The sequence below is a fragment of the Perca fluviatilis genome, chromosome 14 (assembly GCF_010015445.1).
Source record: "Perca fluviatilis chromosome 14, GENO_Pfluv_1.0, whole genome shotgun sequence".
Taxonomy (NCBI): Eukaryota; Metazoa; Chordata; class Actinopteri; order Perciformes; family Percidae; genus Perca; species Perca fluviatilis.
In genome coordinates this window covers 30975973-31036920 of record NC_053125.1, presented here as the reverse complement: position 1 = coordinate 31036920, position 60948 = coordinate 30975973, and the positions used below count along the sequence as shown (strand labels likewise).

The 60948-nt window shown below is 40.0% G+C and overlaps 2 protein-coding genes, 1 long non-coding RNA gene and 2 other non-coding genes across 8 annotated transcripts; 1 reads left to right on the top strand and 4 right to left on the bottom strand.

Moving 5' to 3' along the window:
- Positions 1–255: 255 nt before the first annotated feature.
- LOC120573053 lies at positions 256–5959 on the top strand. The gene is made up of 3 exons (XR_005641624.1): positions 256–334; positions 3285–3635; positions 3739–5959. It is a non-coding gene; the product is annotated as an uncharacterized LOC120573053 (long non-coding RNA).
- Positions 5960–6728: 769 nt separating this feature from the next.
- LOC120572758 (adhesion G protein-coupled receptor F5-like) lies at positions 6729–20131 on the bottom strand. The gene is made up of 9 exons (XM_039822178.1): positions 20048–20131; positions 19668–19886; positions 16769–16878; positions 10699–10863; positions 9225–10610; positions 9020–9061; positions 8460–8510; positions 8308–8368; positions 6729–7532 (listed from the first exon to the last, which is right to left on the bottom strand). Exons 1-9 carry the CDS (start codon positions 20058–20060, stop codon positions 7474–7476), a joined length of 2106 nt encoding a protein of 701 aa, XP_039678112.1. The 5' UTR covers positions 20061–20131; the 3' UTR covers positions 6729–7473.
- Positions 20132–21212: 1081 nt separating this feature from the next.
- On the bottom strand, positions 21213–32480 carry LOC120572756 (integumentary mucin C.1-like). 4 transcript variants are annotated; one of them, XM_039822175.1, is made up of 14 exons: positions 32375–32480; positions 29511–29617; positions 27060–27111; positions 26806–26952; positions 26537–26710; positions 23521–23964; positions 23240–23404; positions 22965–22991; positions 22548–22841; positions 22267–22431; positions 21998–22024; positions 21621–21875; positions 21454–21539; positions 21213–21343 (listed from the first exon to the last, which is right to left on the bottom strand). In XM_039822175.1, the coding sequence occupies exons 2-14, from the start codon at positions 29610–29612 to the stop codon at positions 21284–21286; spliced, it is 1998 nt and encodes a 665-aa protein (XP_039678109.1). In that variant the 5' UTR covers positions 29613–29617; positions 32375–32480; the 3' UTR covers positions 21213–21283. The 4 variants fall into 4 exon arrangements, with proteins under 4 accessions (XP_039678109.1, XP_039678110.1, XP_039678108.1 ...); XM_039822176.1 differs by having other exon boundaries at positions 22548–22991; positions 23521–23814; positions 23938–23964; XM_039822174.1 differs by having other exon boundaries at positions 22548–22991.
- Positions 32481–42311: 9831 nt separating this feature from the next.
- Positions 42312–42382, bottom strand: trnas-aga. The gene has a single exon. It is a non-coding gene; the product is annotated as a tRNA-Ser (tRNA).
- Positions 42383–43417: 1035 nt separating this feature from the next.
- On the bottom strand, positions 43418–43489 carry trnag-ucc. Its single transcript has one exon. It is a non-coding gene; the product is annotated as a tRNA-Gly (tRNA).
- Between the last annotated feature and the right edge of the window lie 17459 nt (positions 43490–60948).

Below are 60948 nucleotides of genomic sequence, written 5' to 3'. Positions count from 1 at the left end.
TATTTTAGCCTTTTAAAGTTTTCCCTGGTCTAAGAAGCCCTAAAGACGGCTGCGGCTTCACTTTGTGCAGCCTGCACAGAGTTTTGATAGAGTGCCAAGCCCTGATGATTTCCTGTAACAGACCATACTGCCCAGTAAAGTCCCAACCACTCACACAGACATAATGTATTTAGACCGTACGGTACGCAATAATTACAGTGGAGCATCGTGGAGAAACAGATCAAGTGACAGTGAGAACAGGGAAGGAGAGAAATATGACTGCAGATGGACACTCTCTCAGCTCTCATGGTTCCACTAATGCTCCTGTTGTTCCATCTGTCTGAAGCACCATCGGGTAAATATCAGCTTTTATTGTGAAAAGATTCTTGTAGACTTTATTTCTGACCTGTCTTATAGAATGATGTCATCTGGTTAAGAGAAAATGTAAATTCATTTACAGTATATTTTAGTCTTTTGATAATGAAACTGGCTTTATGAAAGTGTGAATAATGTTTAACTAACACTAATATGTTTTACATGGAATGGAATGGTTTTGTAGGGAAAAAAGGCCCAAAATCTTAAACACTATTGTGTCTGTGATTGATAAAAGCTGTTTTTAACAGTTACTTTAAAATATAAAGAAGGGATCATAGTATTTTAGCTTGTTTGACCAAATGTGCAGTTAAAAAACGGCGTCTGGCTCAGACAAGGGGAGAGGGGAAGGGAGGGACAATAGAGATAAACTGTAAGATGAGACACAGAGAGAGAGGGAAAGACCGGATGTTTTTTTGTTTCCTTTTTGTTTCATTTTGTATATAGGCTATGTGTTTTTTTCTGTTTCCTTCTTAAATTTTAAATAGTTGAAGAACAAGATCCTAACTGGGACAGCAGGAATTAGGGGCTGCAGCTAGTATGGATGCAAACAGTCTCAAGGGAAGGAATCGAAAGTCAACAGGCCAAGTTAGCCCTCTGAGCTAATGCGTAAAAACACAGTGGCCCTCATTTATCAACCTAACGTAGAAACCAGCGCAGATATGAGCGCAGAAATCATCTTACGACAGGCTTCACGGGTGACTCATGAAACGTTCCTATCACACCAATCAGAGCGTAAGAATGGTCGTACACTGATAAATGCAGCGGCTGGAAACGATCGTCATTTAAATATCACGCCCCAATATATTCTGGATTTAGAGGCCTCGCCCCTACAATTTACGACGTGGCGAGAAGTAATCCGGCTGAGAAGCGGCACTTTTCAGAGGTGGAGATTGAAACCCTGATATCTCCGGTTAATTTGCACTAACGTGTGTAGCTACTATATGGCAGCCTGAAAACTGTTATTAAAGGCTGTAGAAAGAATGCGGAATGGAAAGAGATCACTGATGCGGTCAACAGTGTTGCCGTAGTAAATCGGACTCCAGCTGAAGTTTATTTAATTTATACATGCTTGACATATGTATTCTAGTCCTAATTATAGGCTTCTATTGCAATCTCTTAGGCCTACATGTAGGTATACTTATATTTAAATAAACACACAGTAGTGGTCCAGAGTTTATGCAGTGTCTTTTATTTTACTCATGTTTTTTTTTTCATGAGTCAGAACGAGGCAACAGCTGAGGGAGAGTGCTGGACCACCACCTTGACCCTGTCTCCTGACAGCACAGGGGCTGGGAAAACAAGCCAAAATAACGGCAGAAATAAATCATTCACTTGAAAGAGAAACAAAAACCTGAAGAATAAATAAAAATGTTGTGCATCGTCATGTTTCCTGTATTGAATATCATTGCCAAACATAACTAGGCTACCTTTTAAAAGCGAGGACTAATATCCTGTCTCCTTGGTATAGACCCCAGTTGGGGTGGGCTGGACACTGCTCTCTGGGCATCGGGTCATCTGGCTCCATCACTACATTTATGGCACCGTGTCTTACTGCGCGATGTTGTGCAGAACCCCACAGGCTAAAACAATATTGCAGACCGGCGCATAGAGGTCTTCTAAAAGAGCCAGATCTGCCATTGCTGATAAGTGATCAACTGATGACTTCTCCTTCTCCTGTTAAACTGATTATATGCTGCACCGCAAGTCCACACTGACTCCAAAACTTGCGTACACGAGTTCAGACCAGACGAGATTTTTTTGCAGCCTACGCTCACGTTCAAATTGATAAATGCCGAGCTTTGCGTAGGAATCGGCGTACGCCCGTCCTATGCCTGTTTTAGGTCGTACGCACGTTTCATAAATGAGGGCCAATGTCCATAATCTCAGCGTGAACCAAGATGGCCCACACACTTATTATTCCCATAGTGACGACTTCTTAGATCCACGGTGACACTTCTCAGACAGGACAGTCCAGTCACAGACAAAGGCACTTTTTATTCTCACGTCTTTGATCCGGTTTGTTTTGATTTTACCCTCCAGTTACTACATCTTGTCGTCATCACATTTGTGAGCTGCGTCTCTCAATACTTGATTGTTTTGTAGACACGCTTCTCCGTCCTCTCTTTGGAGTTGGAGTTTTTCTGATTTTTTTCCAGGTGACTCTCTCCCCGTGCTTTTTGTTGTTGAGAAGTAAAACACAGGAACTTTACTTGGGGGTTTGTGGAGCTGCAGCATGTATTCAGAGACAAACTGAAACCTACACTGTACATTTACTACTACGTACCAAGTAAAATGTTGATTCATTCTCTGCTCCGATAGCCGACAGCTGTTTGCTTTTCCAGTGTTGGAACAAATATTCAGATCCTTTACTTAAGTAGGTAGTAATAGCTAGTGATGGCCAAATGAAGCATCGTGAACCAGTCTTTATTTTCTGAGCCCACAAGATGGCGCTCTCTGTTCAACAAAGGGTTGAGAATACACTGAATTGCAATGCCTTAGGCCTTTCTCTTAAAACCAAGAGCGCCATCTAGTGGGCTTAGAAAATAAAAAAAATGCTTCACAAAGCTTCATTTCGCCATGACTAGTAATAGCACACTGTTAAACGATCAAAACAATTCTGAGTTTAAATTCACGACAGAGAGCCGGTGAAGGAGAGAACAGTGACGGAGCAAAAGACGACAGCAGATCGAAACTTAGCACTCATGGCTGCATTTCTGTTCCTGTTGTTCCTTCTGTCTGAAGCAGCTTCTGGGAAATATAATCTATTATTGTGAAAAGATAAATGTAAATAAACTATAGGCCCAACTGGCTGCTCCCAAAAATGGCTGGGCTCACTTTCTCGCTTGCATACAGAACCCTACTGTAGTGTCCTGGCTGTGGAGTCCTTCTGAAATGGAATTACTTTTTTTAAATGTATTATCGTTTTTCAGATCTGATCGTGGTATCAGTGCACCCTGGAGAGGATGCCATTTTGCCATGCAGGGCCGCTGACGTCTCCATCAGAGCTGTAGAGTGGACCAGACCTGACCTGGAACCAGAGTACGTCCTCTTCTACAGAGATGGACACTTGGACACAACCCACCAGCATCTATCCTATAAGGACAGAGTGCAGCTGCTGGACAGACATCTGAAGGATGGAGATGTGTCTTTAATTCTGAAGAATGTGAGGAGACAAGACAGAGGAACATACGAGTGTTGAGTAGCATCAGTTGGTTTCACACGTACAAAGAGAGCAATCCTTGACTCGGAGCCAATCAGAACCATCAAACTGCAGATTACAGGTGAGTGAGTCTCTCTGAGCGTGTCTTTCTCTATGTAGCTGAAGAGTGAAAACTACCACACTCTTCACTCATTTCCTGACTCATATGTTTTTTTTATCTCGAGGTTTAAACAGTGGAAACTCCAAGGATGAAAACTCAACTCCTGTAGGCCTATACATTGGATTGGGAGTATTTTTTGCACTGCTTTTTTAACTGGACAGTTAATGGTGGACAGATGGCTATTTCAGTTAGATTGGATTAGATTAGATTAGATCAGATTCAATTTTAGTGTCATTGTGCAGAGTACAAGTACGAAGACAACGAAAAGCATTTTGCGTTCAACCAGAAGTGCAAAAAGAGCAGAAAATTGCAATGTGATATACTTAACATGACCCACGTCTACATTTACAACTCTGTATTACAAAAATTGCCGTTTACAACCAGTAAAGACAAATAAATATGAAGACAAACCCTGGATTACTAGGGGACTAGAAAATGCTTGTAAAAAAAAGTTTTTTGGAACCAAACAGTATGGGTAGACACTATCTTGTGGACAAAAGATCACAGATTAAACTGACCTCTGAGAGACAAAAGAACAGAATCTGCAGAAGAGGAAAACAACGTTTTCAACCAAGCTTGTTTTCACATGCCCTTGGAATCAACAAGCTTTTCCGCGCACCACTGACAAGTGGGTCGGAGTTTGTTCCATTACCGTGGAGAAACACAAATTAACGGACTGCACACCAAGTAAGCCTTTATTGTTCTTGGCATAGATATAGGACAGTATGTTTTATTAATGAGTTAAGTCTAATGTTGCCATTGTTTTGCCATTAGTCTGTGATCGGGACTGCCGTGTCCCAGTTGCTGTGAATGTATCATTTGATCACAATATATTGTTGAGATGTTGTGTTGAATAATGTAGCTTAGTTAAACTGTAAATGATACCATTGCTATCTCCCGCTGTGGAGAAGTTAGATTGTCAGAACCTCAAAGATCAAGACTCCAAGTGCTCTTTGTTTCCCTATCTAAGTGTGCTTTCTTTCCTACCCTAACCCTAACCCGGGGCACATGGAAGGTTCTAAACAACATTATCAAAAAAGGTACTGGGAAATCAAATTATCCAGACCACTTTAATAAAAACAACCAATCACTAATAATAGACACAAAGGAGACTATAGCTGAAAACCTTTTCAATTTGCGTCCTATCAAAAGTGGTGATGGCCCTTTCAGTTATTACAGTAGACATACAAGTTTACAGAAAAGACTAGGATCCAATTTGTCAGTGCCAGTGGACTTCCTTGGATCAATGTCACAGAGAGCATTGAGCAGTTCAAGTCTTGAGAAGGGTGTAAAGGAGAAACTGCATCCCAGGATCCCCTGGCATACTAGATGACTTGTCACTTAATGGAACAATTAAGGGTGAATTCTGGAATACGTGGCCGGCAGTAACAAAGTGTTTATTAAAGATATTGCATAAGTCTTTCTTATTAGAGACAGTGACAGAATCCTAAGTACTCTGATTGGGTAAGGATGTGGAAGGGCTATGAGTTAGTGACTTAATGGCCCAATCCAAGACTCACAGACTTAATTTATCTCAGGTGCTAAGTGAGTGAGTGGGTGAGGCCACATGGGCTCAGATAGGTATAAATGGGATTGGGACAGCACTTCACGAGATAACATGTTACCTTGGCGCCATTTAATAACAAAGATACTGCTGACACTGGCCGGTTTGGGAATTTTCATAGAAGATTGGTTAGCACTGCATATTACGACTCGGTAATAAGATGGTAATAGTGGGGTAACAGTGAGATAATAAAGAGGTAATATATAGGTAATAACATGTAATTACCAAAGTAATAACGTGGTAATACATCACAGTAATAAGATGTAATACTGGGGTAATAAGATAAGGTAACAGATGTAATAACATGCAATTACCAATGTAATAAGTAAGAAAGGGTTTGACAATAACCATATGTATATCGAGTTAATGGTAATATAGTTATATTTATATTCTAATAACGTGGTAATAATGGGGTAATATATGTTGATGTTTTCACAGTATTATAGGCTACTATCAGCGTAATACCTTCCAAATTAGATAAAACTTCTTGGAATTTAAAATTGGTAATAACCATATTATAATGCTGAAATTCATCCACCCTTTATGTTCCAAACATTTCCCTTTTGTTTCAAGGTAATACTTTATGTTAATTTATGTTAATGATGTTTAATCTTGTGGCTTCTTACCTGGAAACGCTTCTGGTAGTTTGTGTGTAACAACCATGAATCAGTACCACAAAATGCAAAACTGCCTGTTTCTATTGTATTACATGGTAATATTAGAATAACAGAGGTGTAGATATGACCTGGAAACGCTTCTGGTAGTTTGTGTGTAACAACCATGAATCAGTACTGTAAAATGCAAAACTGCTTGTTTCTATTGTATTACATGGCAATATTAGAATAACAGAAGTGTAGATATGACCAGGAAACGCTTCAGGTAGTTTCTGTGTAACAACCATGAATCAGTACCGTAAAATGCAAAACTGCCTGTTTCTATTGTATTACATGGTAATATTAGAATAACAGAGGTGTAGCTATTACCTGGAAACACTTCTGGTAGTTTCTGTGTAACAAGCATGAATCAATACCGTTAAATGCAAAACTGCCTGTTTCTATTGTATTACATGGTAATATTAGAATGACAGAGGTGTAGATATTACCTGGAAACGCTTCTGGTAGTTTCTGTGTAACAACCATGAATCAGTACCGTAAAATGCAAAATTGCCTTTTTCTATTGTATTACATGGTAATATTATAATAACAGAGGTGTAGAGATTACCTGGATATGCTTCTGGTAGTTTCTGTGTAACAACCATGAATCAGTACCGCAAAATGCAACATTGCCTTCTTCTATTGTATTATATGGTAATGTTAAAATAACAGAGGTGTAGAGATTACCTTAAAATGCTTCTGGTAGTTTCCAGGTAATCTCTGCACCTCTGTTATTCTAATATTACCATGAAATGTTTCTTTTCCTGCATGCATGCAACCCTGTGCAATCTGACCAGCTGCTAAACAACATCCACCATCAAGCACTGGAGACTGGGATTGTCGTAACTCAGTTTATTTAGAAAGGGTGAAACTGGGAAATGAAACACAATGACCAGTTGCTTACGTATTGATGAGTCACAAAAATTATACAATCATAATTGTAAAAACAACATAACTACACAACACTGTAATGCAGCAGTATATACAGTAGCTAACATGTAACCTGAAATAAAGGAAATACGTAATGTATTGTTATACAGTGTACATAGAATAACCTATATTGTTTATCTAGATAAACTAAAATACACTTACATGTAGCACAACCCAAGATAACAGTGGCAAACTAGCTTAATGTATTGGTTTCCAGTAGTATCCAGTATTTGGTTGTTTGCACAGCAACTATTTATTGCATAGCAATTATGTATATTGCATATAATTGTGTATATTGCAGTGAGTTGTTGCTTATTGATCTGTAATCTGTATATATGTGTATTCGTTATGTACAGGTTATATTTACATATTCTGTATTTCTTTATTTTACAGAAGACCACACACACACTATCACAAGCAACAAGCACTGTATTCACATGCTGGGATTGGATGTCAATAAATCTGTTGAACTAAACTCAAAGGTTGCAGCGACTCTCTTACATAGCCAGCTCGGGTAGCGCCAGCACATAACGTACACGGACTTCACACTTCTAACTTCTAACTCTGGCTGAACATGCGTGAACATGTGTGAAACAGCTGGTTTGCTTGGCTGGTTGTCATTCTGACTGACCCGAGCTGTCTGCAAAGATCATCAAATGCTGACGCCGGAGTGAGCTCCACCGGAGGCAGCAGATGACACATTGTAACCGTCTGGGGAAAAAAAAACAGCAACAAAACAAAGTGATTTAGTCTGTGGCAAAACAATATGACAACTGATAGTCAAACAGGACTAAAAGTCTACAGCTCTGGCAGGCTGTACTTTGGCAGAGCAGTGTTTGAGCTGTTGTACGATATCTTACAAAAACGTATGCACACCAATTCATATGATATCCTACGAAATCAGGCGTCTTTACAGTTAAATTTAGCTGACAAAAGGTTACACCGTGTGCTGTTTGCCCTTTCAGAGGCCGTTGCTAGTTGAGATTAGCCGATAAAAGGTGACTTTGAGCCGGGTACAGCTGCACCGTGAGATGGCGGTCCTTTCAGCGGCCGTGACAGTTGAGTTTACCGGACAAAAAGCTGTCTTGCTGTCTTTTGTCTGGGACAAAAGACAGCAAGACTATCAGCAGCAGTCACTGTGGTGCATACAGCAATAAAATACGAATATGAATTACAGTGCTTCACTTTTCGTAGCCCTATGTATGAATAGTTAATGAGAACAGCCTGGCATGCTACCATGCTTACAATGATGACATCAACATGCTGATGTTTGTGTTGCATGGGGAGAAAAGGATTATATCTCCCTATAATTTGGGAATATTCACGTTGGTGGAAAAGTTCATAGCAATCCATCCAATAGTTGTTGATATTCTGACCGACCGACCAACTGACATGGGCCGCTAGCATAGTTAATAAAACCACTACACTAGCACTAAGAAATTTAACGTGATCTTCTGTTCCTTTCTTATCTTAATTGGTGCTTTACCTCTTCCTCTTCTCCAATTCCGGAAAAATCCCAATGTACTTGAGATTCCAGCGCTGGTGCTCTAAAATGAGAATAAAAGCAAAAACATGAATCACCACCACTTCTTTAACTGCTAACAACAAAAGTAACATGGCCAAGAAAGCTGTTCTTACCCTGGTCCCCGTTCTGGAACTTTGTGACCTTATTGTGATTTCTGACCGCACCTTAAAAGTAAAATTTTCAAACATTAATGTCAATAAAAACATTTTTTTAACGGGTCAACAACTGAAAATTGCTGTGCAGGGTTTTGTGTCTGATAAGCCTTCAAACATATGAATATATAATTCAAACTGGACTTTTTGAATTACATGTCACTGTCCCGCTAGTACCTGTAGCAAGACATCCACACTTGCATGTTTTTAAAATGCACCCTAACCCTAACCCCAACACCAGATACTGACTGGTTTTCAGGGACCCCCCCGGACACCACCAATACATTAAAACTGCACATTTTAGAGTGGCCTTTTATTGTGGCCAGCCTAAGGCACACCTGTGCAATAATCATGCTGTCTAATGTGAGGTGGATGGATTATCTCGGCAAAGGAGAAGTGCTCACTGACACAGATTTAGACAATATTTGAGAGAAATAGGCCCCTTAGATCTTTGAGTTCAGCTCATGAAAAATGGGGACAAAAACAAGTTTTGCGTTTATAATTTTGTTCAGTGTACATACCTTTTTGTCCAGCAGCGTTCCAAACACCAGTATGAAGAAACCCTTTAAAGAAAGAAACACAGAGTGGCATCAACTGAGAGAGCTTCAATGACAAAAGGCAAACTCTCTAATCACAATCATAGAATCATTTCACCACAGTATACTATATATTACTGATCAGAATTATTAACTAGTTAATAGTGAAATAGACAAACTCTATTTGTACCTGCAGTGAATTAAAAAATGAGAATGCAATTAGGATTCCTTCATTGTCTGGATTGGTCATGGTTCCGACTCCCAGGCCCCAAGTTAATCCAAAGAATGGTGTGAGGAAAGCCAAAGTCCTGGCAATGACAACCAGAACATGCCTTTCAGCTGCTTGTACAGCGTCTCCCATTGACCTTCTCCTCAACATTTTGAATATCACCACCAACAGGATCATAAGGTTTATCACCACTATGACCAGCGCAGGGATCACAAAGGCCAGTAAAGCTTTGGATTGGTACCAGTTGAGCCAGCAAGCTCCGGTTTCTTGGATGTATTCTTTTTTGGGTGCAGTTACAGCAATAGTTATGATCACGATGACAAGAGGAGCCCCGTAGCCCAGAGTGAATCCAAAAACCAACAGAGATGTTTTGGACAATCCCCCGTCAAAGACATTGACTGTGCGGTAGAGTAACAGCAGACCTGAGGCTAACATCCAGAAAAACAGGGCCAGGTAGAAAAAATGGATAAAAAATGTAGCTGCATTGCACGCTGGTTGGTTTATCTCGTCAGCATCTGAAATAGCCGCCCCAATAATAAACCAAATGTCTGCAATCAAGAGAGACAGAGCGATGTTAACAATGGAAACATGACGCAAGTAAGATGTGTTGTTTCTCCTTATTTTCTTCCATATGACAGCTTCAATTATCAGGCATATGACCAAGGAAGCCATGGATATGGAAACTCCAATGTAGGTTATATAATCCAGCGCGAGGCTATTAATACTGTAGGGTGACATGAGGATAGAGAATGACGTCAGGTGGTTGCAGTTGCAGGTGACGGCTTTGTTTGTGCTGCGTACCAACACACAGCCCTTGTTGTCCCATCCCCCGATATTGTTAAAGAGGCTGAAATTCCAGAAAACACACTTAGGGTTCCCCAGAGTATCGTTTTTGACAGCAAATGTGAATGAAACGTTATTGACGCTTCCATTGGAATAAACAAGTACAACTCTCCCATTGATGACATTGACGCTTGAGTTGGTTATATCTCGTGGAGGGAGTACGTTATCCATTGAGGCAAATGACAGCACAGCGATGGAGCTGTGTCCTCCATTAGCGACAGGTATGACTACCCCCACAGAAGAATTTGAGAATGCAAAGTCAGCAGTGAAATTGTCTGTGAGGATGGTTTTGTTCAACATAATTGACGGTGTTTCAATGTTAAAAGAATCATTGGTAAGGATTTTTGTTATATTCTCAAGAGAATGCAGTAGATCTGAGCTGACGCTTTTAGCTGGGGGGCTGTTACTTGTTACTGAGATGTTTTGGGCACTTTCGTTGTTTAGAGAGTTCCATGATTCTTTTGCTGCATCTGTGGTGAGGACACCTGCAACTAAAAGGACATCCTAAATTGAAAGGAAAGAAGATATTAGTTAATGTGTAATGCAGTATATTGTTAAGGATGTGTAAACCTCTGCAAAATAATTCACATACCGTCATTAAAGTTTCATTTATTGGGATATTCAAGTTGGCTATATTCTTGAGTATTTCAACAGTGGCATTAATGTTTGCAGGAGATGTAACCACGGACTGATTGAAGGTAGTAGTGGTGTAGCTGAGTAGTTTCAAGAATGTTGGCAGTGAAGTGATATTCAAGTTCTGTGAGATTTAAAAGAACAAAAGCAAAAAAGTGTTACACAGTATCTGAAGGATCAAATTCAAATAACTTTAGTCACTTATAGCATATTTGAAATGTAGTGAATGAGTATTATTTTGGAGAAAAATCCAAGCTGTTAAAACTTCATTCAACGTACATTTTTCCATGTGTAAACTTTGTAAATGCAAGGTCAAACCAAATATTTTGCGATTTTGTTGACAACTGACAGTAGTGCAGTCTGGTGCAGTGCGACACAATGTGAATCAGGTAGTCTTTAATGGGTCGGTTTCAGTACAGTAAACTAGGTCAAATCCTTTCTTCTCTGTACTAGTATTTTGTTCACCTCCGCTGCTAGTGTTGCAACTCTGCACTGCTTTATGACAGCCAGCCTGTACACTGTCTGAGTGTGTGATGGAAAAAAATTGTTTGGCTGCACCAGTGCGAGGTACTCTGAGTTGTGACAAAAAAAATGCATGGATTGTCTAAACTTTGATTAATGTTCAGTTAGCAGTTCGCTTCTCATCTTTAACTGTTATCCCCTGAAATGCCCTAAAGGCAATGCCTGAATCGGACCAAAAAAGGTGCCGGTACTCTAATTCATATATATATATATACCAATATTAACCACTAGGATGTTGGAAATTGCAATATAGACCTTTTTCACGGCAGACATGCTGACATGTCATAGGAAAAGCACAGGTGTATATTTTAGGATCCATTTTAAAATTAATTTACTTGTGTTTAAAACCTTAAATGGTCTTGCCCCATCATACCTGTCCGAATTGCTTCACCCCTACACTCCGACCCGCTCACTCAGGTCAGCTGAACAACTGCGCCTGAGTGTCCCTAAAACAAAGCGGAAACTTAAAGGGGATTGTTCTTTTGCTGTGGCACCTCCAAAAATATGGAATGAGCTACCTCTGCCTATTAGACAGGCTTCTTCACTGTCTACTTTTAAATCTCTTCTTAAAACCCACCTTTTTTCTTTGCCATTTCCCAGCAGAGGCTGACATTTTTGTGCAATCATTTTTACTGTGATACTGTTTCATATTTTAAATGTTAGATGTTGTAAATGTTTTAAATGATTTCTACTTTTTCTGTATAGCACCTTGTGCAACGTTGGTTGCTTTTAAACAGCTTACTGGTACACTTGATGGAATTGAGCCATCGTTAAGGTTATCATTTCCGGCTGTGCTTTTCCTACTATGACAAGTCAAAATGTCTGCTGTGAAAAAGGTCCATTTTGTGCCCGAGCACAGACAGCGGCAAAGGCCCTATTGTAACTGAAGGAATTCTTCCTTCTTTCTTTCATTCTTTCTTCCGGCAAATGATTTGCCTTGTTGAGAGGCTTAACATACTCAAAAACTAAAAAAAAATGGCGGTTGCATCAAGCCTGGTGAAAATGTACGTATTTTAAGGGTGTCGGGAATAGACGCACAAAAAGGGCTCGCTTTTGCCAAAAAATTGAGCCCCTGTAGTACGTTTAACTGCCCCTGCAGAACGAAACGTGGTACACATATGTAACATGTCAAGACGTACAAAAAAGCTCACTGCAGCCATACCCTTAACACAACAGGATGTCCGCCATTTTGAAAGTTTGACATTTTTGCAATTTTGGCTATCTCCACATGTCATACTTTAACAAACTCCTCCTAGAGATTTCATCCAATCAACTTCAAATTGTGTCTGTGCGATCGTTAGACCTTAAAGATGAAAAGTTGTTAAAAGAAAAACTTTTCGTCATAGGGTGGGGGCGTGGCAGGGTGGCCATTTTGTGCATTTCGCCATTAAAACAGGAAATGGGTATAACTTGAGTGTACGTTGTCCAATTGGCTCAAAATGTTTCAGAATTCCTAAGAGTCCAACCCTGAGGACATCTACATGCCGATATTGGCTCGAAGTCATAGCGACCCCTAGTGGCAACAGTAAGTAGACCTAAAAGTCAAGGTCCTATACTTTAACGAACTCCTTCTACAGAACTCATCCGATGGACTTCAAATTCAGTCTCTGTCTAAAGACCTCAACGATGCAAACAAGCACAACTTTTCGTCTAACGGTGTGGGCGTGGCATGGTGGCGATTTTGAGCATTTATCAATGAACAAAGAAGTTGTTCTAACTATAGTGTCATATCTGCCCAAAATTTCTCACGTTTGACGAGGGTCCAGGCCTGAAGACATCTAAAGGCCAAAATTGACTTTTGGTCATAGCGCCCCCCCCTCCCCCCCCTCCCGCTGGCAACAGGAAATCAGCCTTATATCACAAACATCTGATTTACATGACACTTATAATGTGTGGTCTACATGTGATATTGAGCCGCCCCCTATACTTTAACCACGCCCATGTACTCACACATCCCCCTTTTATGACTTATGCACCGTTTAAGGTAGACTTTTGTGTGAGGTACCACTGAACTCAGCAGATAGTTCCTTTTTGATTGGCCATGGTTTGACCCACCCCTTATGCTTTAGCCACACCCCTTTTCATAACTGGTGACCCATTTAAGGAAGAGTTTTGTGTGAGATATCATTGAACTCAGCAGAGAGTTCCCTTTTCATTGGTGATGATTTGCAGTGTCTGAGTGCTGCGCAAATGCACGGCCGCAAGGAGTGGCTCCCGCCAGTAACCCCGACGTGCAAGGAGGTGCGAGGGCCCGTCCAAACGCTGCTTGCAGCTTTAATAATTATTATATTTTATTTGATTTGATTAAAGTTGACTGTGGTGTGCTGCAATTTACTTGAAGAACTAGATTTGCAACCTTTTTAAATGTAAATGACCACCCAAATTAAGACTACATAAAATATGGGTTCTAACACTCACAACTTCAGGTTGTGTGTAAATCTCCTTTTGTAAGAAAAGATACAACCAATTAAGGTAACAGTGAAAGGTGGGAGAGAGATGGGTGATGATATGCAGTAAAGAGCCGCAGGTTGGATTCAAACACGGGTAGTTGCAAAGGACTAACCAATATGTTCCACCGTGCACGTTCCGGGAGGTACCGCAACCCCTGCAAGGAATCGCACATTCAAGTCAATGCTTGATATTCCACCAGCACCACAGTGCGTCCCAGAAGCATGCGTGAAGCCGCTAAATATATTTGCATGCGAGCTGCGGGCCATTCAGAAGTGAAACAGTGAGAGCATCCAGTCAATTTACTAAAAAGCAACCCCCATATCATTTATGTCTACTTTACAACACCATGGACGATGAGAGATTAATCTTGAAAAAAACAAAAACATAATAGAAACCAAAGATCTTTTTTTAAGGACAACACCTGAAAAGAGAAGGCATGGAGTTTAATTGCAGGAGTTCTTGGAGTGGAAGGTAGATACTAGCTTAATAAACACATGATTGTTCTGTAAAGTACTTGTAGACACAATAAAATCTGCCAGTCGGGCAGGCAAGACACTCTTCTGAGACATTCCCGGTGTGGTATGGCGCGTGGCGGAGGATGGAACGAAACCGGAATGCAGCATATACACGCCCAGTGGAGAATCGGACTTAGCCTGCATGGGTTGCACACTCTTACTGGGTGAGCTAGAGGTCGCCCCGCTGTATTAGCTATATGTCTGAAAAATCATGTAACTACTTTGTAGTAAAAATTCCACCTGTTACAAAACTGTAAAATAAATGATGCCTAAAATGGTCCCAATAAGCAGTTTAAGAGGAAGACTCTTGCTTTGGCTGACCTTCAGTGGTCCACTCACCCTACTGCAGTGACAAGTGTGACATCACTGCTGGTTGTGGTTACAGGTGCACACAGTGAGTGTTCTAGGTGTGGTCAGAGCATGCTTTTCAACTTAGTGTATCATTTTATTTCCTTGTGTAAATGTCTTTCCCTTCCTGCCCATAGCTGACTCGGGTTCTTGTAAAAATGTTAATGCCCAGGACCATTAGACAAGGTGGATAACTGCCTCAGGCCCCCCGACTCTAACAGCTATAGATCAAAAATGATGTTTAGATAAAAAAAAACTAAAAAAAACATATCAAGTGATTTTCTTTCATTTAATGTTCCAGCCAGATCACTAAGGTTCTTCAACGCTTTACTTTTTAAATGTTCCTTATGTGTCCCATTAAAGTACCGCGCGCACACACACAAACACATACAGTGGATGCAGGAAAAACCGGAGATGAGACGTACAGGATGACCTAAATTGAGGACAGATACACTCGTTATTTTATGCGCATTAAGTTAAAGTCCAATAAGTACTTTATCAAATCGTATGAATGTGAGTCCCAAGGCCAGGATAGGAAATTAACTAACAATGTAAAGATCAACAAGCCACTGACAGATATGTTCAAATTTAATTCATTCAGTACATTTTTTATATTTTGTTGTAACATATTATACCAACATTTGCAGCATCCTGAGCCTTTTTGGTAAGGTTACTAGGAAAACTCAGCCCAGAAGGATTTTATTCTCCCCAAGACAAGTTTCCTTTTTATTTTATACCAAAAATACCAAAAAACGTATACCAAAGAAAATCACAACTATTTTTTGCAATTCACTATCTCTCGCAACTTCTTTGCAACAAAAATACAGAAGACATCGCAACTTTTATTGTAATTTTTTACAAAAGCTCCCGCAAAATCAGGCATTTTGGGCCGCAACAATCTCAAAAAAGGACCGCAAAATCCTGGAGGGACTGACAAGGGTTAACTAGTGTGCCTGGGTAGCTCTGTTGGTAGAGCCAGCACCAATGGAAAGAGGTTTATTCCTTGACACAGAGTTAAAATTCCTGCATGTCGTCCCCCTCTCTCCCTTTCATGTCTGAGCTGTGAATGATTAACCTGACTCCGCCAGATGGATTGCTTCGCATTTGCTCAGCATATCCATCTGGGAACTTTCCGTTGGAGAACTTTTGGAAAGGGGTGAAAATACTGGTTAGCTGATTGGATGAAGCATCTGTCAATAACCTATGTTGGTGATAGACGGGCCAAATTAACCAATCAGATGCACGAAGCGTATGAAAATACAACCACAAGCCCGCCCCTGCTGCTGCAGGCAAAGCATAGCTCGTTAGCTCAGCAAGCAAGCAACATGTCGGTAAAGGATATTTGCCGTTTGTGTAACAAGAATTTAGGAATAAAAGGCACCATTTCAGGTTCCCAGACCGCTGTCTGAAAATACTGGTTAGCTGATTGGATAAATCATCTGTCTATCACCACCTAACCCGCCTCAAAACCGACGCTGATTGGCCCGGTCAAATGGCTAACGGCTCCAAATTTTCTCTGCCTCAAGATGCCAGACTGATCTGCGAGTGGAAAACTGGAGCTCGCGAGATCAGGACGGTCTCACAAGGCTAGTGAATGATGGCGGAAATGCCCAAACAATTATCTTATAAAAATATATAAAATAGTTTCATTTAAAGCATTTTTGATATTAATGAATGTCCGTTACATTCAAGCCATTGCCAAATATGTTGCTACAAAGCTAATTAAGACTACCAGCACCACACAACTCTCTCTGGATTTCTCAGTATGGCTATGTTCAGAAGATTGTGTCGTCTGGTGACCTTCCCCGCGCAGAAACTCGAGCGAAGATATTACCTCTTCTGAAGAGTCCATAATGGTTTTTTTTAATCCTCCGTGTCCTCCTTGGCTTCTAGCAACTGCGTGGAGGAGGGATGGGGGTTGCGCGATCATGTAAGGCTTGTATCATGTGGACGCGCCGACAGTGTTGTTGTCAATACTTAGAATTCCTCATGGGGGAGACAGAAACTACGCACTGTAGCTTAAGATCGGAGTACTTATTCTACCACTGCCGAGACCAACATTCTCAAAAAAAAGAAAGGGGGGAATTACAGTAAGGTATAACGGAGACCCCATGCCTGAGTTTGCATGGAGCCCCCATATCACAATCTGCCCCTGTTGATGCAGTGTCAGTAACAACTTGAGAAGTAGGTTACCTGAGACTGCACAAGCAGCTGTTGAAGCTGTTGTTGGGCTGTTGTCACTTGGATCACTCCATTCTGTATGATCGCTATGTTGTTGTTTTTTAGCGTACATACATAAAATCCTGAAAAGAAAGGTGATCATCAATTGACATGAATTCAATGTGAAGCTAGTGTTGCCAAACAAATATAAAACATAAATGGGATAATAGCACCATCAGGGAAAAGAGGGGCAAAAAAAAACCTAAGTAAGCATTTATTTAGCAGACAGAGATTTGAAAATATAGTCTACAATTTCCAAATATGTTGTGCTGTAAGTTTTGATGTAGGATACTTCCATTAATAGTCCAACTGAAATAAATTTTTTTTTTTCTTTTTGCTGCCACCGCAAACAGTAAATCCTGTGTCTTGTGTTTTTCTTGGGGAAACAAAAGGGGAGAAAATTTATATTTTTTTTCCTTCAGTTTTTTGCTTTATGATGGGGAAAGTCTCCTTCTTATCTAACTCATAAACATGTACACTTGTCTTCTGCTCCACTTTAGCTTCTTTGAACGTGCGAAAACACAAACATTCAGTGGGGAAAAGTGTTTGCAATTAGCTGCTCAGCTGCAGCAGGTTAAAGAGCACATCCCTAACTGCAAATGTCCCTTTGGTCTGTGAGAGCACATGATAATTACTTTTCTAATGAAAAAAATATAAGAAGGGGATTCTGAACTCAAATATATGGTAACATAACAGCCAACTATTACTGGCCGTGTCTATTAATGGCGGTTTCTCATTATTCAGAATGGAACGTTGACATGCTGCATATTAAGGATTCTATCAGTAGGAAAATATGTTCTATTTCTCTTTTCTAATTTCAGTTGGGTCTCAAGTTAAAGGTAAAAAAGACTAATGCGAAAACAAATGGTTAATACTTTGGTATATGAAACACATTTAGCTTTATACTTCACTTTAGCTGTGTGGAGTCAACCCATGTCTACATTATTATAATTATATATATTTTTTTTTTTACATTTTTGGTCAAACTACTAAACCATGGGGCGACCTTTGCAATGGCCTGGGTTTTAATCCAAGCTGCTAAACTTTGATTTGTGTAATCCCCTTTCTCTCCCCCCTTTCCTGTCTATCTACCACTGTCTAATAATATAAAATTAAAAAATAATCAATAACAAAAAATTACTTAACCATGAACAGATACATTGCTGAATCAATCTAAACAATGGACACTGCCCTCCCCTGAAATATACCACCATAAGTTGTTTGTTCAAGCCGCAATTACAACGCATATGATGGTTTATAGTGGCGGCGTCCTCTAGTGGCCGTAGTAGTTATGACGGGAGCAAAGCAGGAAGTAAGGAGATGTAAGGAGTAAGTATAAAGCGTGATTTATGGTTGTGCGGAGGCTCCGCGCAGAGCTTTCGCTGTAGCCTACGTAAGTGGCCTGAAGTTTATACTTGCGCGTTGGTGTGTGCGTCGATCTCTTTAAGAGAATAGCAGGTCTGGGATGTGTGTGTGTGTGTGTGTGGTAGAGAAAGTAAGAGAGTGACAGCGATTATCTCCAGAGTGAGTACCGACTCTAGACTCATAGGGCGTTTTCACACCTGTAGTTTGTTTGCCTTGGTCTGAATCAGTTGGTGAGTTTGTAAACTTGGAGCGATTTGCCCTCGGTTCGGTTTGGTTTCACACATGGAAAAATCCAAGCGTAGCAACATCCGGTATTACAAATCACGCAAGAACGTCCACTCCTCTTATTGGTCGGATGTGTCTGGGGGCGGGAGCGAGAAAGTAAATACAGGAGGAAGGTCCTGTGTTCTGGACTAGTGCATATTTCTTGCATCTCCATGGTCAAACCAGCTCATTTCATTAGATTAGATTAGATAATACTTTATTTATCCCACAATTGGGAAATTCACATATTACAGCAGCAGTTTTTCCACAATAAAAACAAACCAACAAACAACCAAACAAACAAACAACAGGCAAACAACAGACAATGTGCAAAAAAACAAAAACAAAAAAAACACTGAATGAATGTAAAGTTGCATTATATAAAACGTATTTAAGTAAAGTGAGGTGGCCATAGTGCAAAAAAAAATACTGTAATGTAGGTAAGTAAATGACGTGAAATTAAATTGAAAAATATTTAATTACATAACAGCAAAAGTAATTAACCATAATATAAATTATATTTAAATTACATTAAAGTGATCAGACATTGTTCCGCAAGAGACGTTACTACGTCTGCTCTGGTCACCGAGACTTCGCTCTGATTTAATTTCGTAATGCCATCACGAACTGACGTGAGACTGGGTTGGCTCTGCCGGCGCCTGTCTCCAATTTTAGCGGCAGCTGGTTTGACCACGGAGAAGCGAGCAAGCTTGACCGCAGTCTGTTTCTGTGAGAGAAACACTGAAAGCTGCTACAGTTTGCTGCTCTGCAGCATCACAGATTGCTAAACACACCTGACTACAGGAGACATTAGCTCAGACTTGCGAACTATGTATAGTTGGTGCGGTTCGAGTACGGATCACGTTCTCACCACAAGCAAACCGCTTCACCAGAGTTCGACTGCCCAAACTAACCGCACCAGCGGGATCAAACAAACTCTAGTTCGATTCAACCGGACTAAACAAGGCAGGTGTGAAAGCCAGTATAAAAACCAAAAAATTGTTTTTTATGGAGAAGGAGAACCAGGAAATGAGTAGGGGGAAATGCAAACGGAGGTAGGTTGGGGTGGTGGATAGGTCAAACATACAAATCCAATCAGAGTTATGCAATCACGCTGGTGTAGACCGCAAAGAGGAAAGTCCTACACCGCACTAGCATTGTAAATTTGGAAATGCCAATTGAAACTAAAATAAAAATAATTTATTAACTGCAACATTGCACATTGACTTGATCTAATTCTTACCACTGTCAGTGAAAAAAACTTCTGACACAGTTAGCGTTGCCATCCCATTCTGTTGTGCTAACACGTGTAGCTTATCTCCGGGTATTCCTGTTCCATTCAGTGTCCACTCTGCAGTCCAGCCACTACTTAAATTGAGATTTGCTGGTGGTGGGCCACATGTTATAGTTACGTTTCTCCCAAAAAATACTTGAAGTGGGTCAAACTTTAAGGATGTTTGGCCTTTAAGAAAACAGACACACAGGTTAGACAATTACTACACACCTATCTACAGTACACAAAATGATCAGATATTCCTCATATGAAAGACAATGCTTATGTGATAGTTAGAAAAATCATAGCAAATGTTTCTCTCAAAAATGTAAAAGAAAATGTTGTCTTACTTGTGTATACCATTGGGTATTTCTTTGCCAGCTCTGTAAGTATCCCTATATTCACAGTGTCTATAACAGTTGCTGGAACAGAACTTGCTGCAGAATTCAATCAATCACAAGCAGGAAAAAGCAAATAAAAAAAGTATTATTTACAGTTCACTTCACTCACTTTTGAAAACAAGATAGCTTTTGCTAATGCGTTTGCTGTACTTGTTAGAGAATATATATATTTTTGGATCAATGAAACAAATTGACTGGAGTAAGTAACTGAACAATACTAGGCCAAAGTGAGACTGCAAACATTTTTATACGGTGCCACATTTGACTGTTGGCATATTTAACTTAGCTGCTCTTAATGGTATGAGGACAGCTCAGCCAAGGTAAGTTTGCGATGAGACAAAATACACAGCAGCTTTTTGTAAACCGTATCAACACTGTGATAAATCCAGAAAGAGTCTAGAGCCATGATAGTCTCACGTTGCCAGACCTAGCTCCACAGCGCTGTAGAGTAAGGTCTGGCTACATTCTACGATAGGAGAAAAAATTTTTTGGGGCGGCGCTAAGCTCTGGATGCTGCGACGGTGACTCTGCAAAATAGTCTCAGGATAGAACTTGTTTTTGATGAACATTTGCACTCTGCAAAAGAAAACGCCACATACAGTATTACATGAAGTTAACTGTTCACACAACACAGTAATGTGAGCTATTTTAAAATTAAAATTATCTGGATACATGGTTAAACGTAATTTGCTTGATCGCTGTGTGTACATGGTAGCAATCCCCACCAATCGGTTCCAAAATGTCCCAGTTAGATAGTTAATGCCGTAAACACATTCTTTGTCATTCTTTACAATCATTCCCCGAAAGAATATATTTCAACGAAATCTATGCACAAATTGTCAGGACATTTCACTAAAATCGAAAAATGTCAACATGCTGGCAGTGCTAGAGGTATAGTCAGGAGATCACTAGTCTCACCACAAATGGCAATTTTCAGCAAATCAATTTAACAGTTAAGATATGTCAGACTGGACCAAAAGTAGTGGACCGACATTGCCCTCCCTAGAGCCATGCTAGTATATGATGTCAAAATAATGTAAAGAACTCTGATTTCCAATTTAGCAAACCCCTTAAAATAGCATACTAAGGTATCAAGACTTATTTACGTTCATTGTATGTACATATTAAATACCCTGGCACTGTGCTAATGTAATATACGTAATGAACCTGAAAACAAAAATCGACTTACCGGAACTTTAGTTGTACATTAAAAGCTGAGAAGAACTTAGCACTTTGGGTTTTAATCTGTTTGAGACAATGACTTGCTTGTTATAGGTTCTACAGTCAAACCAGGATAAAATATCATGTACATTTATTGCATCAACATTGTGAGTAAACTGAATGATAAGACTTACAGCGTTCATAGAGTCTTGGTAAATGCTGCTGCTTGGATCATTGTATGAATCCTCAAAAGGTATAGCCATGGTAAAGAAGTTGCTTACTACAACAGAAACAGTTGTTATCACAAAGAAGCTATTTCATGAGAAACACCCTTTTTTATTCTCAACATTATATGTCGTACCCGCTGCTGTTGTGTTTGATGTTGTGATTTTTTGGGTCGTTGATGTTGTGTTTGCTGTTATTGGGGTTGATGGTGTTGCCATGTGTGTTGTGTTGTTTAGCATAGAGGTTGTTGGCGTTGCCTGTGTTGTGTTTGACGTCGTCTTGTTTTGGGTTGTTGCGTTTGGTGTTGTCATTTCTTGGGTTGTTGGCGTTGCCTGTGTTGTGTTTGACGTCGTCACGTTTCGGGTTGTTGTGTTTGGTGTTGTTGTTGTCACTGTAAAAAAAAGATCTGCATCACTATCCATTTCGATAAATGCTCTCTTTTTTTGCAACATGTGTCTTCAACTACTACAGACTCTGTTGAACTTATCCATGCAAAACAAAGCAAAACCATACCAGTCGGAGGTGAACATTGAGTGACATCTGTAAAGCAACATTGGAGAATCAATTATTACACCACATTTTTCTGCTTAACCTTCAATTATAATCAACATCTGAACACTATAGCGACTCAATGTTTAACAGATAGTTAACCACAACCCAAACCATGTTAATGTCAACCGATGTAGGACGGTCAAGCAGATACAGCCGATAATAATTCTGTTAACTTTTTTTTGTAGATAGCATTGCTTTTATTTCAACTGCTACAAAATAGCAAAGCTTACTTGTGATTGGTTCACAGAACTTTCCATCAGGGAGTCCATTAATGCACTCACAGGTTTGACTGCTAGCATTACTGCACGCACCGTAGCTGTTACACATGCTACATTGCCAAGCAAACTTGTTCTCACACTGACACTGCAGTCCTCCAGTGGAGTTTGGATAGCACCCTTTTAAAGAAAGAAAGTAACATAAAACAATCAAGCCATGGTATACAAAACAGACACTAAGGAGCATTAAATCAGACATACAAATTGGACGGGGGAAATGTAGCATAAGTTCTTACCTGTGGTGAAAGTTATGTCTGCTATATTTAAAGATCCAGTGAAAAGGGGAAACGTTAAGGCTGACAGTGTTTGCCTGAATATATTAATGAAATGTGATGGCACACTGGAGACTGGGACACGCAAATCCAGGACCAAATCAAAGTCCACCAGCTGTGTTGCCTGTGTTGTGTTTGACGTCGTCTTGTTTTGGGTTGTTGCGTTTGGTGTTGTCATTTCTTGGGTTGTTGGCGTTGCCTGTGTTGTGTTTGACGTCGTCACGTTTCGGGTTGTTGTGTTTGGTGTTGTTGGTGTCACTGTAAAAAAAAAGATCTGCATCACTATCCATTTCGATGAATGCTCTCTTTTTTTGCAACATGTGTCTTCAACTACTACAGACTGTGTTGAACTTATCCATGCAAAACAAAGCAAAACCATACCAGTCGGAGGTGAACATTGAGTGACATCTGTAAAGCAACATTGGAGAATCAATTATTACACCACATTTTTCTGCTTAACCTTCAATTATAATCAACATCTGAACACTATAGCGACTCAATGTTTAACAGATAGTTAAACACAACCCAAACCATGTTAATGTCAACCGATGTAGGACGGTCAAGCAGATACGGCCGATAATAATTAACTAGTAGTTAACTTTTTTTTGTAGATAGCATTGCTTTTATTTCAACTGCTACAAAATAGCAAAGCTTACTTGTGATTGGTTCACAGAACTCTCCATCAGGAAATCCATTAATGCACTGACAGGTTTGACTGCTAGCATTACTGCACGCACCGTAGCTGTTACACATGCTACATTGCCAAGCAAACTTGTTCTCACACTGACACTGCAGTCCTCCAGTGGAGTTTGGATAGCACCCTTTTAAAGAAAGAAAGTAACATAAAACAATCAAGCCATGGTATACAAAACAGACACTAAGGAGCATTAAATCAGACATACAAATTGGACGGGGGAAATGTAGCATAAGTTCTTACCTGTGGTGAAAGTTATGTCTGTTATATTTAAAGATCCAGTGAAAAGGGGAAACGTTAAGGCTGACAGTGTTTGCCTGAATATATTAATGAAATGTGATGGCACACTGGAGACTGGGACACGCAAATCCAGGACCAAATCAAAGTCCACCAGCTGTGTTGCCTGTGTTGTGTTTGACGTCGTCTTGTTTTGGGTTGTTGCGTTTGGTGTTGTCATTTCTTGGGTTGTTGGCGTTGCCTGTGTTGTGTTTGACGTCGTCACGTTTCGGGTTGTTGTGTTTGGTGTTGTTGGTGTCACTGTAAAAAAAAAGATCTGCATCACTATCCATTTCGATGAATGCTCTCTTTTTTTGCAACATGTGTCTTCAACTACTACAGACTGTGTTGAACTTATCCATGCAAAACAAAGCAAAACCATACCAGTCGGAGGTGAACATTGAGTGACATCTGTAAAGCAACATTGGAGAATCAATTATTACACCACATTTTTCTGCTTAACCTTCAATTATAATCAACATCTGAACACTATAGCGACTCAATGTTTAACAGATTGTCAGGGCCCCACCTCCCTGAGCTGTCTCCCCTTCCCTTTTTGTGTGTCTCCCTTGCCTCTGCCCCTTTTGTTTCTGTGTTGTTTGTCTCCGTCCGTCTCTTTTTGTTCCTCAGTTTCCTGAATTCCCACTGCCACTGAAGGCACCCTGGCACCAAGGCTGCTGCAATCACTATGATCAACTACACCTGCTCCAGTCCACGCACCTGGGGCTGATTGCCACTCTCCCTATATTAGGGAGAGGTCTGCTTTCAGTCCCCGCCAGGTGATTGTTTCAGCCACGTAACTATCTCTTGCGTTCCTGTGCATTATTTAGCTATCTCCAGTTTTCCCGTTGTTTTGCCTTTTCTTTTCTCATCGTGTTTTTTTTGTGTTCTACCTTCTTGACCAAATCAAAGTCCACCAGGTCTGTGAAGGGGGAGAACATGAGAAAATCCATCACATTCTATTGCAGGTGCTGTCTTCACTTTTTATTTTAATACGCCTTCTAAACTTCTCACTGCCTCCTCGCCTCCACACTCTGAACTTTTGGATCTAAGCGTGTTATTCCCTAGATGTAACAACATCATCGGAATGAAACATGGACCCAGCAGAGTTAGAGGATTATTAGTCTTGCATTGCCAGACCTTCCTCCACAGCGCTACGGAGGAGGGTCTGGCTAGTCCACACAGCATTCCGGGATGGGAGAAAAACGTGCTCTGGTTTATTGGCCTTTTTTTTAACCAATCACAATCGTCTTGGGCGGCGCTAAGCGTCGGATGGAGCAACGTCGCCTCTGCTAAATAGCCTCGGGAAAGAACTTGTTTTGGTGGAACGTGTGTACGTTCAAAAGTTGTTTTAGTCGTGCAACAGAAAACTCAGATTGGACAGATAGTCTAGCTAGCTGTCTGGATTTATCCTGCAGAGATCTGAGGAGCAGTTAACCATAGTCCTTATAAATCCACCCGAGTTTAAAATGCCAACACAAAGAAAGAGGAAGGGGATGGACATCCGGGCGAAAAGAAGGATGCACCTGAACAATCCCGGAAGTGGAAAGCCATGGATATAGACTACAGGACTTTACACTGCCAATGTTTTTCAAGGAAACATGACTGAGGTTTTTAATAATTTCTTTCACATGTTAACAATATTTTATGCCACAACTAGAAAGTCAAATACATTATCCATGCACAGCAAAGACACATTTGTTTCTTATCACAAGAGGTGGCCTTCATTGAATGTGGAGCAGTTGTAATCTTTTCAATCAAAACTGTGGGAACAATTTCACAAAGAAACCTCGTGGAGGTTTTATCTGCCTGCATGCCAGTCAACCGGTTTTTATCTTCTGGAACTTGGACTGGCATCAGACCATGCAAAAGAACACTTGTGATACAGTAGGTGGTTTCCTGTTTCAAGAGAGTAAAAACAAGTGTGTCCGCCATTTACCAATAAAAACAAAAGAAAAATTTGAAAATGGTAAGGCTTTTTCAGAGCACAGTGAAACTACTGCAGACAGAGCATTTAGGATTGGATTAGAGGATTAGATACATACAAAGCACCTAATGGTCATACTATACTGTAAAAATACTAATAAAAGTCCAGCATCAGTTTTTTAGTTAATGCATTCTGACAACATTATGGTAAGGATCCCTACAGAGATAGACCATTTTGGTTAAAGAGTAAGATCCTTTTTTAAGATCCTCTTTAGGTTTAGAGCTAGCGACTTCAGAGCTGTTTCTGGTTAAACAGAAAGGTCTCAAAGAGGTTTTAAAGGTCATCTCTGAAGGGATCATTTCCATAATGTTGTCAGAGACTTAGAATATTAATCTGAGCCTGTCAGCAGCAAAGCAGGCACTTTTGTGAAGGTAAATACAAGCTGGACAATTGCCCTATTAGCTTACAAAGATTGTTGTTCCCATCAGTCACTTAGACACAAACATATAGGAAAACGGGTTGAAAAAAAACAGTAGTTACCCTTTAATACTGGACCAATTTCAAAGATTGTTCCCATCAGTCACTTTGACACAAAAGCATAGCATAATAGGGTCCAGGTTGAAACAACTAAAGTTACCCTTTAACTTGAGTATTCCAAGTCCTTACTTTGGAGATTCTTTTCAGAGTACTGTGTTTATTATTATCAGATTGTACACCAATGTAGGATATGTAGTAGTACTGTATGCGTTGATGTGGAAGTATTTTATTGTTGTATGTCCAGCTACAGTACAACAAGTGATAATATTCTAAAAACTGATCATGTGTTTTATATGTAATGAATCTGAAAGTAACTATAGCTGTAGAATGAAAGCAGTGGAGTAAACAATGAAAGTTTTGTGGAGAAGTATAGAAGTATTGTGTACAACTCAAGTGCCTTTTGAATTGTACACAATCAACATGTTTTTTTTCCAGATGATACATCTCAGTGTGTAATTAAATTCTACTGAGTGAGCAAACGTATCTTATGGTTGTGCTGCACACACAACTCAGGCCTACCTTTTTGACTGGTGTTTAGCTCACAGTACTGGCCATCAGGTGGAAGGGAATTAATGCATCCACAGGTGTTATTAATGATGGCATCGCAGGCATTTAGGGCAATGCAGGTGTTATATGACCAAGCATAGTTCTCTACACATCTGCACTGGTATGTAGACAGATTTGGGGAACACACTGTGAAGAAACAGCAGCACTCAACATCAAGGTTTAATGACATGTTTTACAAAATCAAATTAACAATAGGAAAACAAAATGCAAAGACGTTATACCTGTTGTGATGTTGACGCTGGTAATTACAGAAGTGTTGTTGATCAGGTTGATCCCTGAAGGAAGTTCACTCAAAACCTTTTCGAGAAGTGCCAGGTGAGAGGTATTGATAACAATTTCGATTACATAATCAGTGGAACTCAAGGGAGCTGGGAAGACATGAAACAGACATAATCAAATACTGAATTGATACTTCAGTGATATGAAAAGATTCAGGGGTGAAAAATGCTGTTGATACTAACAAAACGGGACTCACCCTGTCTTTTTTCTCTGGCATGAATCTCTGATGCTTTTGTACCCATCAATCCCTGGAAAAATGAATGTCCATCTGATCAGTTAAAAGTTTTTTTTAACTTTTGTCTATATAGTTTGTCTATATAAATCAAAAACTGTAACTAAATACTGATTATACACTATATTAACTAAAGTTATACTACAATGATATACGTGTATGTCACTGTCGGGTAAAACCTTTGTTTTTTTCATTTATTGTCATTTTATAGGCTGTTCTCATGAACCATTTGTACACATAGCTACAAAAAGTAATGCACTGTAATTCATATGTATTCCGCGTATTTATTTCTGTATGCAACACATTGACTGCGGATGTTTAAGAGTGCGAAGTGGCGCGTATGATGTTGTAGTGGTGCGGTGGGTGATAAAACTCAGGAGTTTTTAAGCGGGGAGAAGAGTTTGTGTCCCGATAAAAAACACAAGACTTTCACCCAGGATATGCGTGTTTGTGTCCCAGGACTACTACAAACCACAATCTTTTTTCTAATGCTAACTCGTCGTTTTGTTGCCTGAACGTAATTGACGTCATCGCATGACGGTAAGTTTTTGTCGGCTAAATTTAACTCGCACACACATGCCCGACTTAACCAACTACACATATATATAATTTATATACACACACACACATATATATATATATATATATAGATAGATAGATAGATAGATAGATAGATAGATAGATAGATAAAGTTTATAAAAATTTGGACACACCTTCTCATTCAATGTGTTTCTTTATTTTCATGACTATTTACATTGTAGATTCTCACTGAAGGCATCAAAACTATGAATGAACACATATGGAATTATGTACTTAACAAAAAAGTGTGAAATAACTGAAAACATGTCTTATATTTTAGATTCTTCAAAGGAGCCACCCTTTGCTTTTTTTGATAACTCTGCAAACCCTTGGTGTTCTCTCAATGAGCTTCATGAGGTAGTCACCTGAAATGGTTTTACCTTCACAGGTGTGCTTTGTCAGGGTTAATTAGTGGAAGTTTTTCCCTTATTAATAAAAAAGCAAAGGGTTGCTACTTTAAAGAATCTAAAATATAAGACATATTTTCAGTTATTTCACACTTTTTTTTTAAGTCCATAATTCTATATGTGTTCATTCATAGTTTTGATGCCTTCAGTAAATTAAATCATAAATAAAGCATTGAATTAGAAAAGATTGTTCAAACTTTGGCCTGTACTATATATATATATATATATATATATATATATATATATATATATATCTCTCATTCCTACCTTGCACTCTGTACATACTGTAGCATATGTTATTCAGTCACTGTTTAAAGCACTTCTGGTTAGACGCTAACTGCATTTCGTTGCTATGTACCTGTGCAATGACAATAAAATTGAATCTAATCTTATTTAATCTAATTTAGGGCCCTATCTTGCACCCAGCGCAATTGCCTTTGTACACCGACGCATGTATCATTCCTATTTTACCGACGCATGTATCATTCCTATTTTGCACCCGACGCACAGCGGACTTTTCCCTCCACAGACGCACATTGGTAAATTAGGGAATGTATTTGTGCTCCAGAGGGTGGTTCAGTGAAAAGAGGAGGCGTGTTCAGGCGCAAACGTTCCCTGGTGCTATTTTGCAGTTTCAGAAAACAATTCCGCCACAGACCAGGAAAAACCTGGTCTAAAGTCAGTGGTGCTAGTCTAAAGTCAGTGGCGCGTTATTCAGATGCTATTTTAGGGGCGCGTGCTTGGCCACGTGCACACAATGCGTCTACACCTTGCTTCTCTCATCTACACGGACGCCGCAGTTCCCATTTTTGCAAACCATACATAATTACAAGGAAAGATATTACTGTTATGATCGGTCAGGAGGCACTTTACAGTACAGTCCTCAAAAAGTCGCAGCATTCTTTGTGGCTTCTGTTTAACACAACATTTCCATGAATCATGGATGTGTTGATGACATAAATGAGGAAATATTAGAGGACTTAAGGAGATGTGATGTTGAACTATGGCGGGATTGGACACTTGAGGGTCTGGGAGTGGTAATGCGTGATGTGCTCCTGGTGGAGCAGGTGGAAAGAGATGGAGTGGGGGGGGAGGAGGAAGGGGCACAACAGGAGCAGGTGGTGAGTTTGGAGGCCCACGCTCCATGGCTGCAGCAATCCTTAGCGATGTAGCCAAATCACACCAATAGCTGTATCTCATGGTATAGCAACACAAACTTGAGTGTTACTCCTTAATTCTTATTCTTGGGTGCCTGGGTAGCTCACCTGGTAGAGCACACGCCCATGTGCAGAGACTCAGTCCTCGAGGTTTAGTTCCGACCTGAGGACCTTTGCTGTATGTCATTCCCCCTCTCTCTCCCCTTTCATGTCTAAGCTGTCCTATCCAATAAAGACCTAAAATGCCAACAAAAAAAAAATCTTATTCTTACCTCAAAGAATAGATTCAGAGACTCTCTGTAACTGTGATCCTCCACACTGTAGTATATAACCAGAAGAACAGCCAGGTATCTTACTGCCTTCAGTAACGCCATCCCAACTAGAGAGAGAATACAAGCGACACAATGATTTGTCATTATGAAGGATCAGAAGACATATATACATTCCTTTTCCTTGTAATATAAATTTATATCTGACAATAGATGCTTGAAAGTACAAGGTGTTATGTGAGATTCCTGGTACACAAGGTTTCTTCAAAATGCTACCAGGAAGCCAAAAATCTTAAAAAATGTAGAACCTTCCAGATAACTAAAACTCGTGGTTGTTAGTCAAGTTGAATGGCATGCTACTATCTGATATTTCCCAACTTCAGTGTGTATTGTTCCGCTTATCAGCTTACAAACTAAAACTTATCTCAAATCAGGGCTTTTAAACCTGATTAGCTTGTTGACTTGTTTGGATCCAATCCAAACTTCTACGGTGGTTGATTTACCTTCACATGTCTTTGAACATGTATTATTTATATTATTTCAATGATGACCAACAGGCCCAAACAGGCCAATACACTCAATAATTCTAAATAATCAGTTTTTCAAGACTTCTCTCGCATATGAAATGAAAATGCAGGGATCATGCATTGTCATATAAGGAAGAACCTCTCTCCAAGTGATTATACAACTTCTTAGGAATTAAGTTCATAGCAAGGTTATAATAGTTTTTTTCTCTGGTATTTAAAATGCTGTTTTTTTGCTTCCATTGTATAGCGTGTGATGGATGAGTGTATTATCAAATGCTGCCCTCTGAATAAGAACAATTGTGTTGGCTTTGATGTATGACAAAGCAAGGGCATTTGAGGAGATATTGCCCATTAGGTTTTGACTTTTATGTCAATAAATAATATATAGTAGCTTTTTTAGGTTTAGTTTGTTTTTATTTCATTTTAGTTTTGTTTTAGTTAATTTTCAGTTTTATTATTTATATATTTATTTTTATTTATTTTTATGTTCTCAGAAGTATGTACATATATATATATATATATATATATATATATATATATATATATATATATAAATAAAAATACAAAAAATACATTGTTGAAGAATGGCAATGATGTTTAATGTTTAATCTTTGCACTACTTTAGTGTGAAGTACTCTACTTAAGTACAATTAGAGGTACTTGTACTTTACTTGAGCTATTTCTTTTCATGCCACTTTCTACTTCTACTCTGCTACATTTCAGAGTGAAATATTATATACTCCACTACATTCATCTGACAGCTTTAGTTACTAGTTACTTTCACATTAAGATTTATGCAGACAAAACACATGTAGTTAACAAATATGTTTTATTAGAAATTAAAATGCCCAACAATATATATGCCTACAAGTCCAGCTGAAATGATTAGCCCATTAAATACTTAGTTGATTGACTGAACTGTTTAGATTTTTCTGCATTTAGTAATTTTACTTTTTTATGCAGGACTTTACTTGTAGCAGAGTATTTTTACAGTGTGGTATTAGTACTTTTACATAAGTATGGATTGAAGTAAGGATCTGAATACTTATTCCATTTCCTCTTTCAAGCAGAAAATATTCAGGGAGGTTCCTAGGTTTTAAATTTTTCATTTGTCAATCGACACGTTTGTCACGGAAGTAAAAGGCTGGACTACAGTAGAGCTGTTTGGAGCAGTTTTGTGAACAGTGTTTTCTGTTGGAGATGGTAAGTCCCTTTGGGGGGGACTTTGGGCTTTTTCACTTTGTAAACCTATAACATGCACAAAAAAGATATATAACACAATAAAGGAAAGGGGAAAAGCCAAAAAGCATAACATGAGCACTTTAAGTAAAATTAAATAAAAACTAAAACCAGGTTAAAAAACTGATTAAAATAAAAATCATTTCAGTTTTAGATGTTTAGCTGTAACATATCACTACTGAAAAAAGGAGACTTGAATTTCCATCAACTATCAAATTTGTGTCATTGAACCAAAGAAATTGAACGGACTTGACATGAGATGCCACTGTGATGTAATTACTTTACATTGGACACTAAAGCAGAGCAAAGATTAGACATTAAACATCATGGCTATTTTCCAACCATGTATTCTGTATATATAACTTTGCTTCCTATCGCCATTCCTGGTTTTGTTTATTAAGCCCATTGTGAACCCATTTTATTGGAGTGCCATATAAATAAAGATTTTTTGTCATTGTTTTTATTGTTTTACTTTATGAATTGAGTTAAGCTGAAGTTTGAAAAGCATGTGAAATCCTAGTGAGTAATACATTGTTCAAGCTAGTCTTTGTTTCACTAGACTCAGCTATGATGCTTGTCCAATGAAAAATGGGTTATTTCACCAATCTTCGTAAAAAGCCAAAACATGACACATAGGTTTTTTCCTTCATATTCTACATTCATTAGGTATTTAAAAGATAATACAATCTGAGAGCATCTCAACATTGTAACAAAGATAAAACAAATGTCTGTTAGCATTCAGCAACTACAGCTCCCAGGACATTTTGATACCAAACTGATTGCAAGTATCACAACATAATGACAAGAGGCAAACTGTGTCCAAGCTCCTCTTATAAAATCTACTCTAAGAGCATATCTGTAGTATTTTTTGTAAGAAAATATAAAAAAAATCTTTCATTTGTTTGGTAAAAATGTGTTGAATGTAAAATAGCTTTTAGTTAAATATACTTTCGCAATAGTTAAAGACTATCCAAGCCATGTTAAATCTGTGCTATTTCTGCCATATGTAGCTACAGTTTGCCTGAAAGCATAATAAGTTCTAACCACCTATACAGTATAAGATAAAAGTGAAGTTTTGAAATGGTAATTGTATTTGTTTACCTCTCGTTGTCTTCCAGCTTCCAAAAAGGGACTCCTGTCAGAAGTGAAAAATCATTTTAATGCTTGCCTGCAGGTACATAGACCACTAGTCATACATTCCAGCAGTCAACTTCCTGGAATACTTTGTCACACACCTGCCTGGCAAGTTAAGTGAATTTAAGGTTAGATACACTGGTTGATTGTGTAGTACAGTAAAGCACAGTTTTGTCACACGTGTCCCAGCATCCAAAAGGTGGCTGACATTTGGTTGTAGTGGGGATAGCCAGAAGCAAAGTAACGTATGATATTTGCCCAAACTATGATCTTCTTCTAAACTTAATCACATAATTTTTGTGCCTTAACAAAACCAAACTGATATAACAAGATATGAGGACGGAAAACAATCCTGCAGATCGTAATAGGGATAGAACTAAATGACCCATATCATCGTATGGATTAGAGGACTTGATGTCTTTATATGTACTCCCATAAACAAATGTTGCCATGACACACACACACACACACACAGGTATGGGGGGTAAGCACAGGACAGAGAGGAATAAGCAGCAGAGCAGATGGCAGCTGAGAGTGCAGCAGGTCAGAAGCACCAGTGTCTCAAATTGCCAGACCTTCCTCCACAGCGCTGCGGAGGAAGGTCTGGTGAGTCCACACAACATTCCGGAATGGGTCAAAAACCTGCTCTGGCTTATTGGCATTTGTTTAAACCAATCACATTTGTCTTGGCCGGCTCTAAGCACTGGACACAGGTAGGGTGCATCTGCAAAATAGCCTTGGTGAGGAACTTATTTTGGTAGAACACATACTGCCCCCCTGGTGGCTGAAACAGGTAATTGCATTGTTTCAAAAATTTGTGGAATGCTAGGAAGTAGATTCACAGGTGCATCTATATGAAAACACAACATACAAATTAGGACAAGAAGCCTACACATTCACTCGTATGTTGTCATCACCCTCTTGTGGTCTTGAAAATAATATCCTCTCCAGAAACAACCAAGCATTGTATGGTAGTTGAAAGGACATGTCGGAAGAAAGGCGAAAACATCAGATGTGTATGGAATGATGAGGAGATTGTAAACTTCTTCGCAAAAACACATACATGAAACATAATCGCCATATTTCCATCCAGTATTCCACGATGTTTTATTGTCTGTGCTTGGACTGCCACTCTTTCAATTATGTCATCTTCCTTTGCAATAAAAATGGCCTTTTAAACCCTTTTAAATCACAATCATGGTCATACTGTGCACCTATTTAACAATATATGCCATATATTAGCCTCAAGAGGGCGGTAGTGGTGCTGGGTGCACGAGGAGGGGCTGAAGAGGCCGAGGGAGGGGGGGGGGGTTGCTGGGCAACATGCACGCTTAGCCTAGCCCGTATGCTAGGTCATGTGTTAGCTCTGTACAAACGTAAGCCGACTCCACGTGGTCAAGGCTAAATTGAGCCAGGATAACTGGGAAATCCCGGATTAATCCCTTATCTTAGTTTTGTGAGCAAACTATAATTCTACATAAATATGAAGAACATGGACACGGTTTTACAGGCAAAACGCAATACAGTCGCCGCTTGCTAAAACAGGAAGGAAAGCTGGCAAAAATATAGCCAACGCTGTAAATGCGTCAATCACAACACTTATCAATATCACTTTCCCATCAGTCAGGCACAAGATCTGACCATAAATACACCTGTGCTTTCCATAAACTGTTGTTGCTTTAGCCTGTTATGTCAGTTGCAACCCTGGCAGTGGTAAGTAAAATCAAACTTTTCCCGAACCCCGTGGGGAGGAGGGCCACAACATCATGGTCACCAACAAAACTCAAAGACTGTTCTTGCTCGGGCTTTAACTTCTGGATATTCTGCAGTGTTGCCACAATGGACCGCATCCGGGGAGGGTAGGGGAGGGTCATGTCTTTTTATTCTTTGTTGAGGGGAGAGTCATCCAACATTTTTTAGTCCAGAGGGAGGGGTAATCCCAACTTTTGGATTCATAGAAACAGCAACATTTCAAAGTGGCTTATCTGGTGCATATTTTTCCATTTAGCTCTTAGTCTCAGGCCTCCTTAGATGGGTCTGACCCATGAGTTTGGCTGTGGGGCACAGGGAGCACTGCCCTCCTGATGGCTGAAACGGATAATTGCATTGTTTAAAAAATGAGTGGAATAATGACGTCTGGCATGACCAGATATTTTATAAATATCATAGCTAAATAACACAAAACAACTAAATGATGGTAAGTAATACATCTGATTTCATATACTGCTTTAGTAAAAACAAGCAGCAGGATGCAAAAAACGAAAATGAATGCTGCTAGTCTGGACATCTTACCGTGCCAAGGTTGCAATAAAGGTTTCCTAAATGCCACATTTGATGTCAGCTTATGACTTGATTGCTGGTTTTGTGTAGATTTGGACTATTATACGTTTATTCCACTTTGTTTAAACAGCGAAGTGGAGGAAGCCTAGTGACAAGTCCTTAGCAACCAGTTTGTGTGTTGAATGTTACCCAGAGTGCCTTGCTGAATGGTTTCAATGTTATATTGATTTATTTCATGTGAATACTAGTTTACTAGGGGAGTAACTTAGTATTTGAAGTACTGCAGTAATGCAGGCAGTGTGCATTTAGCTTCCATGCTTATTAGATCTCTGTTACGGTACAAATAAGGGAGCATATCAACCAATCAAGCGGCCTACACTAGAGTCTGCAGACACAGCCAGTGCACTGCAGTTTTTTAACTTATTGAGAAGGTTATAGCTTCCTTCCAAGCAGTTGACCTGGGTTTGATTCCCAGCCATCGCAGTCAGTTTCTTGCTGTTGTGTGCTTGTGTGCTGTTACATTACATGTCATTTACATGTCATTTAGCTGACGCTTTTATCCAAAGCGACTTACAATTAAGTGCATTCAACTGAGAAGGTCCAAACTCTAGACAACAAGTAGTAAGTGCAAGTACATTAGCTTTAAATAAGCTAAGCTACAAAGAAACAGAAGTGCAGGTTAAAGATTTTTTATTTATTTTTTTAACCGAGGTGTAGTCAGAAGAGATGTGTTTTTAGCCTTCGGCGGAAGATGTGTAGGCTTTCAGCCATCCTTAATTCGGTGGGGAGCTCATTCCACCATTTGGGAGCCAGGACAGTGAACAGTCTGGATTTGGTTGAGTGATTAGTTCTCCCTCGCTGTGGGGGGGGGCAGCAAGCAGTTTGGCTGATGCAGAGCGAAGTGGGCGGGTTGGGGTATATGGTTTGACCATGTCCTGGATGTAAGCTGGGGCTGATCCGTTCATGGCCCTGTATGTAAGTACTAGTGTCTTGAAGCGGATGCGGGCAGCCACTGGTAACCAGTGAAGAGAGCGGAGGAGAGGTGTAGTGTGAGAGAACTTGGGGAGGTTGAAGACAAGTCGAGCTGCTGCGTTCTGAATGAGCTGCAGGGGTCGGATGGCACATGCAGGCAGGCCAATCAGCAGGGAGTTGCAGTAGTCTAGACGTGAGATGACTAGAGCCTGAACCAGAACCTGAGCCGCCTTCTGCGTTAGAAGTGGACGTATCCTTCTGATGTTATGCAGCATGTATCTGCAGGATCGGGTGGTTGCAGCAATGTTGGCAGTGAAGGAGAGTTGGTCGCGGCGTGTCACACCCAGGTTTCTAGCAGTCTGGGTGGGGACTACCACAGAGTTGTCGATTGTTATAGTCAGGTCTTGGGTAGGAGAGCCTTTCCCCTGGAAGGAAAAGGAGCTCAGTCTTGTCAAGGTTGAGTTTCAGATGGTTAGTGGACATCCAAGAAGAGATGTCGGTCAGACAGGCCGGAAATGCCGTGCTGCTACTTGAGTGTCAGACTCAGGAAAGGAAAGAATTAGTTGGGTGTCGCGTGCGTAGCTGTGATAAGAAAAGCCGTGCGACTGAATGACAGACCCAAGGGAGTTGGTATAGAGAGAGAAGAGGAGGGGACCCAGGACTGATCTCTGAGGAACCCCAGTTTTGAGTGGGCAAGGCTCTGACCTGGATCCTCTCCAAGTTACCCGGTAGGTTCGGTCTGACAGGTAAGATGTCAGCAAAGAGAGCGCAGAGCCTGAGACACCCAGATTCTGGAGTGTTGGAATGAGGATCTGGTGGTTCACTGTGTCAAAGGCAGCTGAAAGGTCTAGAAGGATGATGATGGAAGAGAGAGAGTTTGTTTTAGCAATGTGAAGCTGCTCAGTGACAGCAAGGAGGGCGGTTTCTGTTGAGTGGCCAGCCTTGAAGCCAGACTGGTGGGGATTAAGAAGGTTGTTCTGGTTGAGATAAGTAGAGAGTTGATTATAAATGGCACGCTCAAGAGTTTTAGATAGAAAAGGAAGAAGGGAGACAGGTCTATAGTTATTTACATCAGAGGAGTCGATTGTTGGTTTTTTGAGTAGCGGGGTAACTCTTGCCTCTTTGAGGGCATCGGGGAAACAGCCAGTTGACAGGGAGATGTTAATGAGATGAGTGAGGAAAGGAAGGAGGTCAGGAGCAATGGACTGGAGAAGGTGAGAAGGGATAGGATCCAGGGGGCAGGTGGTTGGGCGGGCAGAGGTAATCAAAGTAAGAATTTGATTTGGAGATAGAGGGGTGAAAGAGGCAAGAGTACTAGATGTGACTGAAGGTAAGGGGATTTCAGAAGGTGTGGTGGAGAATGAAGAGCGTATATCATCTATCTTTTTTACAAAGTAGTTGACAAAGTGGATTGGTAGAAGGGAGGAGGGAGGAGGTGAAATGGGGGGATCTAGCAGGTTAGAGAAGATGGAGAAAAGTTTTTTGGGTTTGAGTAAGCGGATTCAATTTTGGTTTGATAGAAGGAGCTTTTGCTGCAGAAATAGAGCGCGCGAAGGAGGAAAAGAAGAGACTGATAAGTAAGCAGATCATCTGGGTGTTTAGATTTCCGCCATTTCCTTTCCGCTGCCCCTATAGTTGATCTTTCAGCATGCACTGGGTCCAGATAACCCCCGCCCTGGAGGACTTGAGAACAGAGCCGGTCGTGAAGTAAGAGGGCAGAGAGGGCGAAGAGAGGAGGATAGAGTAAGGGAGTGTTGTGGCAGGTTTGGGAGGCATGAGCAAGAAAGAGTCTGAAGGAGGGAGGGTAGCAGAGAGCATGCCGCCAGTGAAGAAGGAGAGTGAAGCGAATATTCGTACGGACAGGTACAGTGTCTCTTGAGATATGGTTGTGAGCTTGTGAGAGTGGGAGAGAGTATGAGATGAAGAAATGGCCGGAGATATGGAGTGGAGTAACAGTGAGGTTGGATGTAGAGCAGTTTCGAGTGAATATGAGATCTAGGTGGTTACCAGCTTTGTGAGTGGGTGGTGAAGAGGAGTGAGGAGAGGGCAAAAAGAAGAGAAGAAGGTGAAGAAAGACAGCTGACTTCTCTGTCTGGATGTTGAAATCACCCAGAAGTACCAGCGGAGGGCCAGTTTCAGGGATGTTTGAAAGAAGGACATCCAGCTCCTCCAAAAATTCCCCAGAGGACCAGGTGGGCGGTAGATAACAATGATGACTAGTTGCACCGGATGAGTTATGGTGACAGCATGAAGTTCAAAAGAGAGAGGAGTGAACTCTGGCAGTTGGTAGAGAGAAAATCTCCACTTGGGGTTAATGAGAAGGCCAGTACCTCCACCTCTCCCAGTGGGTCTGGGTGTGTGAGTGAAAGAGTAGGCAGAAGAGAGAGCAGCAGGGGTGGTGTTGTTGGTTGGTGTAATCCAGGTCTCTGTGAGAGCAAGGAAGTCAAGAGATTGCAGGGCTGCAAAGCCAGATATGAACTCAGTCTTGCGAGTGGCAGACTGGCAGTTCCACAGGCCACCTGCAACAAGGTGTTATGTGTGTGTGGAACGGGTGGGATAGGTAAGAGTGGTGGGGTTGCGGAAATCTTGCGAGCTAATGCGTGGTTTGTAGTATCTCCGAGAGGACATGCGGACAGGAATGGAGAAGCAGCACATTTCCGGATTAAGTCACAAGCAATGTAGGTCGGATATGAGATGTCAGCCTACTTAACTTCCCACTTGGCCTCCCGCGAAGACTCCTGCGTAGACTCCTTTGTCTTTGTCCTCCGAGTCTTCGTCCGACGAAGCTGCCGCTTCACGCAAATACCAATGTTAAATAAAAAGAGGGGACTGTGTTGGCTGCCGGTGGGAGGCCACACCCTCGCTAATCAGTCAGAGCACCTGGGAGTCGTTAGGCCCCACTCCCAAAGTCACACTTCACACTAACTAGTTTCACTCTAACAAAACCATTAACTTTGCTCAACCAAAAACCAATTACAGCAAATACACAGCAGCAGCAATAGAAAGAAAGTAGAACAGTCAAAGAAGTAGCAGAAAACCCAAATAAAGTAAGTACTTAACTTAGTAGCTAGCTGTCCAGTAGTCAATTCCTTCAGCAATCAAAAGCACTCTGACTTTTGGTCTGATTTTAGCTTGCTTATGTTGTCAAATCCAGGTGGGAGGCCACCTGGATTACACATTACATTTGATAAAGTACTTATTGGACTTATCACTGCACTTACAATAATGAGCGTAGCTGTCAGGCCCTCCTGTATAAGTCTCCTCTCTATTTTTTCCTGCATCCACCGTGTGTGTGTGTTGTGGTGTAAGTTTTTCTTGAAGCAACGGCGTTAGTGATATTCATGATAAAATCAAAACGAATAACGACTGTTAAAGTTTGGTCTTTGAGTATTTATTTACATTTGCAAATGCAGAGAAAACTGTTTCACAAGTACCACGGCACATCTGAAAGGGTCTTCCTAACCTAAAATCTAAACATTAAAACATCATATAGTGAAGACCTCTGTTAAGCCACCCCTCTAAATGTCTTTAGCATGCTCATAGTTGAAGAGAGGACATCATTAACAGTCAAACCATTGTCTCACCTTCCCCTCTGCTCTCTGTTCTTAACATTAGCCTAAACAACAGTTTTATCTCAGGAGACAGAAACCTACGTAGTTCTCACTGTAGTAAACATGTCATCGGCCTTCTCCACTTCTATCTAAGCAAAAAGTCAACAATGTGAGGAGCTTCAAGCTAGTAAAACTAAATAACTCTCTAGGCTATAGTTGACGGCTGTAGCTGTTTCACTTGGAGTCTTTTGAATCTACACATGAAGAAGCTAAATCTTGTGGCGTTATAAAACAATCTTTAAACAAATGGTTAATATCATTAAACAAATGGTTGAAATAAAATTTGCCACCACAGTGTGTGTGTGTGTGTGTGTGTGTGTGTTTGTGTTTGTTTGTGTGTGTGTGTTTGTGTGTGTGCGCGCGTCAGTCGCGGGGAGAACTGAGCAGCCCCGCCCGACATGATCTAAACTGCAGCCGCTTCAGCGAGTGAAAAAACATTACAGCGTACATTGATGTTAAAATGTATACACGTTGGCATGACGGCCTGAAATTTTTGCACGTCTTTCGCTGTACGTTTTGTTGGTAACTTGTTCACACCTCTTCTTTTGCGCGAAAGGGAAACACAGTGAGGTCACATACGGGGCACCTGACGGGCACGAGGCCACATTGCACATGCGTCGAACCGTGCGGCACACGCGCGGACCGAACGGTTTGGATGTTTTTTCATGAACCGTACCACCCCTATTTTACATTACATTAGTTTGCATCAGACATTTTCATACCCATGTTTGCTATGCATCTTGAATAAGCATGTCTTGAGGAATTAATGCTGATTTGCAATCTATTCTTATTACTTTGTTGTGTCATTAGCCAAACGAAGAGAGTGAGGCAGTGAAAGGAAAGAACGTTGGAATCTTGGTGGTTACAGAGGAGGATCCTCAACGCCCTGTCCCCAAGGAGATGATTGATATTGCACTGATTCTGGAGGAGCATATCGTTCTTCGGGACCTGAAGGATGTGCCCAACGCATTCGTCCTGCTGATGGGTCTGCTCTACGTCTTCAACATCCATTACCCAAAAGGGCTCAAGTACATGTTCGAGGTAATACAAAAGGTGGAAATGAACATTGGTGGAGACCTTTGCTCTTCAAGAGTTAATGGACTCCGGAACAAGCTCATGTCCTGTGAAACTAAAAATTGTAGTGATTATCCTGTTGCTTTGTCAAGCATTGCATGTTCTGGAAAGCACACAGTTATGTATATGTGCGGCTGATGGATAGATGGACTAGACAGTCCTAATAGCTGTTTTTTATATTACTCAAAAGTGCCACCCGTTATCTTGGCTACGTAGTCGTCATGGAGTTACTGTTCCTTGTTTTTAAGTGTGTCTTTTAAGAACTTGTAAGGTCAGTTGTTCATGGGATGAAAAGGAGAAAACTATTGCCATTTGATTTTTGTTTTACTACCTCGAATAATCTTGTTAAATTATGATGTTGCTTTGTCAAGCATTGCATGTTCTGGAAAGCACACGGTTATGTATATGTGCGGCTGATGGATAGATGGACTAGGTAGTCCAGTTAGTTTTCCCTAGCTCTCAAAGGTGAAAGCGGTTTAATTTGCTATATACTTTGGAGTTGCACACCTACTCCAGTCTTTCAAGTTTGCTAAACCTTTTATCAACACATGCACTTGGACCATTGAGGTCAGTTAGAGGGATGAAAAGGAGATAAATATTGCCTCTTATTTGTTTTCACACACCCATATAAAACTATCCTGTTCATTTTTCAAGCATGACATGTTCTGGATAGCACTATGTTCTGCATATAGCCTATGTGCTGTTGATGCTGAGATTGACTAGACAGTCCTAATAGCTGTTTTTTATATTATTCAAAAGTGCCACCCGTTATCTTGGCTACATAGTCGTCATGGAGTTACTGTTCCTTGTTTTTAAGTGTGTCTTTTAAGAACTAGGTGATAGTAAGGTCAGTTGTTCGTGGAATGGAAAGGAGAAAACTATTGCCATTTGATTTTTGTTTTACTACCTCAAATAGCCTTGTTAAATTATCATGTTACTTCGTCAAGCATTGCATGTTCTGGTAAGCAGACTGTTGTGCAAATATTAGCTTTTGATGCTGAGGTCCTGAAGTCCTGGGAGTTGTTTTTCTCTGTCTCTCAAAATATGCTGTTTTTATTGCCTCTAGTCGATTGATGTCACTGTATATCTTCTCTTATTTTGCCACCACCTTGCACACTCAGGCTATCTCACGCACACTGACTCACTCTCTCTCTTTCTCTCTCTCTCTCTCACTCACACACACACAGACATACACTCCCCTCTTTCTCTCACTCACTCACTCTCACACACATACATACTTACTCTCACAGATGCTCTCTCACACAGACATACACCATTCTCTCACTCACTCACTCTCATATACACACACACACACACACAGCCGCTGTAACAGTAAGGCTTATGATTTGTAATGGCAGAAAAAAAACATGTGTGAAAGGCAGATGGATATTTAACGGAGTGGATAAGGAAAGAAATGTTGATGCTGTGTCTTAACAATGTTTTGTATTGTATGAAACACTTGAATGTGTGAAATAAATGTTTTTGTTAATCTTGGCTCACATTCTTGTCTTGTGTAAACTTAAAAAAATAAGTTGGTAGAACTTAGATTTCCAAGGCAACCTAGTCAACTTACTTGATATGTTAATACAACAAACATAATGAAGTCAACACAAATACAAAGCTTAGTCAAGACAACTTGAAAATGCACATTACCCCCACTACATAATGTTGTTGAATTGATGCAGATTGGAGTTGACTCCACACAATCATTAGTTCATATAATGCATAATTAGAAGCTGGATCCACTAAATTAAATGTTGTGTTTACAAAGAAAGCTTAGTTGACTGAACATGTCATTAGTACAGTGAACTTGCAACATTAAGTTGAGAGAACTGAATAGCCTCTTTGTGCCAACTTAATATCTGATTTCCAAACAACTTGTAATTTCAAGGCAACCAGGTTACACGTATTTTTAAGTTGAGTCAACATTTTTTTTTTACAGTGTACCACCTATAAAGGAAGCGTTTTGTTGTCGGCAGGATTTGAAGCTGCGCAATGGATTTCTAGTCCATCGCCTTAACCACTCAGCCACGACAACCCCGGAAGTAGTGCTACCATATTGCTTGAATGTGGGAATCAAACCCATGTCAACTGCTTGGAAGGCAGCTATTACCTGTAAATGCAACTGCACTGGTTGAAAATCAAACCTGGGCAAAATGCTTGCACTGCTATGTCATCAATCATAGTGGAAAAGTAGCAAATATTTTGCCTTTCTGCTTACTTCTTGACAAATAAAGCACACAACAGCAAGAAATTGACTGTGATCGCTGGGAATCAAACCCAGGTCAACTGCTTGGAAGGCAGCTATAACCTTCTCAATTAGTTAAAAAACTGCAGTGCACTGGCTGTGTCTGCAGACCCTAGTGGAGGCCGCTTGATTGGTTGATATGCTCCCTTATTTGTACCGTAACAGAGATCTAATGTTTTATCAAACCAGGTTGGCCAAGTAACTTAATAATAAAAGTTACTTAAGGAATTTTCTAGGAACACATGATTACAATTTAAAAATAAGTAGTTTGGGTGTTGTGGGAAAGTTGACTGTGATTTTTGCATTAATCTCCATTAATGCAAGGAGGTCTGGACAACACACTGTGCTATACAAATTTGCTCAAATGTTCAGATCCTTCTCAATTGCTGAATAAAGCAGGACATGGGTGAAGTACACAGAGACATCACTGTACTTTTAATATTCTTCCCTTTTCACTGTCAGTGTATCATTAGTAGCTCTTTTACAGACTATACCATAATACCTGCTGGACATGCCAGGGATTGAACCCGAGGCTTCATACATGCGAAGCATGCGCTCTACCACTGAGATACATCCCCCAAAAGTTTTCAGATTATTTTGACTTTTTTCTGAGATCCCTGAATAAAAGAAGAAACCTGGGTAAAACATGTCATGTCAATGTTGTATATGGCCTTAAAACCTGTAAATGCAAGTGCACTGGTTGGAAATCAAACCAGGGCAAAATGCTTGCACTGCTATGTCATCAATCATAGTGGAAAAGTAGCACATATTTTGCCTTTCTGCTTACTTCTTGACAAATAAAGCACACAACAGCAAGAAATTGACTGCGATGGCTGGGAATCCAACCCAGGTCAACTGCTTGGAAGGCAGCTATGCTCACCACTATACCACCATCGCTGGACAAAAAAAAGATATTCACTGCAAATCATGCAACTCATCTGGGTTTTGAGACTGACAATAAATGCTAATAGATGACGGTTAAGACGGGTGGCTTCCAGTGCCTATGCTATAATACATTTGCACTCCGGTATAGTGTGATGTGTCATTGGTTTGCTACCACCTGTAAAGGAAGCCTTTTGTCGTTGCCAGGATTTGAACCTGCGCGGGGAGACATGAATGACATGAACCACTCGGCCACAACAACAACGGAAGTAGTGCTATACCATTTTGCTCGAATGTGTATAACAGTATGTATAACGTCACAGGAAGAAATTGACCGCGATGGCTGGGAATCAAACCCATGTCAACTGCTTGGAAGGCAGCTATTACCTGTAAATGCAACTGCACTGGTTGGAAATCAAACCTGGGCAAAATGCTTGCGCTGCTATGTCATCAATCATAGTGGAAAAGTAGCAAATATTTTGCCTTTTTGCTTACTTCTTGACAAATAAAGCACACAACAGCAAGAAATTGACTGAGATCTAATGTTTTATCAAGCCAGGTTGTGCAAGTAACTTAACAATAAAAGTTATTTAAGGAATTTTCTAGGAACACATGATTACAATTTAAAAATAAGGAGTTTGGGTGTTGTGGGAAAGTTGACTGTGATTTTTGCATTAATCTCCATTAATGCAAGGAGGTCTGGACAACACACTGTGCTATACAAATTTGCTCAAATGTTCAGATCCTTCTCAATTGCTGAATAAAGCAGGACATGGTTAAAGTACACAGAGATGTCATTGTACTTGTTACATTCTTTCATTTTCTCTGTCAGTGCAGCTCTTTTACAGACTATACCATAGTACCTCCTGGAGATGCCGGGGATTGAACACAGGACCTCATCCATGCAAAGCATGCGCTCTACCACTGAGCTACAGCCCCCAAAGCTTTTCGTATTATTTTGACTTTTTTCTGATATCCCTGAATATAAGAAGAAACCTGGGTAAAACATGTCATGTCAATGTTGTACATGGCATTAAAACCTCTAAATGCAACTGGTTGGAAATCAAACCAGGGCAAAATGATTGCACTGCTATGTCAATTCAATTCAATTTCAATTCAATTCAATTCAATTTTATTTATAGTATCAAATCATAACAAGAGTTATCTCGAGACACTTTACAGATAGAGTAGGTCTAGACCACACTCTATAATTTACAAAGCCCCAACAATTCCAAATATTACAGTAATTCCCTCAAGAGCAAGCAGTGCGACAGTGGCGAGGAAAAACTCCCTCTTGGGAAGAAACCTTGGACAGACCCAGGCTCTTGGTAGGCGGTGTCTGACGGGTCGGTTGGGGATATGATGAACAGTGGCGATAATAGTCAAATTAATAATGGAACAGTGACTTCAAATGCTAGTCGTAGTAGTTCATGTCATATCAGGGCGCTGCAGGGCGTTACAGGATGTAGCGTGACCCAGCAGAGCATGGATGGACATAGCAGAAGCAGCAGGCTTCAGCAGGACGCAGCATAACATTGCAGGGCACCGCTGAGCTCAGCAGGGAGTGCAGCAGGACCATGGCGACAGCTGCAACCAGGATCTTGGTGCGAACGTTCTCCAAGGAAATACGCTGGGTGAAAAAACATAAGGACTCCGGGGAGTAAACTCCCCAGAAGCTAGGATTAGTAACAAGCATTTCTGGGACGGGATGCACACAAATGGCAATAGAAAGGGAGAGGAGAGTAACAAGTGTAGATGTTTAGTTAGGACAGACTGAGACTTTTGACTTATCGAGGGAAACGGCCACTATGACCACTCTAGTGGCTAACAGCTGATTTACTGCGATTATCTTGCGGACAGTAACTAAACTCCGTGAAAGGAGTGACTTAGCAGGTAGCGATTACAGTTATACCCAGCTACTTAACACAACATCAACAGTATCGTGATCAATAATACATTCACAGAAGCAGATTAATAATCATATATGGACCATTACATGATTACAATCAGATCACATTAATGGCAACAATGGTAGAGAACCTTCGCTCATTAATGAAACAAACCAAACACACCAATTCTATAGTCTGCCCAGAACTGTGTAAAAGCCTCCTTACTGTGGTTGTTTGTCAGTTAATCTCTCGCCAGAGTTTAACGATCCGTTTCGTCCAGAGCAGTGGACGACACGCAATCCAGGTCGACAGCAAGAAACGGAACGTAGTCCTTTCTTGGATCCGGGCTGATTAAACCCGCTGCAGATAGAGGAAATACTGGGCCAGTATTTCCTCGGATCCCCTTGGTATATCAGAAAGATAAAAAAATGTCCCAGCTCAATCTCGACCAGCGAGGTGACGCTGGTTAAGCTAGTCCGGACTGCCTGCACCTCCTGTCGGTAAAACTGAATTGCCGTGAAAAGCAAAGAAACACAACCGCCGACAGCTTTTATCCTTCCTCTGCCTCCTAGTGGCGGGGTGGTGCATTCAAAGGCCTGACGGCCAATGGGAAAAACGTAACTTTGTCACAGGTGTGAAGCAGTTCTTTGTCTCACCACCAGTCTGCCTTTTTCTCCTCGTGTTGAATGTAGATTCTCCATTTTGCGAAGTGGCGGCCTGTAGGAGTTTGGTGAAACCGGCTTTGGGGTTCACATGTAGGCCAAGATCCTTTGTCTTGCCTCCCCTGTGTCCTTTGTCTCTGCAGTCAGCTCAATCTCGGCCAAATCACTGTTTAACCAGCTTCTTGGTCCCCAACACATAAAAATAAATGGATTATTGATCATTTTATTTCTATAGTTTGTAGCTGACTTTACCAGCTTACTTCTCTGTTGAAACAGGAGACGTGTCTTAGGTTCTAAAACCAGCCTCTGCGACTTGAACAGCTGAGTCGCAGCGACACCATCAGCTGGCTTATGTCGAGCTGAGACGGGCCGTTGAGGATTTTAAAATGAATGCGCTGTCGATATCTTCTATAACAGACGTGATGGCGATGGATCCTTAGAATAAATTCTCCAGCGGCAGCCACCTTTCTTGTAAACAAATTCAACTGAACTGCTTTTTGTTGACGTGGTTGGTCACCTGTCCCTCATCAGCCCTGCCCTGATTGGTCCGAACAGCTTTTGTCCGAGCATAATTTCTCCACAACGGATCAAGTCCAGACCGAACTTCCCGACCTCGAATGTTGTGGGCGGGGCTAAATTCGCCTAAATCTACTTTGTAGATACTAAATACAGTTTAACGTCTTATGTTCCGATGGATTTGTCCTCTATGTTCCCCTGAGATATTATAAGATACATCAGATGCTTTTATAATGACAATTACAACATTTACAATGTTAATGTAATTATTAATTACATTTAAAAGACAAACAAAAAAACAAAAATACAAAATAAAAACCATATGAAATGCAATTAACCTGATCAACACACAGACGACAGGCTGAAGACCTCTTTACACAGCTACAAGAAACAGTCCACCTGCAGCCAGTCCACCAACATTTCAATCACGTTCCCATTTTCTAGAATAAGATGACATCATTCTGTAACACAGGTCAGAAATCAAGTCTGCATGAATCTTTTCACAATAAAAGCAGATATTTACCAGATGCTGCTTCAGACAGAAGGAACAACAGGAACATTAATATAGCCATGCAAGCTTTGCCGGGATTTTTCTCCATTGCCTACTTTGATCTGCACTTTAGTTGGTGCGTACTGTATGGTCTGAGGATCGGTGCCGAATGATACCTGTTTGAGAGACTGGATACGTACGGTCTGAGGATTTATGTCTGTGTGAGTGGGTGGATCTACACGACATATTCTGTTTGAGGACAGCACCTTCTCTTTCTTTACACATGCTCAGTTCAGCAGGGAACAGCTGAGAGTTTGTGTTGGTCTTTGATCCCTGAAGTTTAATTCATGTATTTTTGTTCATTCAACTGTCACTATATTACAGTAACTTTACTGCGTTTATGCGACAAAATAAAGTGCATTAACATGTCAACACACATGACATCTCACCACAGTGTCCAAACCAACAGTTAATACATGTCAGAAACACTATGCAGCAGAAAACAGAACAGAGACAAAACTCAGAAAGTTAAACTATAATATATATATATATATATATATATATATATATATATATATTTTACACACACACACACAGTACATGTCATTTAGCTGACGCTTTTTATCCAAAGCGACTTACAATTGCTATATATACAGTATATATATATATATATATATATATATATATATATAGCTTTATTGCAGACACAGGTCCATATAACACATTATACAGTATACATAGTATAAAAAGGAGATACAAAAATACATAAAAATTGCATATTAGCCTATAGGATATACAGCCTATTGCACTAATGCCGTCTTAACCTAGAAGTGTATCTATAACAGTTTTCAGAGGGCTGATTTAACCGAAATGACCAACAACGCACGGACACCACGGCGGATTAATACACATGACAACAATACAGACATATTTAAACAATATAAACTCCATGGCAGCTTCAGACACACACACACACACACACACACACACACACACACACACACACACACACACACACACACAGCTACATTTCCTAGCAGCCTTCCTCTGAACAGTACCATCCATCACAGAGAGTGTGTTGTCTGAACGTGAAGTGGAGGATCATCCATCAGCATGTTAGCATTTAGCATGTTAGCCACAACCAGCATGCACCTGTTGGTGAAGTAACATCACAGCAGGTGTGTTTGATTTGGACAATTTAGCATGCTGGGTGGGTGGGTCACGAGCTAATTAATCCTCCTCGTATCCTCAAATGTATATTGTATCCATACATATTAAAGTGTCTAGTGTTGATAAATAAAGATGTCAATCATGCGGTCAGACAGCCAGCAGGAGGCAGCTTGTCTCTGTTCTCCAGAGGATCAATTTACTGGAAAGCCTTTCACTTCCAGGAAGATCAGCTCAGACACTGAGAGGTACAAAAGGTCCAGTCGACAGACAGAAACATGGAACTGCATTCATCATCAACCTGTGAAAAGAGTTCATTTTTATCTGACAAACCGTTTGAGTGGATCATATCTAATGTTTCTTAACAGGAAAACAAAATAATGCATTAAAGCAACCAGACTGTCAATGTTGAATCTCCTCATTAGCTCTGAGTTTGATAGCCTCTGCTGCCAGAATTATACTGAGACACTGGAAATCACCCATAAACCCAACAATGCAGGAGTGGAAATTCCCATGAGTCAGACAGCATTATCTGAGGTTATTCTGGCTAGGATAAGGGACAATGAGCATGGGGGGGGGGGGGGGGGTGGGGTGTTTTTTTTTTTTTTTTTTTGGAGAGGGGTTTGTTTTTATATAATAATATTTTTTTTTTTTTTTTTTTTTAATAAAAAAAAATATAATTTTTTTTTTTTAAGTTTTTAAATTTTCATTTTTCACGTTACTTGTGGACAGGATAACTTATTCTTGGACTGCAATGTTATTTCACTATCTGACCTTGTCTTATTTGTCTTCTGTAAGCTGTACCATATGAGCTGTTGTTTGTCATATTTTCAAATTCAATTCAATTCAATTCAATTCAATTTCAATTTTATAAATAAAAATTTAAATTACAAAAAACAGTGTTGTCATTGAGTCCCAGGGACAAGACATGCAGTGTTTATCAGTGAGACAGGAGGATTTTGGGTTTAGTGCTCTCAGGTATTTTAATTAGCAGCTTATTACTTCTTAACAGTATACAGGCAGATGTGAATCATGCTCTGTGGTCTGGTGGAGCAGCTGTTGTTGAGAAAGAAATGTGAAGTGTATAAATCTAACTCAATGAGCATGCGTTACGCTTCCTAACAACCTGGATGACAGCGTTTACCTTTGTGGTACATTTTACTGTTAATAACTGTGTACTTTTACTCACAGTACGTAAACCTCAGGACTCTTCCCAGTAAAGCAGTGGTTTTATATAGAGGTACTATTGTTATTTCAAAGGTGGAGTCTGTGACTCTTCAGAAAGATGGATGATATTTGAACTCAATACCCAAACAAATACTAATTCTAAATAGATTCTTAGCCATTGCACTGACTGCTTCTTTCACTCATGATATGTCTTATAAAAACACATGGACATGTTAATAAGGTACAAACTTTATTTATATATATTTACATTTTGAACAAAATATACATACATTTGAAAACAACCAAGATCCTCACATCATTACATTACTCATCGCTGACATTTCAAATCATTTTACCTTTGTGGGCGATTGTTTTCATTTAAACAATAAAAGTGTGTATCATCAGGAAAATTTTGTTAAATTATTAAAACATTGTATGTATGTTACATTTACAGATGAATGTAGCGGAGTAAGTAACGCAACTAGTAACTAAAGCTGTAACAGATGAATGTAGCAGAGTAACTAACGTAACTAGTAACTAAAGCTGTAACAGATGAATGTAGCGGAGTAACTAAAGTAACTAGTAACTAAAGCTGTAACAGATGAATGTAGCGGAGTAACTAAAGTAACTAGTAACTAAAGCTGTAACAGATGAATGTAGTGGAGTAACTAAAGTAACTAGTAACTAAAGCTGTAACAGATGAATGTAGCGGAGTAACTAACGTAACTAGTAACTAAAGCTGTAACAGATGAATGTAGTGGAGTAACTAAAGTAACTAGTAACTAAAGCTGTAACAGATGAATGTAGCGGAGTAACTAACATAACTAGTAACTAAAGCTGTAACAGATGAATGTAGCAGAGTAACTAACGTAACTAGTAACTAAAGCTGTAACAGATGAATGTAGCAGAGTAACTAAAGTAACTAGTAACTAAAGCTGTAACAGATGAATGTAGCGGAGTAACTAAAGTAACTAGTAACTAAAGCTGTAACAGATGAATGTAGCGGAGTAACTAAAGTATCTAGTAACTAAAGCTGCAACATATGAATGTAGTGGAGTAACTAAAGTAACTAGTAACTAAAGCTGTAACAGATGAATGTAGCGGAGTAACTAAAGTATCTAGTAACTAAAGCTGTAACAGATGAATGTAGTGGAGTAACTAAAGTAACTAGTAACTAAAGCTGGAACAGATGAATGTAGCGGAGTAACTAAAGTAACTAGTAACTAAAGCTGTAACAGATGAATGTAGTGGAGTAACTAAAGTAAATAGTAACTAAAGCTGTAACAGATGAATGTAGTGGAGTAACTAAAGTAACTAGTAACTAAAGCTGTAACAGATGAATGTAGTAGAGTAAAAAGTACAATATTTCTCTCTGAAATGTGGCGGAGTAGATGTAGAAAGTTCTAATGGATCCATTCACACAATATTATTGTTGGTATTATATATTTTTTATTAAAATGTAGGCTACACACACTTAAAGGGGAGTCAGTTTTTACGGAGATGATACACCGTCAAGCTTTAACTCGTCTTGTCCAGAGAAAAAAGTGACAATAATGTCCGAAAAAGTTAAAAAAAGTCACAATAATGTCTAAGAAACGTTTTTAAAAAGTGACAATGATGTCATAAAGTTAAAGTGACAATAATGTCCAAAAAGTTAAAGTGACAATAATGTCCAAAAAGTTAAAGTGACAATAATGTCCAAAAAGTTTTAAAAAAAGCAACAATTATGTCCTAAAAATGAAGAAGTGACCGGATTTTAAGCCACAAAACCTTTGCTAAAAATGTGAAAAAAAAATGAGTTCATGTCACAGCGGAATGAAGGACGTCGGTAAAGAAGAATGAGACGAGACCGAGTTCGAGGATCTTACCCGGCGGTCAACTCTCACCGCTGACGTTGACAGATGCATATTCCACAGATCGAAACTTGTTTGCTAAATGAGGCTTCCTTCTGGCCTCCCTGTTCATTGTCGCCATGGCATCAGCAGGAGCGGATGTGTCTTTCCTGCTGCTCTGGGCACTGACCACCGCCACTGCATCTAACGGTAAACTCTATCTCTGTCTCTTTCTCTTTATTTATGAATGAATTTACTTAATTTTTAATAACCTTATAGATGTGGTTTGTTAAAGAATATTTACCTAGTTAAGAATCAGAGGAAGAATTTACACATTTTCAAAAACTCTGATCAATGTCTCAAACACTTTATAACTCAACATATCACTCAAAGGTCCAGATCAGATGTATGGTTCCATGGCGATAATAAAAAAAAAAAAAATTTAAAATAAAAATTTTAAAATACTCAAACTGCAGGGACAGTTTACGATCTCTAACAAATCAGTAAAAAAAAACAATCCGTGAAAGGGAACGATGATATTCCATGTCAGAGTAGTTCAGGCTTTCCAAAAATGACAGCTTAAATTATTAAAAAATAGATTTTTTTGTAAATGTAGGCCTGGTTATAAATGGAAGAAAAAAACACACACAAATCGATTTTACAATTAAAATCAAAGCAGAGCTCAGAAAATTTAAGTCCAGGAACTAAATAAGAACACAAACAGGTAAAAGAGGAAAAACAGCCTGCGGCTTGGCCCTCGTTCGTCCTTGTCAGCTGGAGCAACGGTGTTGTTCTGCAAGAAACTGCCTGTGGTTGGAGTTTAATATGCAGTACTACTCTGCTTCTGATTGGCTTACCTAACCTCAACCTACAGTATGTCCCTCCCCCTCATGTCTAAACTGTTCAATCCAACCAAAGAAGGCGACGTGTACCAGTCAACTCCCCTCTGATGAGGAAGTATTGATGGGCTTTACAAACCAATCCAACATTGTGGAAACAATCTTACCAACATTATCTCACTGTACTTCTACTTAACTCGTCTATTTCTTACTGTAGCTCTGCTACTTAATATTACTTTATACACTTATTGACTCGCTCTTTCCTTACTCTTATGTTTACCTTAAGTATGACTGTTAGCATCTGCAACTAAACAATTGTCCTGGTGGGATCAAATAAGTATTCTGATTAAATCATGAAAAAAAGCCAGCAAGAGTCCATTTAAAGACGAGAATGAATTTATTTCTGATACAGCTGCAGTAAACACTAATGTTTTCAGGCCTGGTTTAAAGGAGCTGACAGTTTGAGGCGTTCAGGGAGTTTGTTCCACAGTCCACCTCTAATCACCATCTTTGTCACATTTCTGGGTTTCTGAGACTTTGAGCTGACTTTATTTCATTTTTCCATGATGATGTAGAAGGATTGTTGTATTTTCATTAGTGCTGCACAATTTAAGGAAAATATGCGATGATGATAAACAGATGTTAAAGTGTTCTCAGTTCTGTTGCATTCACTATTCTGCTAAACTACAACAAACTATACATATACTGTGCAGCCCTAGTTTTCATGGTGATATTTCAGTCCCTCCAGAAAAACGCGAAATTGCATAAATATCCTGCATATTCCATTGCCTTTTTTAAGAAAACACGCCGCATAATCAAGGATTTTTGCCCGCAACTATCACATAAAAAGGACTGATATTTGGAACAAGATATGCAGACTCTGGGATCATTGAGGGACATTGTTGTGAGTTTTCTGAAGAGACTCATTTACAGTCGCCGCTCCCGACCTGTCGCACGCGATGTGATGTCAAAATGATGTAGATCTCACTGGCGCGCCAGGATTTTAAGTGCGTGACCAGAGGTCCGAAATGCTTGATCCAACAAAGTAGGTCATTGAATCGTTGTGCAGACATTCTGAAGAATTCAAAGGACAAATATTCCACCATCGTTTTCTTCATTTCTTAGCAAGCAGGCTCAAAAGCAGCTTTTCTTCCTCCTCCATTGACTTCAATATCATCTTAACCACTGTTGACATTGACGTCAATGCTGCTGCCAGTTCTGCCATTGCTTCTAGTCTGTAGAAATAGCAGTCGTTAGCTTTTCCTCATTAGCGCCACCTCTGTTCAGGAGAAGACTGCAACTAGTGTCGCGACCACCAAGCAAGAGTATAAATAGTTAGTGCTCCCATGACGTCACACTGGTGCTCGACAGGTCAGTATACTGAACGTTTTAGTCTTTTAGCTGGAAGGGTGGGGTCATGTTGGCCAAATAGACTCTAGTCTCCCCCTCTTCTAAATGAGATCAATTAGGTCAGCTGCAGAGTAGACGCTTTGAGGTAGGCAGTTAGAGGCCAGGGATGTACCATCGCCGCCATCATAAATACCTGTAATCCTTTGTCAATATTTTAGGTTAGACATTTCAGCTCTAAGCTCCAAGGTGTCAGCTTTTTTTGGAAAGCATCAGGACGACTCACGCTGACAGAGTTTCTGTAAGAACTGTTTGCTTTCTGCCTCTTCTTGTTCAGACACAAAGACTGTCACCGCAAAGCCTGGGGAGGATGTCCCTCTTCAATGTCAGGCTCCCAGAGATGCTGACATCACAGTGATAGTATGGGACAGACCTGACCTGGAGTCAAAGCAATATGTCTTCTTCCGTCTCCGAGAAATCCGTCTAAATGAGAACTACCAGCTCCCCTCAAATCGTGGTCGAGTGAACCTGAGAGATCCAGAGATGAAGGATGGAGATGTTTCTGTTGTTCTGAAGAAGGTCAATGGCAATGACACCGGAACATACCAGTGTCGAGTTGGAATCAAGAAGGGAGAAGAACCTAAACTCTACAGCACCATCCAGCTAAATGTTGAAGGTGAGTTTGTAGAGTTGAGTTTCTGTGTTTATGCATCATTTGTGTTCTCTGAATATGTTTCTGATGAGACTTTGTAGAGAACAGCTGCTGTGAGTCAGCAGATAATGTCTGACATCAGACTGAAGAGGAAATAGATTATTTTGTGTTCTTCAGTCTTCTCCTGACAGCTGATTCCTCTCAACTCTTTCTGCTCTGCAGGTCACACAGATGGAGATGAAGGAAACAAGGATGGAGGAGACATCAACAGACATTATGGACTGATAGCAGCTCTGACCGTTGTTGTGATGATAGTTTTAGTTTTGTTCGGCCTCTGGGTACATAAAAGACCTCAGAATAATAATTTTAGATGAAGCTGGCCCACAGCTGCAGACCCCCATGGACATCTTGGACCACAGATTTATGAAACTCAGAGCAGCCTGCTGCTGATGAGGCAGGTTCACAAGATTTGCTGAAACATTATATCATGTACATTTCATAAGATATACAGTATATATTTATGTATATATATACATATATAGAGAGGGAAAAATATTACAGTCCAAACAGGCTGCACACGCCACCACAGACGGCAGACAGGTTCTGGTGGGTGATCACACCTGTCCACCCAACCACCGACCACTGGCAGAGCAGCGCACATAAACCACCAGAGGAGCAGGGCTACATTCCCAATCCCATTGCTGAGGTCTCGCTAATTTTTAAAGATGCCAAGGTACAAGAAACAATCAAACACAAAACAAATAAATAACTACTATAGATCTGATTGGTCAATGAGACTCACATCAACTTGACAGCACACCAAGAGTCATGACTTCAAATAAAACTACATCATCTCCATGTCACTATACAGGGTTGAATCTTGTTAAACATTGCTGCCAAATGTGAATTTCGCAGACACACAGGGGATAGTTATAACAAAATAGGGCTTGCAAAGCAGTTTGTGTTTCTATGTGCAATATTTACTCAGTGTAGGAGAGCTTACGATCCCTACGAAACTAACGTTAGCTTGAGATGGCTGGCTGACTATTCTGGGAGGGCCTACCAATCCATTCTGTTGCTTATTTATCTATTTTAAGAGTGAATTGCTCGACAATATGAATACAGTTTGATTCTAACTTTTATATAACTGGTAGCCATTGTTGGGACTTAACGCCATATGATTGTAGCGGCTGTATTGTCTGGAGTAGGGTGTATGGTCGGAACAATGGAATGTTGGAGTAGAGGGCTTATTTTTTTCTAAACAAAGGGACGTCGGACTAGTGAGCCGTAGGACCAAAGGGAATTTTTTCGGGTTATTGAGAGGTCAGAACAATGGAGCGTTGGAGAAATGTCATGGCAATAAATTAAAATAAAAAAGGATATTCAACCTTTTTTGAACTGACTCAAATAGCTGACAACATTGCCTGTCTGGGCCTGCCCCTCTAATCAGACAACAAAATGGACGGTCAGTCTGAGTTAGGGTGTGGTGTCAGTTCCTCTTTATTAATGTTGGCGGTTTGAAAGAGAAGCAGCTCTTTATCATACAGTATTTGTGAACAGACTGTTGAAGTTTCACAGCAAATAACTACATGTACAGTTTAGTTAAATATCTTACTGTTTCTGTCAGATGTTTAACTGAACTCAACACTAAATATGATCCCCAGAAGCAGATGTTATGGGTATAATTCTCTTCTTTGTATCTGTGGTTAACTCAACATGAGGTCTCACATGTCATAAAAGTCCCGAGTGGTATTTTCCCAGCAGCAGAATTAGAGTCATCACTACTAAAACCAAATGTTCCACTGTTACATTTCCAGAAGAGGATGGAGACAATGAGCAACCGAGAACAACTTCTGTACGTTGTATGTATACAAGAAGGCAACTGTTTTTCTAAACTATCATTTTAATAAACTGTCTGTATACACTCAGTTGTCAATGCTTCGGTTTACATGCTACCGTGGAAGTGTGGTGCTATTTTGAGCCTAGTTAATGGTATAGAAATAGCTATTTGTTTTTACTCTACCAGTGCCCTGAATACAAGCGTTGTAAGCTAATCAGCGGTCCGCACTAGCTTGTTTCAAGCTACAAACACATTGGATTAGCATGAAAACATATCCCAGAGAACGGTCAACTCTGTACACGTGTTATTGTGTTATTAACCCCTAGGTTCATTTTGCGCCAGAATTGTCCTTTAAAGGTTGCTCAGCTCTCCCAACTATCCTTTAGAAAACAATCTGGTGATGCTTTGCCCCCCCTTGTAGTAGACCTGATTTAGAATGTGAAGAGGATTCAAGTACAGTTTTGTTTCTGTAGAAGTGAAGCTGTTGAACCTGTTGTACATGTACTAAATCTCCCTTCTATCTATCTATCTATCTATCTATCTATCTATCTATCTATCTATCTATCTATCTATCTATCTACTGTTGATCTAGAAACACCCACCACGCCTGAGTTCCAGAGAATCGCAGATATAACAACAAGTTCAAAGTGCAGTCTGATTTGTCTCTCTTTATAGCTATAATAAAACAAAGCTCATAAGCCATAAACCTGTATTTAAGGTTTTGTTGACTTTTAATCTACATCCTGCTTCTCAAACAGAAGAGAATTAAAGTCAATTAAACAGGGATTGGCCATTTCTCCGACGCTCCACTGTTCCAACTTCTCAATTACCGAAAAATTCCCTTTGGACCTACAGCCAACTAGTCCGACATCCCTTTGTTTCGAAAAAATAAAACCTCTGCTCCGACATCCCATTGTTCCGACCATATAGGCTTTTGTGGATCACCTCCCATACTCTAAAACCTGAATCAAAAGTAACAAGCAAAATTACTTTTCTCTAGCTATGGTTAGGGTTAGGTTGGGTTACAGCCAAGGTGTTCCGCAAAAGCTTATATGGTTGGAACAATGGGATGTTGGAGTAGAGGGCTTATTTTTTTCAAAACAAAGTGACGTCGGACTAGTGAGCTGTAGGACCAAAGGGAATTTTTCGGATTATTGAGAGGTCGGAACAATGGAGCGTCGGAGAAATGACATGGCACCGATAAAACAGGATATTCAACCTTTTTTGAACTGACTCCAATAGCTGACAAATGCCACATTGTCTGTCTGGGCCTGCCCCTGTAATCAGACAACAAAATGGACAGTATGCGTGGAGTGCGTGTTTTCAAATGGTTAAAAGCACATTTAACTTTGCACCCTTCCCCACCCCATCCTCTCAGTCTGTGTCAGGATGCAGTTTCAGTTCTTCTTCAAAGTTGGCGGTTTGAAAGAGAAGCAGTTCTTTATCATACAGTATGTCTGAACAGACTGTTGAAGTTTCACAGCAAACAACTACACTTACAGTTCAGTTAAATATGTGACAGTTTCTGTCAGATGTTTCATCAGAATCAGAAAGGGCTTTATTGCCAAGCATGTCTACTACTTTTTTACACATACAAGGAATTTGTAATGGTGATGTTGGTGCATGTCACACATTCTCTAAATATAAGAAGGATAAAAAAGAATATAAACAATATATACACACAGTATGTATTAATAAAGATACAAACGGTGCGTTATACAAACATGCTGAAGGGCACTTTTTTCGTCGCTTCAGATGCTGACAGCCACTGACAGCCACTGTCCAAACGTCCATATTTTACGAGTTTGGAGTGAGAACAGTTTGCCTTGTTTCAGTGTCACCGGTCAGTCTAGATTGTTGTGGACACAAGCCTGGAATTCTTTCTTTCTCCTGTAACCTGTATTGATGTTTTAAAGGGGTGATAGAATGCAAGACCGATTTTACTTTGTCAAAGTTGAATAATGACAGTAAATAGAACATACAGTCCCCTCCAAAAGTATTGGAACGGCAAGGCAAAATCCTTTGTTTTTGTTGTTCACTCTAGACATTTGGGTTTAAGATCAAAAGATGAGTATGAGACAATAGTTTAGAATGCCAGCTTTTATTTCCTGGTATTTAAATCTAGATGTGTTAAACAACTCAGGACATATCACCGTTTGTTTGAACCCACCCATTTTTCAACTGAGCAAAAGTATTGGAACATGTGACTGACAGATGTTTCTTGTTGCCGTTGTGTTGCTTTTTAGGTTGATTGTCCAAACATTAAATATTATCCTTGGTTTAAACCTATAAAGACTGCATTTCTTCTTAAAGAGGATAAACCAACATGAAGACCAGAGAGCCGTCTATGGGAGAAAAGCAAGCCATTTTCAAGCTAGGAAAAGAAGGAAAATTGACTAGAGCCACTGGTCAAACATTGGGCAATGTCCTGAAAAAGAAAGAAACTACTGGTGTACAGAGCAACAGACGTCGAACAGGTCGGCCAAGGAAAACAACAGTAGTTGATGACAGAAATATTGTGAAAGCTGTGAAGAAAACCCAAAAACATCAGTAAGTGACATCACCAACGACCTCCACATTGCAGGGGTGAAGGTATCACAATCCACTGTTCGAAGAAGACTCCGAGAGCAAAAATATAGAGGCCATAGCACAAGATGCAAACCACTCGTCGGCAGTAAGAATCAGAAGGCCAGATTGGAATTTGCAAAGAAGTACAGAGATGAGCCGCAAAAGTTCTGGAACACAATCTTATGGACTGATGAGACCAAGATTAATCTCTACCAAAGTGATGGAAAGGCCAAAGTGTGGAGAAAGAAAGGAACTGCTCATGATCCGAAGCATACAAGCTCATCTGTGAAGCATGGTGGAGGTAGTGTCATGGCTTGGCTGCTTCTGGAACAGGCTCATTCATATTTATTGATGATGTAACTGATGATGGTAGCAGCAGAATGAATTCGGAAGTGTAGAGAAACATTTTGTCTGCCAATTTACGGAGAAATGCATTGAAACTAATCGGGAGGAAGTTTATCATGCAGCAGGACAATAACACAAAGCACACTGCCAACAAAACAAAGGACTTCATCAGGGGAAAAAAGTGGAATGTTTTAGACTGGTCAAGTCAATCACCTGACCTTAAACCAATAAAGCATGCATTTCACCTCCTGAAAAGGAGACTGAAGGGAGAAACCCCATGAAACAAACAAGAACTGAAAGAAGCTGCTGTAAAAGCCTGTAATAGTATCTCAAATGAAGAATGCAACAGTTTGGTGATGTCGATGGGTCGCAGGCTTGAGGCAGTTATTGGAAGCAAGAGTTATGCCACCAAATATTAAATGTTATTTACTTTAAGATTATTTGTTTCAATACTTTTGCTCATTTAAAAATGCACTAGCAGCTAACAGAAACCCCTCAAATTCACAGAAATGCATTAAATTGAAATCAGACAAAAGTGTTAGCTTTGTAAGACCTTGGGGTAGCTGTAATATAAGTGGCGTGACGAAATTCAAACTGTAAATATACTATAGTAATGCTGGCATAACTATGGGTATAGAGCCCAGGCTTTCTCATGAGACTGTGTGGAGCTTATGAAGTCCGACACGTCTTACCAAATTTTCAATTAGCCATCAATTTTCGTAAAACGGCCCATATTTGAGCTTTATATAGTTGATTTCTCACATAAAAAGTCCCAGAAGTGAATTTAATAATGAAATAGCAGACAAACAATGCATAACTTTGCACTCTCGTCTCCAATGTATGTGTATGTGGTTTGCTCAACCAATTACCGCGCAGCTCATCTAAATATTCATGAGCATACCATATTTGGAAGAAAAGCTCTTGTTACAAATAGGGCCATATTCACAGGGTAGTTAAGGGCCCATAGAATTTTCAAGCGGGACATTTTCAGCCCTACCAATGTTACATACCCTATTAGGAGACCTTAAGGAACAGTGTGAAATACCCTATATAATCACTCTATCACCCCTTTAAAAATATACAGTACAGGCCAAAAGTTTGGACACACCTTCTCATTCAATGTGTTTCTTTATTTTCATGACTATTTACATTTTAGATTCTCACTGAAGGCGTCAAAACTATGAATGAACAAATATGGAATTGTGTACTTAACAAAAAAGTGTGAAATAACTGAAAACATGTCTTATATTTTAGATTCCTCAAAGTACCCACCCTTTGCTTTTTTTTGATAGCGCTGCAAACCCTTGGTGTTTTCTCAATGAGCTTCATGAGGTAGTCACCTGAAATGGTTTTCACTTCACAGGTGTGCCTTGTCAGGGTTAATTAGTGGATTTTTTTTCCTTACTAATAAAAAAGCAAAGGGTGGCTACTTTGAAGAATCTAAAATATAAGACATGTTTTCAGTTATTTCACAATTTTTTGTTAAGTACATGATTCCATATGTGTTCATTCATAGTTTTGATGCCTTTAGTGAGAATCTACAATGTAAATAGTCATGAAAATAAAAGGAAACGCATTGAATGAGAATCATTGGAATTCCAAATGTGGAGGCAAAGTTTTTCAGCTTGAACTCAGATCTGAGATTCTAAACATTTACAGTCTGGTTGCTTTAAGAAAGAACCATGATGTTCCTAGTTTAATTCAATTTTATTTTAAGTATCAAATCATAACAAGAGTTATCTCAAGACACTTTACAGATAGAGTAGGTCTAGACCACACTATATAATTTACAAAGACCCAACAATTCCAGTAATTCCCCCAAAAGCAAGCATTTATTGCGACAGTGGCGAGGGAACGAAACAAATTTCAGTAATCTCACTGGAATGATTAACAGGAAACAAAACTGAGTGTTTAAGTTCAGGTTTTTTCTAGTCAAAGGCTGTGTCTCAAACCGTACACTTCTGTCAGTATACTGCTAATGTGCACTGACCACTTCCTGGCGTACTGCTCACTTTGGATGGTTAGTGTTATCCCAAATGTTAAAACACTTACCGGAAATGACGAGCGGTCGGCTCGGCCCTGCAGCCTCTGAAAATCTGACGAAAATCTATTAAACTGACCTTTGTTGATCTGAAATGAAGACAGACTCAGCAACTGCAG

What these genes read in the sequence shown, in the direction of transcription:
- LOC120572756 (XM_039822174.1), bottom strand. Translation starts at nt 29,612, where the DNA reads ATGGCGTTACTGAAGGCAGTAAGATACCTGGCTGTTCTTCTGGTTATA. An exon ending in TGCCAGAGAAAAAAGACAGG is followed by an intron (nt 26,953 to 27,059) that starts GTGAGTCCCGTT and finishes ATGTCTTCCCAG; the next exon opens with CTCCCTTGAGTTCCACTGAT. An exon ending in CAGCGTCAACATCACAACAG is followed by an intron (nt 26,711 to 26,805) that starts GTATAACGTCTT and finishes GTTTCTTCACAG; the next exon opens with TGTGTTCCCCAAATCTGTCT.
- LOC120572758 (XM_039822178.1), bottom strand. An exon ending in AGCTGCTTGTGCAGTCTCAG is followed by an intron (nt 10,864 to 16,768) that starts GTAACCTACTTC and finishes TAAATCTCACAG; the next exon opens with AACTTGAATATCACTTCACT. An exon ending in CATTTTTTAATTCACTGCAG is followed by an intron (nt 9,062 to 9,224) that starts GTACAAATAGAG and finishes CTTTCTTTAAAG; the next exon opens with GGTTTCTTCATACTGGTGTT.